Genomic DNA, 72,089 nt, shown 5'->3' on the forward strand with positions numbered 1-72,089 from the left:
ATTTCCTCTTTAGAAAAGTCCAAAGATTTTAATTCCAGGAAGCTGACGCATAAACACACTTACTTGTGAAAAGAAACATATCCATAGTTACACCCATTTTGTAGCCAAAGTAGGACTTGGTGAGGATTTAAAGAAGCAGCCCTTTATTGGTTTCCCAACATTCTATACTAAATTTCTGGTGAATTCAATTAGGCAGGGCTAAAAGAAATTCTACTTTATAACTTTTATAATGTTATGGCCAGTAGTGATCTACTGCCTCCTCCATTACTGTCTAAACTGAAACACTTAGACTATGTATACACGTCAGATGACTCTCGGTCAATATGAACTGTTGGGGTCGTCTCGGTCGAGAATCTGACGTGTGTACCCCTAGGGGTTGTTTGACATTGTTCACTGATCTGTCTTGGTGGATCCATGAACAACAGAAAATGAACGACTGCAATGGAAGTAAAGGGAGGAGGGAGCGTAGCGGGGAGTCGCTCGCTTGTCCCCCCCCCCCTATATAGAGCAGAACGGCATTGTATGTACATTGCTTGTTCAGTCACCTTTCAGTTGTTGGTCACTGGCAATAATCGAGCATGGGTACATAGCCGTACATGTTTTTGTATAAAATAAGTCCAAAAACTTGGAGGTCCTAGACAAAATTTTTTTTTATGTTAATGTTATTTATGTATATGTATGCAAACAATAAAATGCTTTTTTCAGTTATCAAAGTCATGTCATGTAATTTCATTTTCAGGCATTCCAGGTGGAATCATATTGTTTCAAAAGAAGTCTTCAAGGAATAATCAAATTATAATTGTTCTGGCTACATAAAAGTAAAACAAAGGTAGCTGCTTTTAAAATACTAGCTACTTCAAAATTCTACTTCATAAAGCAATGTGTTTTCAATACATACCTTATTTGAGGCCCAGTGACAATAATATAAAAATATATTAATAAAAAATTACTCTAGCAGATGAGTGTTGCTTTGGCACCCAAAGCTGTGTGCCTATATGTTTCAGTGTTAGAAATATGCTTCTGATTTTGCACATGGCTTTTTGTGGCTTATTAAAGCAGACTAAAATAGTCACAAATAATATAATGCTAAGTATGAATCATATGAAGAAAAAAAAAATAAATACATGAAAAACACTTTTCTGTAATACTGTAAATCCCACATGACCAGAAGAATCTTAAGGAACCAATGTCTGAAGTCTGTGTGCAGCCACATAAGGCAATGCACCCAATAGAGAGCCAAATGGCTTACAAGGTGCGAGCCACCAAGAGCCATGCAGGATTGCTTATTCCCACCATAGGTCTGAACCTAGTCTAATGGTTTGCTCAGACAAAACTGTCTTTCAGTACCACTTCCATAATATCTTTCATTGTGGCGTTGGTTTTATAATGCACCACTAATGACCACATACAACATTCCTAATCACTGACTCACTAAAGTGTTAAGAAATAGATTACCAAAGAAAGCTAATCATTTGTGTTATCATTCTATTTGGGATTCTAACATTCCCTCAGATATTCCCTGGTGGGAAAATTTCAAGTCCATGTGTTTCAATAGTAGTAATTGATTCCCACCTGGGAATGTTTGAGGTAATGTCACATTCCCTGTTTTATAAATAGAGCCCAATATGGGGAGAATATGAAGGCCTATAAGAGGACAGCAACATATGAACACAGAATAATGAGGTACAAAAGTGTTCTTAGAATTCAGAACAGTAACTGCATTAGGTTGAGCGGCTTCTCTGACCTTCTGTCATATTCAGTTACGATAGTGATGAATTAGTTGTGTTTTTTTTTTGTTTTGCTCCTCATCTTTCCCTCAAATGTGTTATTTTTAGCCTGTACCCACTAGAAGGACCTAGCCCTTTCAAACAGACATTATGTCATCCTTTTTACGTCACCTCCTCGGCAGAACATTTCCAAATAAGCATTCAGTAAAAATTGCACTCATTTAACTCACACAGTGGTTGCAGAAGAACTGACTCGGAGATCAAGAGGCTATTCTGATATTTGAGTAGCATTCATAGGCACAACCATTTTTCCAATCCAAGAGCTGTATAAATAAAGAAAGCAAACCATTGTCTGAAATAAATACTGGGTATAACTCTTTACTTTGTACACATAGAAATAATAAATTATACTTCAGATCCAAGAAGTAATCATTTTATATAGTTTTTTAAGAATTCAGAACAAATTATAATTACTGTCCCCATTACTACACACATAATTACTTACCATATGCATTGATTTAGTATGGCAAACCAAGAATCCATAATTTATTCAAACAAAAGAGCATCATTTGTGGTTGTGAGGATTATTCTTCAATGAAAGTTTCTGTCCCCATAAATGGGCTTTAAAGGCAAAACTAGTGTACTCTCATGGAGAATATATATTATTAAAAAACTGTAATTGCCTAAAATGAATTTTTGATGTGGCTTGCACAATTATGAAGGTATTTTATGAACTAAATATTTGCAACTCTTGCAATAATGGCAGTTTTTTATATTTTCTGTCTATTTTATTTTGTCAACAGGTTCCCACTGGACACATGAAATAATGTCAAGCATCCATTACCCTAGGGGCCTTCATGGTAAGTGACAACAAGGGTGGATTCACAGGCAATAGGTAAGCTACCCTTAACACCTGTCAATGCCAGCCCAGCATATCCTAGGGGACCTGTTGTCCTTTTACACAATTATGCATTGATTGTACACAATGGTAGATATGCATATACAGTATATGCATGCCACTTTGCCATTAGTAATGGTGAGTGGCACATTTTTGGGGCATAAAATGTGTTTTTGTGGTCTGCAGAATTACAAAAGGGTAAAAAAAGGAGTTGTTGTTCATCATAAATTACACTGGATAACATTTCTGGAAAATGTTATTTTTTTCCTAGGACGTCGTTTTTTGTTTTTTTTTTGTATTGGTATGTATAATTTTGTGTAATAATTTCAATAAGGAACTTTTATTATGTATCAGTGAGTTTATTTACCTTTTTTACCCCTTATCTTTTACTGGAAAAAGGGCACCAATACCCCTGTATTCCTATCTGTGGGTGGTGATGGGTAGCCCTTAGGAGCTTCCAGATAACACCAACCCAAAAACTCCAGGTAGTCAGAATCTGGGAACAAGGACTTCTTCGTTAACATAGAACTACCATATGTTGGGGGAAGACATATTGCCCGGTAAGGACAGGAAAGGGCACACACACTTACTGTCCCTCTTTTTCTAGCCACTGAGGCTTCATGCCTCAAAATGGTCTGGAAAAATGTTTTCTTTCAAATCTAAGAAAAACCCAACATTTAAAACAAATATTTAATAAAAAACTAAACAACAGAATATAGTAATCCCACAACATTAATGTGTCCCCTAAACATGTTATTTATAGGACTGAAATGCAGATATTTTCTGTGTTGCCCTCCAAGCCACATAAACAATGTATTGTTCCTATAGGTTCTCCATGCCATTTTGACATTAGTTAGCTTATAAGTACCATACATTTAACAAAATCTACTTTGCCCAATATCAGGGAATATTTATGATACAGTATTATTATTAAACAGCATTTATTTAGCGCCAACATATTACGCAGCACTGTACATTAAATAAATTGATAATTTTATAGATCCTTATACTTTTGTGTGGCAGTTTCACACCCCATCTGCCTGTATGCCATAACACAATGATGAGTGGCACATTCATAAGCCAGTTTGGGGACAGCCTTTTATTGTCAGTAGATGTAGCCAGTTGTATTGTGTTCGCCATCTGTAGTTCTGAATCTCCTTTGGAGTAGACAAAGACATTGTGGTAGTAGTATTTTAAGCCTCCCCTAAACAGTTTGATTTCATGCTGATTAGCATTTATAAGCAAAGTCATGCTAAATTTTGTATTATTCCTACAGTCACACAGTATGATGTACCATACAGTAACACTAAATACTTCTAGAAAATTTACACATTTATAACTAACTTGATTTCCCAATCCTCTTTATATCTAATTCTAGTTTACCACCATTGATACTTGTTAAAGAGGCCCTGTCATCATACATCCCAAATGTCCTTTATTCGGATAGACTGCCCTCTTTCAGAACCCCCAGACCATCTTTGCTACTCAGTCCATCTTTGTGAGTGGATGTATACACCTTTTAAAGTACATTACATAACTATTAAACCCCTCATCACCTTTCTAAGTTGGTATTTTGGGATGCTAGGTCCATTTTTGGGTTTAGAAAGATTATCTCTCCAATCTTCTCAGAAGTTGCTCTTGCCCCTTTACAAAACACCCCCTTTGTTCTGTAGTGCTTCTCTCAAGAACTTTCTTCTTGGAACAAAGAATTCGGCTGATACCTCATAGCCAAGTTTTGGGGCTAAGGCTAGATTACGACACGTGTCATGTACGTGTGCTGTGGCTATTCAGCATGGCCACTCTGAGATGGAAAGGGTAGAGGTACCCTGCTTTTAGATGGCATGGTCTGACCACTGCTTTGTCCACCAGAACTTACTTGTTCCCAACTATAAATACCTGCAGGGGCTCTGTACATCATTTTAGATTTTCCTATTTTTTTTCAAAATGAAGATTTCCGCACTGTAGGATTTAACAAAAGAGAAGACAGATATGTGGTGTTTTGGTGCATTCGGTAAGACCAAACCCTAGAAGAAGCTGTAGGTAAGGATTAGGTGTTCTCACCATGGTAATACTTGTGCTGCTGTAATAACAACTATAGGAATAGGATGTAATGTCACTGTATAGGAGCACAGATTATGTCATTCTGCCCCAAAAAATTGCAAGGAAATTCCAGTTCATATGTAAATGACCTGGCTGTACAGAAATTCAAAAACGCCAAGGTCAGAACAAACCCTGGAGCTTGAAGCTTAGCTTTAGATTGTAAGCTCTTCAGGACACCTCCTGTGTGAATGTCTGCCATTTGCATCCCCTATATAATATATATACTGTTTATTATTAAAAGAAACACATTGAGCCATGTCCCATGAGTGTAATGTATGGGGATGGTGAGGGGTGTTTAGCATGGTCTGGGCCCAGGGTGACTTTGTATGACCATATATGGTCATATCACTCCCTGAGGAGACCTCTGAGGCCTTGGAGGAGCCGCCTCAGCGTTTCCCCTGTGTAAGTTTATAATGAATCATTAATACGATGTGAATCATTTTGCAAAGACATGTGAACATGCTGGCTATTATCAGCCCTCTCCTTTCATTAAACTGAAAGGGAAAGGAGCTTCTTGTCATTCCCTCTACCCGAGGACTGGGCTGTGAGGATGAAGCGGTTAATGCTGCTGCTGGCCTTGGCGCCCCGCCCTGCCCCTCCTCCTCCCCCTCCCGTGCTGCCAGTATAGTCCCGTTACACAGGCGGCCAGGGCAGAGGCTCATTGTACGGGGCGCTGCTGGAGGAGAGCGGGGCACAGAGCTAGAGAGGGCTGAGGAGACGTGTGGAGGGCCGAGGAGAGCAGCACACAAGGCTGGCAGAAGTTGTGTAAGGAGCATTGTCAGGGCAGCAGCATGTCTATCTCCGTGCCGCACAATGGAGTGCAGGAGGACAAAGACAATCTCATTGAACTCTTTGTCAAGGTAAGTGAACCTTCTTCTCGCCCAAACATTCATTTCTCCTGCCCTAGAAACTTCTCTGGGAGAACACATGACCATCCCTGTGCTGGCACATGGCACTGTGTACCCAGGTCAGGTGATGCCTTGGCATAGTCAATGGGCAGATATACAATGATAATCTTTAGCTCTGTGACCTGAACCTAATCTGTGACATGTCAGTGGAGTCTTTAAATAAAGATAGGATTTGTGACTGGCGGGCAGGTGTATGGGAGCTGGGCTCAGCCCTTCTGGCCCATCATGTCCGCCAGGCTCATCCTGACAAAGGGCAAGGACTGGTACCACTTGCTATCATTACAGTCATACATTACTTCACAATGTGATCCCAGCAATAGTTGTGTAGTGACAAAACAGCATAGGTTGTGATGAAATAATAAACTTGTTTGTATATATTGCCAGTACAATATAATGTTCCCAAGCGATGTATATACATCCTGAGCTGTTGTACTGGTGAAACCGTACGTTTTGATTGGTGCATTGTGTTATAAAATAACACTTTCATTGATAGTAAACCAATGGGATTATTCATTAGGATCTATGCAGACCTTGTGATCAGGGGCAAAGATTAGTCCAACAGCCAATCAGATTTCAGTTAAATGTAACAAGACTACTGGTGGATTAATTCTATGTGATACTTTGATTTAATTTTACAGGCCTGATAGGTCCTTCTCATGTCTGTGGTATAAAACGGTGTGGTTGGCTGTTACCAGGAGCATTGCATACTGCAGGTAACACATTTGTGTGGCAAACCACGCTGCCGGTAACACATTAGTGCTCCTCTCCCAGAGAGAGGAAAAAGCAATTGTGCAGCCCACAGCTACTTGTTGCTTTTTGGAATTGGTGCACAAAATAGTTTCCAGCTGCTCCCATTCACTGGAAAGGGGGTAGTTGACCCTGCACCCTCTGGTCAGCCATTGGGTCTGAAATGGCCTTTAGGGTTAAGTCAAAAGAGCCTTATGGTTTACTGTTCTTGGGCTTCCATCTTTAACTGCCAGGGGTCTGGGAGCTTTCACACCCAACTACCAAGGAAAAGTATTTCAACCACTATGATTCATCGCTACAAAATCCAGGACTGAGGACTCATTGACAGCTGTGAACTGAAGTTGTACAAGAAATCTCTTGTCTGAATTTAACCTTAAAATGTGATAAAAGATTCTTCTCCCTTTTACTACAATCTCATGTGGATGGACTTTTCAATATAGATTTCAATATGGCAAGTTGTGATATTAAAGGGCAGCATTCAAAATAGATTGGAATAACTTTTTTTTTTGACAGCTTGAGTTAGGTTCTTCCATCAATTGATGGAAATCTGTATATATTGTCAATCCATACCTACAAAACGTTCATTAAGTAAATAGGTGAAGAACACAAATTTATAAATGGACCGCAGTGTTTATAAAGCATTATATACAGACTCTTGACAACATATATATATAAAGTAGTATATTCACTAGGACAGGGACAATATGAAGGCTGGGATTTTACAGTCATCAGGTGTGTTTGTGTTCTGAAGTTCCCCCTTTTTAATGAAAGTGAGTTGGGTGCATGGGGTGACAGGTAGGTGTCTCAGCCGTTCTGTAACCATCTAGCTTACCCTATCCTAGCTAATAAATATGATCACATTCAAACGTGTGCTTCTGATGAGTAGGCTTTTGCCGCTGGGGTTAAGGGTTAAGGTAGGTAGTTATAGATTGGCAGAACCACCTACCAGTCGCTTCATGTCAACATGTTTTCATTTCTTTAACACCCCAATTAGCCTTTCAGTCCTTTACAATTGTGTGAGACAGCAGCTGGCATACGGAAAGGGCATACAAACTTCAATACTTGGTAAACAAGCTCTACCGCAACTGATTTTAACACGTTCTTTTATAAATTGCTCCTGAAATTACACGTCACAAGAGGAGTGTTCTGGTAAAACCTCCATGTGGGCCATTTACAGATCTGTATTCAATTTGAATGTTAATCTGTTTTTTTTTGGAAAATGCTTCGGTTTGCTAACTTATATGAAATACACCACTGTTACTGATTTATTTTTTTTCCTCCATATGTAAAACTTGGGGGTTTCTGTTGTTCCCATGGACATGCTCATTCTTACTAATGCAAGCATGGTAATGGCATATTATGAGTCATCTGTGTTGAAAACATAATCTGACATGGACACTGGCAGCACATGTAGCCAGAGGTTCTGGGTGTGTCTGTCTGGTTTCTTATGCCAGTTGTTACATGAGCTTGTGCCAGAAATAAAATAAAGCCTGCGTTTGTTCAATGTGTGAATTTAAAATGGGTACTTTATTGGTGTCATTTTAAGACTTTTTTTTTCCAGTTTATTCTACACTGTTTACAATGAGTCCAGTCTTTTCTCTAAGAAGCAGTATTCTTATGACTCGTTTACTGTCTCCTATTACTCAACAGCTAAAATATGAATGTCAAAGCTTTAAAAATGTTAAATTTTTAGAATAATACCATTTTGATTTAGTGACCCCATAATATTACTACATTCCTGAAGATATCCAGAAATTTGCACACAGTGGTCACTGTTCAGTACCAGATGTGACATTGTTTTATAGCCATAAAGACTCATTCTTATCCTTCATTCAAGTAGGTCTTGGCATGTGTGTCCAGCTGTAAACCACACAACCCTTTTTATAGGACAAAAGCTTCTCTGCACAATGACATCACATTGCTGCACAGCTTAAAGTATGTGACAGATGGCCACACACACATAATATTAATAAACATTATTTATATAGCGCCAAAGTATTACACAGCGCTGTACAATAAATAGGGACATACACACAATATGCAAATACTCACATTATTCCATTAGGAGGGAATAAAAGTACATAGTTACTCAAATGCTAAAGTGAGTTAAAATAGCAGCACCAACTCTGTGTGTGTGTATATAATACACACACACACACACACACACCCCCCGTGTTTCCCCGAAAACAGGGTCTTATATTAATTTTACCTCTGAAAATCGCGTTAGGGCTTATCTTTAAAAAGATACCTCTGTGTTACCTGTGACCTGTCAAAATCACATATTTTTTCTATTTTATACAAGAAGTCATTATTAGGAATGGACAAAAATGATTAATGAAAAAAAACACAGCTTCATAAGCAAACAAGTGCAACATAACAAGAAAATGTGCTGACAATTAACATATGACTCCTGGAGTAACATGCAGACACAGAACAGTAACCAGTGTAAATTTGAGTAAAAGCAAAAAAAAAAAAAAAAATCAATAAATATGCATTGCTGCTAATGAATGAAATACTAGCAAGGACCCTTTGAAAAGAGAGTCCACCAACTTCTTATCAAAGTTGTAGTGCCACAGCAGAGTAGGTTAATAACCACCCTGCAATTTCTTGACCCCTTGCTCCAGTGCTTTTAAAATCTCCTGCTCTCTTCATACTCTTGGTATCCCTCCGCGTACCACGTGACCGCACTCTCTGAAGAAGCCGATAGGGCTTACTTTTGGGGTAGGACTTATATTTCCCCCTTGCATGATTAGCGTGCTAGGGTTTATTTTGAGGGTAGGTCTTATTTTCGGCGAAACTGTGTGTATATATGTGTATGTATGTGTATATATATATATATATATATATATATATATATAATTAGATTGGTCACAATGTCTATAAATAAAATACATCTTTTCAAACCAAGCTGTTTCCTACTGAACTGAACCCAAGAATATCAAATATATATAATTTTATTGTTTAAAAGTCAAGCTTAGCCATGAATTACCCATTACCTTTCCAAGAATATTCCAAAATACATTTGCTTGTAAACTTTCTCATTGGCCTTTTTTGTTGATGTGATGAAATGGTTTAAATCTGTCTTCTTCTTTGCATCACCTTGCACAAAGTTCAAGCAAAATTTTGTCCATTGAGCTACCCTGGATTAAGGAACTCCTGTGGTGCAGAGGACCAACTTTGTAGAGTCAAATATTATGTAAAGGAATGTTGTGGTACCCTTGTTAGGCACCATTACCACTTCCTTTTGTTCCAAAACATTAGTTACACCCCCAAAGTGCTTTGCATCGCTGCCAGTTGTCCCCTTAGCCAACACCGTGTTTATCATCTTTCTTATTTCTGTTTGAATACAAACAGCAGAGTATGGGTCAGGCTATAGATAAGGGCAGACTGCCTAAATCTAATTTTCATGTGTTCGTTTTTTTTTTTTACACTAAAGTGTCATATAACAAATAAATCATATGCCATTTATCAATTTTTTTTTTCCACTGCAGACAGTAAGTAGGTATCATGACTGTTATATGGGCAATGCAGACATGCATGGTACAAAGTCTTTTGTTGGTCTGCTGTACTGAACTTATTTACATAACAAAACAGTTCAATACACTTCAGCTGCCCACATTCTTAACAATGCTTCCAAAGTGCACTCAAAACTGTTAACTCCCGAAATTGTAACTGGAACTTTTGGTAAATATATTTGAAGAGTGTAGACAGCAGTGTAATAAATAATAAGAATGCTTGGTTTTCAGAAAGTGTGCACATCCCAGGCAGCTGAGGAAAATAGGACACAAATCCCCTCCAGAGCGCACTCCCAGTATGTGGCATGAATAAACCACATAAGGACAAAAGAATGAGTAATATCAGGTCAGAGAAAGCCATTCATCAGTCACAGCTGTATGTCAACTGCCAGGCTAGAATTAAATGATTTGGGTTATAAATATAGGACAACACAGCAATGGCTTCATTCGATAAAAAAATGACTGACCCCTTTAAATTTAATTTGCTGCAGTGGAAATGGGAATCTCTTGAAAGAAGCAACACAAGCAGATTAGATATCTAGTATGACAGTTTACTGGAATTACAGGAAACAAACAAAGACACATTTAAGGTGAAAACTAGCACATATTGCAAAATACCAAATATTAATCTGAATATTTCTGTCTTGTTTAGCAGAGTCTGTCTTTTCAGGGTCAGAGGTTTTTATTCTATCCATATCTGGTCCCATTTCCTGCATACTTTATTTTACTAAACGCAAAAGTCCTGAGGGGGATTGCTGACCCCCTGAAATATTTTGGTTTATCAATTCTCACTACTTACCTGATAATATACCAAAATAAAATTCACACTGGACTGGAGTATGGTGCAAAAATTCGATATCATAATTCTGCAAACAGTCATACAAGGGACCCATGAGGAACCTTAGGAATAGCCCACCCTAAAACCCCAAACACACTGACTTCATAAGATGTCACTTATAAAGGGTACCAGCGCTCAATTTACCTACTGTTTTGTGAAGCCTTTTAAAGCGTATTTAAGAACTTGCAATCATGCAGGTCATTATTGCATTAAGAGACTGTCTTCCTCCTACCTGCCTGATCGTTATGTCACCCGGACCCAGCCACTCAACATAGCCAAAAAAAGTCTCCGAGAAGAGGTAAAATGATGACAGTGCCCTGCCATGGAATGGAGACAGTATTACAGGATTAGTTCCACTTCAAGGACTCATTGGTTTATTGGATTATTGATGTGCTAAATGGTCACCTTTTATATAAGTATTTTACTGGTCAAGGAGAACGACTAGTTGGATTTGTTTTAGCTTCTCATGTTACAAAGAAAAATCTAAAGTTTGGTAACCTTTGAATAATGAATGGAGTAATTGTATATGTGTGTAAAGCCGCGTACACACGTGCAATTTTTGTCGTTGGAAAGGATCTTTCACAATCCTTTCCAACGACAAAGGACTGCACGATGCATGAACGGTGCTGTACATACAGCACCGTTCATGCTCTATGGAGAGGGGAGGGGGGGAGCGACAGAGCGGCACTCTGCTGCGCGCTCTCCCCCTTCCCTTTCATTAGAATCGGTTGTCGTCCATCATCCGTGGATCCGCCAGGACGGTCGTTCGGATGATGGACGACACCGACTGTACACACGGCAGATTTTCGCCCCATAACTGGCCGATGCCGATTATCGGGCGATAAAAATCTGACGTGTGTACGCAGCTTAAGACTTTGTTTCTTTACACTGACATCCAGCAAAGATGTCACTCCTGAGGTTAGAGGGATTTAAGCAGTCAGACCTGGCATAGTTCCAGCTGCCTTTTTTATGTAGTCTATGCAGATGTTGGGGCAGTTCTCCATTTTTTTCCTGTAGGCCATACTAAGGTATGGTATGGTTTCTCATTTTTGAGTGACATATAATTGCTATGCAATGACTTTTGTAAACAGGCAAATGGATGGCAAGCTGAGAAGAGGCCTAATACAACTTCATCTGGGTGTGATGGCTATTTATCGGATATGTATTTCATATTATTAGATGTTTAATAAATTGTTAATTTATTGACACAGGTTTAGTTTGAAAAACATTAACTAGATCTGTTTGTCAGGTCACATGAAAGTGTTGCTTTAGGTCCAATGTGATCTTTGATTTATATGCATGGTTAAACAGAGTCTTGGAAGGATAAAAGAAAAATCAATGATTTGTAAAGGGGAAAAATGCTGATGAAGCCACAATAACTTAGGGCTAGAAGGTATCTGCTTATTCAGAATTTTATGTGTCTTGCCATTAAAAATGTAAAGTGAGACAAAGGTTTTATGTAGGTGTCTTTTGACTTGTTTGTAAGGTGACTGCCAGCTGCTTTCCACTTCCTTTGTTCCATATTGGCTTCTTAAACAAATGCTGTCAGTGTGACACCAGGAGCTGTCAGCTGCTTTCTAGTTTCCATTCATACAGAACCACTTTCTGATTACAGATAGCTGATTAATTGCACAGCTCACAGAAGAACACTTGAGAATGGCTAAAAATGCTGCTATTGCAAGATTGCAGCAGAGCCTCCTGAGTTGGCGGTAAAGCTCAGGATCTGCAACAATCTTCCCTTGTGGTGGGGCTAGGGGAGGTGTAAAGAGCAAGTTTTACTTACATCACCCTTGTTCTCCCAGCAGCTGGCATAACTCCTTCCCTTGATGTCTTCCACTTACAATTCAGGATTATTGGTCCTACATAAAAGGGGATGAGATCAGTGACCACAACAGGGCTTTAAGAGGAAGCTGCAGGGGAGAAGAAGCCTGTGGGAGCAAGGGAATGAGGCAAATATCCTTGCTCTACATCCTCTTATAGACATAAATAAGCATTGCAGTGCAGGGGTAAGACTGCATTTTAGGATTTTTGCCTCTCTGATAGCCTTTTCCTCTCTATCCCCTACTCCCCATACTACTCCTTTGAGTATTTTTCTATGCTCAAGCAGTGCACACAGATAGTCTTTGTTCTTGTAATTAGATTATTAATCCTCAAACCTTCTGTGGATCATGGATGTCAAACACTGGCTTTGCCTAGGTTGGCAATTTTTTTAAAATGGCCATGACGGGCGTTTATAGAATACCTGAAATCTGTTATATCATTTTGAAGCTTTGCCATCGTCTTGCACGGGACCTCAGGGGGTTTTTTAAAGGAGAGTAATTTTTTTTTAACTACTTTCTCCCAAAGGCCCCTAAAACACTCTTGAAATGCTTAACAACCACCAGCAGGTTTTTTAAAAGTATTCCCATTCAAGTCCTTGTATTGGGGTTGACAAAAGCACCAATTTATGGACTATGCGACACATCTCCGGACCAATACAAAATCATACCTTGAATCCTGCTGAACTACTACAACAAAGCCTCTGCAAATGTTCCCATTCATTTCATTTATAATGAGAGGACATTTGCGGTTATTGATCGCTTTTTATTTTGAGCAGTTAACCACTGGGAAACTACTGCTTAACTGCTGCAAATTTCATCCATGCCAAGCCCTGATTTTGACATTTTCCTACTATTTGTTTCATTACTTTGTGGCAATCCTGGCTGGCTTTTACATTGTAGTAACACTGGAATAACAAGACATTATGAAATGTTTAGGAGAACATTGTTCACTTTTTGCTTGTAGGGAATGGTATTGTGAGATTTTTTTTTCTTCTGTGCCTTCCTATTCTGATTCGTTTCTCTCATTTCTTGTCCTTATATCTTGGAGTCCTAAAGATAAAAAGTTACATCAATCTGGATCACAGATGACAATAAAACCAAAGCTTTGCTGCATATGGAATCTCCAGTATTAGTGTGACTGAAAAGATCAGAAACGGTCCCAAATTTATTCTGGCATGCTGGAGATTCTCATAAACCTCTGTTGTGCTTTGCAATGGGGAGATTTGTAAATATATTAATGCTATATGTAAACATTGTGAGCTGATTCTTGGCAACATATGGAATTGGGACATCCAATTAGCACTGCATTTCTTAATTTGATGCACAAATATTTTTTTTTTATTCTTCTGTGTTTTGGCTTACTGTCTGTAGGATGATCTGTGCTCGTGCTACCCTTCCCCCCTCAATGTTCTTTTTATTCTCTTTCCAACCATCCAGTTTTCCTCTCTTCCCCCTCCTCTCTCACGCTCTCTTGACTTATGCTCTCAATCCCTTCTGCTGCTTCTGAGTGTTTATTATGTGTCTCTCCCAAACTCCCCTTGCAGCATTTCACTATAGTTCTTTCAACCTGTTAACTCTGATTAGCTGATTCTGCTTTGTAATGCACATGCGTTGTTCAATAGCACATTGAACCATTAGTAGTCTAATGTCAAAGTTTAACTTCAGCTGAGTTGCAATTTTACCTACCGTACATACACCATCTGAAACTCATTACCCATGACAATTCTACAAAACTCCACCGTGAAATGAGTGAAAATTGTATTGATACCCTTATTTTAAGAATAGGATAACTAAAGCCTGGGTTTAAATCTATTCGGTGGCTGCAAGAAACTTTTGAGTACTGATATTATTGATTAACTTTTTTTTGTATTTGAGAACTGTCAGGGGTGTTTTTGAGAATTCCATTTCTACATCACAATCAGGAGCTCTCAGATAATCAGAATAATGTCAGAGGGGATGTCCATGTAAAGCACTACAGCTATCTACAGATAACAATTTCAGGCTTTTGAGAAGGAAGGTTGTGTGTCTTGTTTTATTTATGTGTATTGAATGTCGGCACACGTGATGTGTTATGTGAGTCTTGATGTATGCAGACACCACGTTGATGTGTTTTTATTCATTTTCATTGAAAACGCATCCAAAACGGGTGTGCATTTAGTCTTCAATTGACACTAACCTGTATCCTGCCTATAAATAACTTCTACTTTGCTGTATACCCACCTAATTCAGCACCTATGTGCACTACCATGAAAGTCTAATACAGGGTGCTAAGAGAATCTGAATTTCTACAAAATTCTATTGTTTTTATTTTTTAACACCATGTCTAATACCAGATCAACTGGTCTGCATTCTACAGTATTTATTCCATTGGAATTACATTCAAAGTTGCCAATGATCTCTCCAACAGAAACTAAAAAGTATTCCTTCAACTAATTTTTCTGTATTTTTCTTCATTATTTTACACTTTTTGCAACTTATTCCTCTTTTCATCAAATCTATTCAACATTCTAAGATTTCTCCCAAAACTTGAGCATTTAATGTCTGAAATGTTCTTAATGTTATCTCTTTTTTTCTACATCATCTGTTGGTGTATAACAAAGCTCTGTCCTTGATCTCCTTCTGTTCTCCATATGTACCTCTTGGCTGTACATTTTTTTTTTTTTTTTTTTTTACAGAAATTATACACAAACTTCTCTATTTGCCTCCTGTCTTTCATGTCCCTATTGCATAAATGTAAACTGTTATTTACCAGTAATAGAGGTAAAGCAGTGATGGAATAGTAGTCTCCATTTACAGCACTTGCAGAGAAGTTAGGCTACATACACACATGCAATAATTATCGTTGCAAAACAAACGATTATTTTGAACGATTGTATAGTGCACAATTCTGTACATGCTGTAACGATATGATCATTCAAATATAATCCACCAATAATATACACACTAGATACAATCATTTGAATGATGGAGGAAGTGACGCGTTTTGGAGAAAGTGTACCGCAGAAACATCTACACTGGGACCGTACACACAATAGATAGCAAACGATCATCGCCCAATCAAATCTGCCGGGACGGTCGTCCGTTTCCAGCAACATTCCTCGTTCATCGGCGTCGTTCACTTTTTTTGTTAAAGATTATCAGACGATCGGCCGTTAATCGTTTGTTTCCAACGATAATTATTGCACGTGTGTACGTAGCCTTAGGGATGTGTGCATGCAGTAAGTTATACTTTTTTCAGGTGGAGTGCAGGTCTCTACTTAGAAGTTGCATTTCCCTGAGTATCCTACATCTTGGTACAGAGCAACATAAAAAAAGTTTGTTTTCTGTGGTGGCTGCTTGTTATAGATAAAGCTTTAACTCCACATGCAAAGGTCTTTCTGGTCTGTCTTTCATACAGCTCCTGTTACCAGATATGGTACTTATATTGAGCAACTTCTGTTGGTATAGATGAATTTCCTTCATCACTATCACTACTGAACTATTCACATTCTTGCATTTAGATGCTTTGGGGAGTTCTAAACATTCAGAATCATCTCAATTGTCCCATTCTACAAACCTTGCTTTTCATCTACATAGCACTTGAAAACAGCCAGTCAGTGGGCAACTTCTTTCTTCATGTGCAGTCCTATAGCTAAAAACCTCCCCACCTGCTGGCTGAGCTGGACCCTGGACATTTCCATCTTTTTTTATAGTGCCCTTCCTTAATCTACAGAACCCTTTCCAAACTGGATTTTATATTCTTGTTTTAAAATTTTACATGCCATAGAATATTACCTTTTTCTATATAAAACTGAAACTGGTCATCAATTAACACATGACAAACAACTTTTGCCTTTTTCTTTTGTACAGTTAGTAAAATTAACACCTACTGGGCAATTCTCATTGCACCAAGTGATGTCACTAATGTACATGTACAATGTGTATGAATATTTGTTTATTTTCCAAATATACTACCTCCAGGACATCAGAACTGACCTAACAGCAGGGGTCCACAAACAAGGATTGGGAGTTGCCATACATTTAAATGTATCCACATAGGATCATGATAGATAGTGGCCCAATGGAAACCATCAATGCTCCCTTTTTTATATATATATATATATATATATATATACCGTTATTTGTCATTTGAAGGTGAGTGTCCTAACCTCACAAAGGATAAACGGGTAAATACAAGTTTTACAGGAGTTCAGTTTGAGTCCTGTTTCTGTCTGGATTTTATGACTCTCAGGGTGGACCCTCATATATCCGGTGCATGACAAAAGAATTTAAGAAGGTCTAGGGGTGAGATAACTAAAACCAAAGAGAGAGACGGAGAGCGACAGAGCGGCACCCTGCTGCGCGCTCTCCCCCTTCCCTTTCATTACGATCGGCTGTCGTCCATCGTCCGTGGATCCGGCAGGTCGGTCGTCCGGACGATGGACGACACCGACTGTACACACGGAAGATTTTCGCCCGATAATTGGCCGATGCCGATTATCGGGCGATAAAAATCTGCCGTGTGTACGTAGCTTTAGTGTCTTGCTTGTTCATCCAATAACAAAGTTCTTAACTTTGTCTTCCTGTGTCTTTTTGGTATTCTAAAATTTTGTGATTGTTAATCCATATCATACTCTATAACAAACACTACAGTTGTAGTACAAACGCTTCAGTGTTATATACCTTTCCTAGCTATGTTGTTTCTGGGTAATAAATGTTCCAATGTGAGGAAATAAACTTACAAAGGCCGGTGTTCTTCAAACACTGTTTACTGTATCAGAGTAGTAATGATCTGCTCCACCTCTCTTGTATTTATAATTCATCATTCCCTTGAAGAAAGCTATATCCCATCTGGTCTTCTCATCACACAGTGGTAATTCCTAGCAACTGTCAGAAATGAATTGTTCTATCTGGGAACAGGTGTTACTGGAATATGTTCCACAGACGTGGATCTTACATTGAGGTTGCATCAGCTTTCTTGGACTGTACCTTTGTGAGGGGTGGGAAGCAGGAGCTTTGCTTATTTTCCCACTGTTTAGGTCAAGGGATCAAAGAATGTGTAACGGGGTACAAGAGCAGATTGTTCAAATTTAGCAGCCTAATCTGTTCTTGTACCCCGTTACACATTCTTTGATCCCTTGATCTGAACAGGGGAAAATATGGCTTGTATCACAGACTGGGGAAACCAGTAATTACAACTGGATTTGCTAGCTTGGTAACAGACTGAAAAAACTCTAGGTTAAGATGTAGTATTATAGCACTTTTATTGGTTCAGTTGTTTTTTTTCTTTGTAGGTAAGATGCCTGTATTGCTAAAACCTTCTTGTTTATTTAGAAAGAAATTGTAATGTGCTTCTTTGTACAGCGAGTTGTGCATATAGACAGGAATTCTTTGAGGAGAGGGGTTAAATAGCACAGAATGATTGCCTAGAAGCTGCAATCCTGCCCAAAGGCACAGGCAAAGCCTTCCTTGTTGTGATTGTAAGAAGTACCCACATCAGTCCATTAGTTCATTAAATGAATTTACTTGTTACCATATTTTGGTGGGGATCAACAAATCTGTACACTTGACCAACCAACTTAATAACCAATTAATAATAACCAAGTTAAATACAGAAACATATTTTCTATCTTCTTATTTATTTATATTTTTTTGCAGGGGTGGGGTAATATACACCAGCACAATCCATTGTGGTGCAGTAACTTGTTACGTTAACACGAATTTAGCACAGCAAATTTTTGGCAGCAAATGGAAGTGTGTTTTCATGTACATTGTTGTGTGCTGCAATGCAGAGTGAATGGCAACATCCATGTTACAGCAGGTAGTCATAATAGGTTAAAATAAAACTTAAGTTAAAAAATAAAAGCTTGTATTAGTCACTGCATGTTGAAAAGTGTTCTAAAGAGACTTTAAATGGTAGCCAATTCTGATGAAGTGCTTTAAAAAGAACAATCGAGTGAATGTTCTAACGGGTTTTGGCTTTGCCATATATGGATGGCTGCTGTTTGTGTTCAACAAAAACAAGATTGTCTTTTCCTCCCCTGGGACTTAATGAAGGGCATACCCCTAATTGTTTGACTTCCACTACAGCAATAAGTCATTTAACTATGCCTGTTGTGTGTTTTATGTTAGGAAACACTTCATAGCAAATCAGTAGGGACCTGTAAAACATGAACTGAGGGATGACCTTTACAAATAGGCACAAATAGGCAATATGTAATATAATTCTTTAGTTTAATGTAAAATACATGTCAGGGGTGATCTGCAATCCCTTGTGAAATCGCTGGACCTGCCATGTTGAAGTAGCCCTAAAAAATATGGTTGAAGGTTACTAGTTTCATCCTTTCATTAGAGCATTTTTAGATTGAGACAAGGACAACCAAAGTGATTGACATCCAATAATCTGCAATGCCAAGAGAAGTGCAGGATTTGAACTACAGTGGGGGAAAGAAGTATTTGTTACCTGCATACAGTGAAGACACCTGGGAGGCTGATATTTTGCTGGTTGATAGGGGTTCACATACTTATTTCACTCATTGCAATGCACATCAAGATCTGACTTTTGAGCACTGGGTTTTTGAGGGTTCTTTTGTAGTTTTTCTGTCTCTCACAGCTACAATAAACCTACCATTACAATTATAGACTGGTTATTTCTTTGTCAGAGGGCAAACGTACAAAATCAGCAGGGGATCAAATACTTCTTTTCCTTACTGTATGTTCGTTGTGGACCATTTGACGATACCCTAGTGAGTGGATTGGAGGTCTCTAGTTCAGAAATATAACCTAGGTAATGTGTAAATGTTTTTCTTTATTTATCATACTGGGTGTAGCGCATTGTACTTCTAGGCTTGAGTTAAATTAAGTGATTTACTGATAGGGTTTATTCACCCACAATCACTGTGCAATTAGGCTCAGTTAACAAAAAAGTGACTTGCAATGTTTACTAGCTGTAACTTTGGATACCCAGCCAGAAAGGTATTTATCCACCATTCACTGTGGGGTGGACAAATGTTTTTGCATTCATGGAGAGGCGATTGAGAGAGGTGGCAGAACACAGGATGGACAAGGGGCTGTGTAGGAGCTGTAGGATGAGAGGGGGCAAGGAAAGAAAAGTGAGTACTGTGAGGCAACATAGAGTGTAATCAGGAGGGAAAGTGGAAGGTCAGTCTGGTAGGAACAATTGTAGTATTCAGAAGACCTAAGACAAGAGAAGGTGGAGGATTGGGCTTGACCAGAATCTGTGGCATTGTTTGGTCTCTAAACCCCCAGCATTTTAGGTTCTGTAGGGACAGGCTAAGAATATAGGGCTCTTAGTATCGGTATGTCATTGCAAAGATGTTCCATTCTAGTTAGTGAGGCTAAGGAGGGGCTTGGGAGGGTGGAGGGGAAATATTTATCCGATATGTGCTCCAGAAACCTAGAGATATCGCAGAGCTTTGTGTAGGAAATTGGTTGGAGGAAATCTACTTACTGGAGATGATAAAATGCATGGCTCTGAATTTATAAGTCCCGGTTGTAATGTGGGGTGACTTTGCGGGTTTTTTTTCTTTGTATGCCTCTTTCACCTTTATTATAAAGAAAAGTTCTGGAGGGACAATTGTGGGATTGGATGGATATTAATGATTACTTAAAAAAAATATAAATTTTTGTTTTTGGCAACTTTTTTTTCAGTTTCATAAATTGTTTTACCTTTTCAAATGCATTTTTGCTTTGTATTTCATTTTCTGCTGTATAGTATTTGATCTCCATCTCAAGACACTTTCCACATTGTTGCGGAAGGTAATCGGCTTTTGGGAAGATAAGTTAATTACAGTCTTAGTCTGTCTGTGGAGTAATCCTGGCTTTCAGGAGACCTGGTCTTTTCCTTTTCCTTTTTTTAAAAATTGCCACACTACGTATTTTCAGGCTTTTCTAGTGCTGTGCTTATTAACAAACTCACAATCCTGATTGCATGTTTGCACCACATTTGTATAATCTACAGTAACATTTGAAAATTTGCACTTAGCAAATTGTGCTTACTATATGCAGACAGAGACTGAGTATACTTGAGTATCCTCCTGTATATACAAGTTGTGTATATATGGTGTACTTGGTGTCTTTTATTCCCTTGGATTCCCATTTGCACGTCAGCACTTCCTGTTCACACTGTTCCCCATGGACAAGTGTTAGAAGTGCTGTGCTGGTTTCATATAAAGGCCTGTCCAACTAATACCAGTGTTAGAATGCCTGCTAAAGCAAATGAATGACTGAGGACACTGTTCAGTAATATAATGAAACATATTTTAGTTCAGTGTCCTACAATGCAGCTCTGTTATTTGAAAGGTGAGCTACCACAAGTTTTTTTTTTTTTTTTTGGAATTACACTTACATTATTTGAACTATGAAAGGCATCTGTTGGGAGGATGCCAATCGCTGCAGTGTGTATGAAACCCTTCAGGACTGCAGTATGTATAGTGTGACACTTTGCAGGGCGGGTAGCATATCATAAATAGCACTATTGCCATACCGTGTTCTAAAATAAATGTACACATAGCTGTCACGTGACCCTGTCCACTGTTCCATGCACAGCATTTTAGATCACAAATTTATATCTAATTTCTACCCTTGATATTTTTTTAGAAATTCATTAAAAAGCTGCTCTGGCTGCAATACTAACGCTGAAAGTCATGTTGGTCACCCAAGTGTCTAACTTAATTTTAAATGACATTGGCATTCAATGAGCTGCTTTGATGCAACACATATAAAGGCATGTCTTTTTGCACATGCATTAAAACACCACACATATATAAATGTTTTAACTGATTAGTGTCTGAGCCATTATCATAGCCCTCATAAGGCATGTTTTAACACACCATGCCTTAATTGATTTAAATGGAAACATTTCTGGTAAAAACAGCAAAAGGTATGATCTCCTTATCCACTTGGTAGCCTAAGAAAGGCACATGTAGTTTCCTCTACCTCTTCTGACTGATTTAATGCTTGTTGAGGAATAAGCAGTTTTAGCATGAAGGGAAATAACCTCCCACCCCAAATCCTCATGCAAATACTTTGTCCTCAGGCAAAGCTATGGCAAGATTGAGTCCAGCTATGTATTGTGTATGTTTTTATGGAATTCTTTTTTACAAATAGCCACTCAGAGTATATGTTTGATAAAATTTGAGCCAAGTCAATGATTGTATGTCTTCTGTATTTCATTTTAGTTGCATGAAGTTTTTTGTACAGTGGCAACCCTTTTTTTGTTACTGGTTTTATATACAGAGACAGTATAAGTGCACTTCTGTAGCCAGGAACATCAGCCACATCTGGAAAGTTTCACCAGCAGAATAGCCTCTTTCAGACGCATCGGGTTTCTGTTTAATTTTGGCAATTTGAAGAACAGGCCTTCAGTCTCTGCTGGAAAATACAGATCCTTGTGTGTGTGAAGTGAGCCAGTCACTACTGGAAATAGCAAAATCCCTGACCTTATCACTTGTTACTCCTAATAGGACGGGATATATTTCTTAAGTCGCACAGTGTGAAGTGATTAGCCGTCTTGCAGATTTGGGTTCTTTATATCTTACCAGGGACCTAGGATTTGTGTATTCTCCCTAATTGTGGACTACTTGTGAACATGCTTCAGTTTCCTCTTACAATCTAAACAAATATTAAACACCACCAATAAATCTTGGGGCCCCTTACTCACCTCTACATCTTCTTATATATATATACCATAAAATCTCAACTGTTACAGCTTTATTTTTGTATTTTTTTAGCAGTTTTGCTTTTTTATTTATTATGTTCCTATTCAGTATTACGGCAGATACAAGCTTAGCATGAAGTTATGCCTTCTTGTCATGTTGGAGTTGACCTAATGGTTGAGTTACCTGAGACAAAACATTTACATTTTTGACTTCCTGCAAACCTTCTTCTGCTTTGTGACTTGAGCTCTTTCCTTGCATGGCAGTTGATGTAATTTCTGTGTGGCTGGCTCCATCCTGACAAGAATATTACCTATCCTGCATAAGTTATTTATGACCAGATTAACCCAGAGTTTGTTTGCATGCGTGTGGTAGGGAATAATCATTTCATACAATAGGAACAGATCTCTGAAGTGTGTAAAGTGCAGTTTATTGTGGCCATTTAATGACTTTATTTCGTGTATGCAATTAAACAATACCTTATAATTCCATTGCAGAGGGTGCTGTACATCTGTTAGTATAATACAGACATCCTAGTTGGCTATACAAGGACTCCGCAACTTGTCAAAGATAAAGGATGGAGAATGTGCTAAGAATAGGTCATTCTCTTCTGGGAGCAGAATGTGAAAGGATTGTGCAGTGCCCTCCTATAACAAAGTCTGGAAAACTAAAATGGATAAGCCTTTAAATGAAGCTTAAATGTGCTATACAAAGATCTTACCAGTTTATACTGATTATTTGAATTAATTTATAAAAGACTGTTAAGAATGCTCAAATGTCATCTTTGTATGTGCTATACAAAATCTAACTCTTAAAAATATGCAGTGAACAGATTTCTTTTTTGGTCCGCAGTGTTGAATCTATCTATGTCATCCCTCATAAAGAACTATTCTAATGGAAGGAAGGGTTGTAGAAAGAAAGAAGTTGAACTGTAATGCTTAATCTTCCCATTCAAAGCCTTGGAGTTCTAAACACTAGTTTGTTTTCCTTAATTGCAGGCGTGGAATAGTATTGAGTACAATATCTTAAATCTTGCAGTTGTTGCTAATAGAATATAATTTGTGTTTTTTTGGCAGTCATTTCCCTATTGTTGGTAAGAAATGAAAGCAAAAGCCTAATTTGGTTTTTGTTCGCAATCTTGATTTATGACCTTTGCATAGTTTAGTAAAGAAAGTTATAGCTATAATTGACTTATTACACATAACATTTCCTCCAAACTTATTGAAAGTACGTATAATAAGCCTCTGTCACAAGTCTTTTAGTGTTTCCTGACATACAAATGTAACCTGAAATGTTACCCCTGAAATAAACAAGCCTTTTCAACTCAGTTGCCAATCTTTATTCTTATCTTTAAACCACCTTTTGGGAACAGAAATTGTCAATTGAGCACTGCAATCTGTGCCCGCTGCTGAGTGGCCCTATGGAGTCTTCTGGGCTCTGAGTGAACCCAGATAGTGCACAACCAATAGAAAGGGACCACGTCATTAGGCAGCAATGTGGATGTCTAAGGACCCTCCTAAATTTGAGTCCAGAAAAGTAAAGACCCCTTACCTGATGATGAATTAGGTAGTAAAAGGGACAGTTTGTAAAAAGGGGTAATGGTAAACTATTATGCATTACATAAAAAAAAAAAAAAAAAATTGTACTGGTGTTTTTTTTTTTTTTTTTTTTTTTTTTTTTTTGTAGGCTTTGATGTTCATAATTTATGTCTGAATATTTCATGTTTTTTTTATTTTTTTTTATTTTCCTAGGCTGGCAGTGATGGGGAAAGCATTGGAAACTGTCCATTTTCCCAGAGACTATTCATGATCTTGTGGCTCAAAGGAGTTGTGTTCAATGTCACAACTGTTGACTTAAAGAGGTAAGAAGGAGTTAGGGCAGGTTTAGACCTGCAGTGGGATCAAGTGATCCTGTGCTACTCGGTCACTCACAGTAGTGGTGATTCCTAAAGAACCAGCACGTGCAGATTTGAGATTTATGTTAGGCTGCCATGGTTAGACGCTATGTGTCTCCCCCTAGACAGCGGTTCACTGACATTAGGGAGCAGCAACCTCTCTGCTACTCAGAACATGTCCTGGAAATTGGAGATGTTCACATTGTTGGCTTTTTATACATTTGAAAACTGACAGTAGTTGTCAGTATGGTTCGGTAGCCTAGTGTATCGGCAAAGTCAATAGTGCAGTGCTCCCCTGGAGAAATTCAAGGTGTTGTTGATCCTTCAGTTTTCCTTGGGCATACAAAATAGGAGTCAACCACCAATTAGCTGCTGCCTAATTTTGATACATTAGGTCAAATAATACTTTTAAAGTTAGGTAGAAGTCTGTTGTAATTTGCTGAGGTAATAGAGTTACACGCTTGGGTTTTACCATTTTTTTAATGCTTTTTTGCTATCTACCACATTTGAGACACTCTATTTTTTTAGGTGCATTTGAAACCTGAGCACAGTTTGGGAAACTGTGTAATACTGAAATGTATAGTAAGTGGAAGCTAGCCGCAATTATTGAGATGTTTTGGGGATCTTCTCAATAACTGTGTTCTGGTGTGTGTATCCACAAATAAAAGCCCAAAAATAGCTAAGTGTTTAACTGAAAATCCATTAGTAGAGAGATGAATGAATACAGTTCATAAAGACCCACAATGCTTACATCTGTTAGAGACGACTCACACATGAGCCCTTGTTTTCTTAAAAACACCATGCAAGGATTTCTAGGAATTCCTTACTGTAATAAAGTACCGTAAAAATGCTGAGCCTACAAGTGCTCATTATTAATTACACATTAGTTACAATGTTCACAAAAAAAATCAATTCAATAGGTTTACCTTTTAGTTTTTTAATGGGTGGGTAGTCCAGGCTCATCCTCCTGGGTGGCACTATGTTTAAAATATATATTTTTTTTTTTTTTTTTTTTTTTTTTTAGCCTTTATATGAAAGTAGAAGGGGTTTATAAATGAGTTCTTGGGAACTTCTCGTGTTTGTAAGCAATTATGTCTACCACACTTCTGTAGGTCTATATAAGAATTAATACATTGTAGTAGGAATCGCATCCCTGCACAGATACATGGTGAAGGAAGTAAAATACAGTTTATATAAGGTAATAAAGATGTCATTGGTTCTAATGCCCTTTCAGGAAACTTCTCTAACTTATCCTGTCATTAAACTTTTTCTCCAACCCGAAATGTATTCATCTTGCTGAATAAGTTATACTCCTGTTTCCCCTGATGTGGAAAGCGTGAGAATATCTCTCACACGTAAACTTTATCTACCTGTGTCTGCGGGTGGATCCAATCTCCCCAGCATAAGGCTAAATAACCTGACCTGCATTATAAGGCATTTGGTGTACTGTCTTTAAGTGTACATCTATGTATTCTAATACCCAGCTAGAGGCTGCGATGGTGGAGACATGGGACCTACAAGCCCTACTACTTCACTCCTAAGGGAGACGCACTTTTCAAAGGATTTACCAATTTTGTGGGCATCCCATGTTACTGCAGGGGATAGAACAATCCTCTTTCCAAACATAGAAAATGTCAGGGATGGAATATTTTGTAGGTCTTTTCAGTTTAGATACCATGTCTTCCCTGGGGTTGCCAAACCTTAGTAGACATATTTAGATACCATCCACAGCGTCCCATCCACTGTACTAATAAAGTGTACCTAAACTCAGAATTTTCACTTTGCATTTTTTAATTGCAAAAAAAAAAAAAAAGGTTGCAGCACTGCTCCCCAATTCTTGATCGCCTAGGCGATAGAGAATGAATGGGAGTGTAAAGCTTCCCGTGATACCTACGTCAGGCATCCTGGGAGGGTCTTGGTTGCTTCTTCTGCGCATGCCTGACCATCTTGGGCATGCGCAGAAGGAGCCCTTTCGTCAAAAGGGAAAAAAATTGGCGATTAAAAAAAAAAAAGGTTCAAAAGATTCCTGATCCTCAAGCAGTATGGACAACAGAAACACAATATTCCTGATCCCCAGTATGGTATCAGCAATTTTGAGCATTTAATTATTAGAGCTTCAGAAGCTTTTTTGTAGATGTCCAAATTCCTTAATCCCAGTTATTGCCATAGGATTTCAGTAACCCTTTTGATTCTGTTAACTTTCCAATGCGTACCCCCCTAGTATGTCCCAACCTCAGACTATCGCTAATATTAACACTACAGTTTGTGTCTCCAAATGACACAATTTTATTACCTGTTGATCCCGCCAGTATATCCATTATTTTTACAACTTAACATTGTGATAAACCACAAACTACCCACTATCCACTCCTACACCCCCCCCCCCCCAAAAAAAAAAAAATACCCTCAGTACTCCTCTCCTGAACATACTCCTCTGCTCCATAATACCCTCAATACTCCTCTCTTGCTTCCCCCCCCCCCATAATACCCTCAATATTCCTTTCCTGCACATCCCCCCCCCCATAATACCCTCAGTACTCCTTTCCTGGCCATACTCCTCCTCCTTCATAATACCCTCAATACTTCTCTTCTGCACTTATGCCCCCCCCCCCCCCCCATAGTAATGTAGTTCAATATTCTTCCTCTATACTTTGTTCCAAATTTCTAATGCCGCCTACCCGCTTAGTATGTCCCATTTTTGATCATCTTACTAATATACCCCAAATGTCCAGTGCTCCTGTATTGTGACCCAAATTTTCTTGAAACCACTGAAAAGTGCTGGGTGGTTTTCCCGGCTAAAAGTGGCTGAAGAGCTCAGTGCAAAAGGCATTCTGGGTGAACAATCTTCTTTAGATCTAACAACTATGTTATACTAGGGCCTGCTTGGTTGGATTGTTTTGGTAAATCTAACATTGATTGTTCAGGCACTAATAAATTCCAGTGTTTGGGAAGGTTTAGGACATGCACAAATGCCATAGTGTGTACCTAGCAGCAGCACAGTCATAGTTAATTAACCCTTCTGCTATTTTGTAAAACCTCTTTTCTCAGATTTGTTTCTCCTTATGCTTTAAAGTGTTTATCAAGCCAAAAGCTTCTCAATTTAGGATAAAGTGGGGAAGGATCGGAAACCCCGTCAGGTTTTTTTGCTGTCCGAGACTTTATTAGAGAGGCCTTTCCTTCACCTGTCTCCATAAAACTTTGCCAGCCAGCAACACAGAAAATGTTTTACTTTCATAAAGTAGGTGAAGGCTCTAAACTTAATTAGGATTTAATTTCTGTCTTTGACTATTGCTGATCTTCCTTCATTTCCTGCCCCTTTCTGTTTAGAACGTGAAAAAAAATTTGGTTTAATATATGCTTTAAGCTGAAGCCTTTTTTTTTATACAGAGATTTACATAACAGCCAAGTAACAATACTTTGTTTTATTTTCATTTGTTAGTTCCTTTAAGAACACTGTTGACCAAAATGGGAACTGCTTGCTACAAGTACAAGTGTACGCTTAAGTGGAAAGGAATGCGGGTTATGAGTGTATCAGGGGCAGGGAGAAAACACTCTGGCATCCAAGTGATTTCCTGCAGTTGTTCGAGTATAGCTGTGAATGTTAATTGCTTAAAATCCCCTAATACGACTTTTGAGATCAGCTTGTTGAACTTTGTTTGGGCATTTTCAAGCCATTCTACATGATAAGCTTCTGTAGTTCCAGTTTGATGAGTCATTCATACAATCTGTCTGCCAAAACCCAAAACTTTTTTTAAATTTTTTTATAGAGTAGAGAAGGGTAAAACCACTGAGTTTTGTGTTTGACTTCTGTGTTTCGGAGATTTCCTTTTCCGGCCTGTAGACTAACAGAAAGTGAGAAGAAATGTTTCCAATGTGAGGAAGATTTCTTATAAGACAGCTGTCACATGAACAGGTGTCCCCACTGGCAGCTTATCCCTCCTTATCCTTTTTTTGGAGCAACTCAAAATGTTGGATTTACACTTAGAAAGTAAAGTAATAAAAACATTTTGACCCAATTAATTTGACTCTTTATTTTCACCCTGTGCTTAAATTCCAGACATTTCTATATTCTGTAGATTTGGTTGGAGACACATGCACAGTGCAAGTACCAACAGATGGGTTTTGTTTCCTGTGTCCTAAAAAAACATTTTTTATTGATTGGCAATAGGCAATCTCTTCAGTGTTAGACTGCAAAAACAAGCTGACTAAAAGATCAAACCCTTTTCTATGGCTAGAATTCTGTTCAATACAAAGTACAGTCTGACTTTTCCAATAATGGTGTACTAAGTCTACAGGCTATAATAAACAAAAGTTTTTTAAACACTAGAGGCGTGAGTATCGTCACCTAAATCTATGTTTGTGCAATTATTTTCTGATCTGTGCAGTAATGTGAAACTCTTTGTGCACTGTCTTTAAGGGAAAGTTGCTTCTGTGTGATTTTTTTTTTTCTCCTTGTTTAGTCCCTGGTCAAGTTTCCGCCTGTTTTGTAGTGTTCTGTGCACAGTGATGATATCACTGCTAGCTTTACAGGATAATAACTGGGTTTTGAAGTGAATGTATTTAGGTAAGTGTTTTGTGCCCTTGGTTCAACTTCAAAAGTAACATGATATTTGATTTTGTCAGGAAACCAGCAGACCTTCAAAACCTTGCTCCAGGAACGCATCCTCCCTTTATAACCTACAACCACGAGGTGAAGACAGATGTAAACAAGATAGAGGAATTTCTGGAAGAAGTGCTATGTCCTCCAAAGTAAGTAAATCTATTTCCTTGTCCATATGTCATTCCACCCTGGCTAATCAAGGTGGCCAAAGATCACAAACACTGTAAAGACTGGAGGAAGATGGTGCCACCAAAGGAGCGAGCGGAGGGAAGTTTACTTCTGCTGCCCAGAGTGAGGCTTTATTAGTAAAAAAATCAAACATTTTATAAACACTTTACAAATTGTTCAAAGTCTGTTGCCAATGTTTGTTAATCTAGAAATGACAATACAGATACCTCTTATTTTTTTAGGTACCGCAGGTTAGCAGCTAAACACCCAGAATCCAACACTACTGGCATGGACATATTTGCTAAGTTTTCAGCATATATCAAAAATTCCAAACCAGATGCCAATGAAGGTAAGTGTTGTTGTCTAATAATTGTGATATCTTTCACTGAGGGCTTGATCTGTAATACAAATTACGTTGGTAAAAGGTCATGGACTGAAAAGCAGCTTTAGAAATATTACATATTTAAGGGAAAAATATATATTATGAGCTCTTTTTGGTATGTATTTTCAAACAATTTCATGTCTGATTATAAAATAGTTTTTTAATGACTTTGTATCTGGATAATAGTTATCCTGGCAAGCATATCATCCATATGAATAATGGATTTAGACTGTAATGTTGATTTGGGACAAATGCCACATTGATTTCAATGTTTGACCCAGTAATGATATCACTTTTCCTAAAGCAGTTGGCAAAACGAACGCTGTACTCACAATGGTGAAAGAGGGCGATGGCCCTCAATCACTGATGTTCTTTCAATCACTGAGAACATCATTGCACTATTCCTGACTTCTATAGCTACTTGAGTTAAGTAACTACAGAATTGGAGGTTGGGTTTAGTGGTTTTCTAACAGCTTTGGGACACTTCTGCTGGTCAAGTTAGTGTCTGGCAGTCTGCCATGATGTGTTCTCATAGAAAAACACTATAATTGTGATATAAACTTGCAAATGTTAACTTCTTGAAGATACTTGGTTAAATGAGTGTTTGTTATAAAAAAAAAAAAAAAAAAAGTTCCATTGCTGCTTGTTAGGAATATGTTAATGACTTATTGGGAAAGACAAGCATCAAAAGCTATATTTTTCCTACCCCTGAGCTTTCATCTTATGACTTGTCAGCTAATGCTAAATGACTTATTTATGTTGTTAAGTAGGTTAAAAAAAAATACAATCTGATGTTCTCCTGTTTTCTGTAAGTTTGCAATTTATGGCCAGGATGTTTGCATGGTATGTTTCTGTTTCTACATACAAACCTGATCATTAGATGTACGTGTTCAGTAATTTTACCCGAAGGGTTATTGCAGGGGAAGACCCTCTCTTAGTCTTAGTTTCATTTCTCTCTACCAGATTTCATATGCCAAGTGAGGAACACATACTTCACATACAGTAAATGTCACAAGGGAAAAGCAAACTGTATTAAAGTTTCTTTGAAGTGGCAGTTTTTAAAAAATAATGAAAAGCTATATATTTTTGTTTTACTCTGAGAAACTTTCTCTGGACAAAAAGTCTATTAGTTATTACCCACAAAAATGCAAAAAGCAATTTACATGAATATATAGAAATGTCCTCAGTGTCCATCTGATTAAGGACAGAGAATTCCCAGTTCTGTAGCTGTCTTAGGTCTGAGATCTTCTGAGTTCAGCAGGGGTGTCAAACTCAAATACATAGTGGGCCAAAATGAAAAATTTGGACAAAGTCGCGGACCAACCTTGAAATTTACTGATCTACAAATGAGGTAGGTCGCTAAAGAATGTCAACAGAAGAGGGGGTGCTTGTGGGTCCAGATTGACGTGCCAGCAGAGCATTCTGGGATTTGTTGTATTAGCGGTACATGCGTTGTCTACCAGCGGGCCAGCTCTAATAGGCAGTGCAGCCCAGAGTTTTGACACCCCTGCATTAGAGAGAAGGAGTAGATGGCATAAGTTCAAACCTGTTAGCGAGTTGCTCCAACTTTTGCCACCTTCATGAAGCACCCCCATGTGGTGCTCACCAATTCCCCAAGATGCTCCTTCAAAGTGTGTGTGAGGGAGTGTTTGTCTGAGGGTAGAGTAGGTTTCTGCAGGTGTTTCACCTGTGTGAAGGAAAGAATGATAGTTTCTTTCAATAATGACATTACAATATGCGTTGGTATGTTTCTGCAGCACTGTGCTGCCATCTGCAGTTCTATAAACATTATGTAAACTGTGACCTTGTTTGTGAAGCCATTTTATTTGTCTATTTAACTCCTAATTAAGCATTTGTAATCGCACCCCTGAATTTCTGCCCAGCCTGTGATTATTGGTATTATCAATCTTTCTGCATGGTAGTGTTTGAAATGGCTCAGAAATATTCTCCTTTTGCAGCATTGGAGAGAGGACTTCTAAAAACTTTGCAAAAGCTTGATGACTACCTCAATTCACCACTACCTGATGAAATTGATGAGAACAGTATGGAGGACATTACAGTCTCTAGCCGTAAGTTCTTAGATGGAGAAGAAATGACCTTAGCAGACTGCAACCTCCTGCCAAAGCTTCACATTGTAAAGGTATGATAATTGAATGATGCTAAATAATAAGTGATAGATAGATGAAAACTGTCTGTTCGCTTTACTTCTCTCGTTTATTCATTCCTCTCTACGTTGCAGGTGGTGGCCAAAAAGTACAGAAACTTTGACATCCCAAAATCCATGACTGGGATCTGGAGATACCTGACGAATGCATACAGCAAAGACGAGTTCACTAACACCTGTCCAGAGGATAGAGAGATAGAAATTGCATATGCAGATGTAGCCAAAAGGCTTACAAAGTGAACTTTATTTTAAAAACCAGACGAGGCCTTAACTTACAACAGATACTTGTAGGGCAGAATTCCAGATTTTTTTTTTTTTGGTTTTGTTTTTTTTCTCTCATCACAAAAATGTATTTTGTTTATTTTAAGTTTAATCCAGTGCAAAAAGAGGCAAACATTAAGCCTATCATGTTCTCATATATGTGTGTATGTTTTTTGGAGTCTATTTATTGGGTCATATGAGTAAACATGGTTGCTGTGTAGTGTTAGAATGAAGACACTTCACTTTCACTTCATAAACCTATAATTTGATAAGGGTTCAGTGTTTCCTTCTATTTTTTTTTTTTTTTTTTTTGTTTGTTTCTGTTCATCAGGGTGAGATACTGTGCCATAAATTACTGTTAAACGTATTTTATGAAGTTGTGCCATTTTCTATATTCGATATGGTACATAACTAAACAAATTGGTTATTAATAAGAAAGCATAATTTACCTTTTAGTTATCTTTTCTGTACACTTTACGGTCATGGCACATTTGCCGTTTTTCCGCTAGATCTTCTGCTGCTTGACAAAATTTTGGGCAGTAGGTTATCTGCATACTTTAGACTCTAATTCCCAAATGCTTTTTCAGTTTATCTAGTGGAGAGTGTAAATGGATATCATTTGCTTATTAACTTGACAGCTGTTGTCAAAACAATTTTCCCTTGTTTGTTATGCCACTGAGATGACTAAGCAGCTGTTTAGCTTTAGCTGCTGTGCAACACACTTAGTAAAAGTGCTAGAGAATAATCTCACAGAAGTAAATAGGGGGAAATGCCTCAATCTGATCAGGTACACAGCATCTTTTTATAGGGATGTGGACCCAAATCTCGGGGATAAAATGTGACTTATCCAGATAGCGCTAAGATTATATGGGTAACATTTGTACGAACAGCTGGTTGGTCATTTTGAAACAGTCCACAGTCCTGCAGTAGAAATATCCTCATATTGTTACATTTGAGGCCTTGTTTTTTTATATTCCTACACATATATCCTTATATTCTTTGTGTACCAGTGGTCACCAACCTTTCTGACAGCAGGGCCCGGTATATGTACAGCTTACACTACTCTGCTATTCCCAGCGACTCCCCCTGCTGTCGGCACACTAGTTGAGAATAGCGGAGTAGTGTACCAGAGCTGGTGTGCTGTCAGGTGGCAGAGCTGCTGGGAATGGCAGGGAAGTTTAAGCCTTACATACATTGCTCTGCCATTCTCAGCTTCTATGTAAGCAGTTTGAGGAGAGCCGCCTGCGCTCCTGCTGTCATTAGCTTTAGAGCAGTGTAAGAAGGTGTCCGCGGCTGGAGCTTCTGCCTCCTGTGATTTGCGGTCCTTAAACTCACCAGCAGCGGTCCGTGGCCCAGGGGTTTTGGACCACTGATGTATACATTAGGTAGTGACAGGGAGACCCTGCCTCTTAACAATGATGGCAGGAAAGAGCAGCTGTTAGAAATTATTGCTGTGGTAGCAATATGTTTGTTTTCCTGAATATAATGGTTTGTTTTCCTATAAATATAATGGTCTGCACATACTGAATTGTACAGACCGTTCCACTCTCACGGTTTTCCTGAAATTACAGATATTTAACACCTTTGAAAATGCAGCTAGCCCTGTTTACCCTACACTGATAATTAAAAGTAAGGTATCTGTTACCAATATGGGGTGACCGGTCGTATGACTAATTTTCTGTGAATCAGTTTGAAAGCTTTGAATGCCATATTTCCATGATGCATAACTTCAGTGGTCATCAATAAACACAGAAGTGAACACATTAAAGTTGCTTTTCTAAATTACTATAAGTTTTTTACCTAGTTAAAAATTTCACTTTGCAAACTGCATGTTGGTGAACACTATATCTATGTAACTCCACATTTTAGTATTCAAAGTAATCAGTTTAGTGTTTCACTTTGCACACAAAGGTGTATTTAAAGTGAAAATAAGCTTACCAACAATCTTTTAGGTTCAGGTAGACTTAATTATGTATGGCCACGTTAAGAAAGTGAGCTCAGGCTCTAAGATCCCAAATGGCCTACGTTTGTAGCTTCTGTCATGTCCTACATAGGTTTGTAAGATATATGTAAATAATTGCTTGGATTGCATTACAAGGTTACATGGAAATGCAGTCCAAACACTAAGGTAGTATTCCAGCTGTTTAAAAAAAAATATAGTGTGAAAATCTATATGTAGATTTACATGTCAGAATGTAAACCTTTAAATGTCAGTAGTGGCTATGGGCAGAACAGATGGTTTTTAGTTGAGCTTACAAATAAAGCCTGATCTTCACCTTCATCATTGAGCCAGGTTGGTCTTTGTGACCAATGGTTGGTTCAGAAGATTATAGGAAATCTCTATAATGGTGCACCAGTAGGAAGAAAAAAAACCTTACAAGGGGTTTAACAATTTACTCCTCCTCCACTATCCACAACTAATAAAAAGTATGATTTTCACTTTGCACACAAAGCTGAAATTGGCACTTTCCAGCCCAGAGGTACTGTGGGTAGCTCTCCAGCTGTGGGTGCCCCACTCACTTAAGTGTTACCATAGCACTACAAGACCAGAACTCTAGTCCCATAGCTAATTACAAGGGTAATAGAATGTGTATAGTGACAAATTAGACATTACAAATATTTGATTATGCAAGGCATAAATCTGAGATTTATGTTGTCATTACTTTGCATGTTTCGAAACATAGAAATATCCATAGTGTGGTTCTTGACTTGTAGACTTCAAAGTAAACCTTAATGTGTATTAAACTCAGTCCAGTTTTGTTGTATTATAATCCATTGGTTCATTTTTTTTTATTCAGTTGGTAATGATTACTACCAATAATACCCATTAGAAGTCAAATTCACCTCCTATAAATTACCAGTGGAGTCCATTAATTTACTATGGTATGCCTTTTGATATGGTATCCTTTTGAAATTATAATCAATATATATATATTTATATCATTTGCCTGGTAACCGTTAACCAGGCTTTCTGTCTCTTGGCAGTCACTGGTCTTTCCATTTATTCGTGACTATCAATATGGCCCTATCTGTCCACTTGTGGGATTCCAAAGGTTTTTGTTAGGATATTGCCTTAAAGTGTCCTTGTTTAGTTCTTTCTTCAGTTTAACTGATGTCATTTTGTACTGGTGTGTTACATTATTGTTCCTTTAGATGACTTGCTCTGTGAAGCCTTTTTCATATAATTTTACTTATTTAACATTTATAGAAATGTTTGATAAAGCACTGTTTTTCTAACCAATGTACATTTTTTATGGCATAGTTAAATAGTATAAACAGAGAAATGAATCACCTGTACATAGACGGAGTATTTTTTTCTACTTTTTTTATTTCAGAAAATTTTATTTTACAGAAACCTTTCCTAATTTTATTTTTTTTATTGTCACTGTAAAAAAGTTACTGTCCTTTTTTGAACTGCTTTGAAGTTGGAGTCCAGATCTAGAAAAGGGTATTCTGTTGTTTGTTCTAAAGAGGGCTTTCCAGACTAACTTAAAATGTGACTTGAACAGTTGTCAGAAAAGTGAGACTCTTGATTTACAAGACTGAGCTATGGTGTGAGACATCACCTAGATTGAAGTACATCCACTCAACCACCAGCTTGCCATTACACAAGTGATCAAGTGGACAAAGGCAACCTACAATATTTAATACCATTCTTTTAAAAATGGAGTTGACATTGACAATGATACTAAAACAGTACAGCAATAGATAAACAAGTGGAACAGATAGAGATCTGCAACTTTCACGTTATGCAGTACCAAGACAATCCAAATTGTTGAAGTTGATGTTGGCATAACACTCTTGTATATTAGCTATAGGACAGATTAGAAGCATTGGTCCAAATTTAATTTACTCTGGAAAATCTCTCAAAGCAATGTATAAATCTGTACTTCTTGCTGGAAAGCTACAAGCTTATCATTCATTGCATAGATTATATCTCTATGGTTTATTTTTGTTTAATCTTGCATTCACCAAGAAAACAGGAGACACTTAATGCATGAAGGCTGCTGATCCAAGTATAAAGAATTAAAGCGTGCTATATGCTGTAGATGGCACAGTTTAACCCCCATCATTATCTTCATCACCCACATTTCACAGTGCTTCCTGAGGGGTTCTGTTTTAAATGCAAAACAATGTTTTCAACAGGACAGATGGAGCATTTGCATAATAATATTGTTTATTTTTATAACCAGCAATCCAAAGTAGGCTTGATATGTTTAAGAAGTGTAAACACGTTGCTTACGTTTTTTGTCTGGCTGATTAATAAACTTTTGGTTTCAATTATACTTGTGTGTATCCCTAAAGTAACTGTGTATTATATAATCAGTGTGTCTTTTTGATGCTTAGTCCTGGTATCTTGCATTTCATTGTTTGCTAAGGGACAAGTACAGCTTGTTTTCAATTTCAGATTGAGATTCTTCTATTATGTACCATTTATTGAAGCACAATTTGGCCTGCAGTTACCTTCTGACCTGATTAAAGCTGCTTTTGCATTCCCATTCACTTGTATAAGGTAGAGAAATTGTGGTGAGCATAAAAGCTCATGCACATGATGCTACAAATTTTTGGTAAAGCTTTATCATTTTCTGCAAAGGTTGTTGCACCACATAATAGTAAATGTAAGGTTACAATATTACTTTTTTCCATTTTGGGCTAACCAGTCTGCTAACTTCCAGTATTCAAATAATTCTTTCTTTTAAAGCATCTGAATTCAACTTGAATCTCAGAACCCACATCCTCCTGCTTGGTACTTTTTGGTACTTGGTTACTTTTGTCTTGTAATTAGAACATTGCCTCTCCTTGAGCATCTGAAACAAAACTAGAAAATGATGCTTGATTTGGGTCTCCATGTTTTTGCCATAAAGTGCAAGTATTCTCAGCATATATACACATTGTTACAGGCATACCTTCTTCAGTGCTGCAGTATCAAAGCTCTCGTCTGGTGATCTTCATTTTCATCCTGTCTTCTACCGTGTTTCCCCCGAAAATAAGTCTTATATTTATTTTACCTCTCATTTTATTTTACCTCTGAAAATCTCATTAGGGCTTATTTTCAGGGGATGTCTTATTTTTCTCACAAAAAAAAAATCTATATTTAATAATGTACAAAAATCTGTATTTACCAAAACCTGCAACCAATATTACTATAGAAAGATACCTTTGTGTTACCTGTGACCTGTCAAAATCACAGATTTCTTCTGTTATATACAAGAAGTCATGAATAAGAATTGACATAAATGAGTAATGAAAAAAAACACAGCTTCATAAGCAAACAAGTGCAACATAACAAGAAAATGTGCTGACAATGAACATGTGACTCATAGAGTTACATGTTAAATCTTAATAGAAGCGCAAAAAAAAAAAAAAAATCAATTAATAAATATGCATTGCTGCTAATGAATGAAATACCAGCAAGGACCTTTTGAAAAGAGAATCCACCAACCTCTGCTAGTGTCACACCAGAGTACTGTAGAGTAATTAACCCTGTGATTTCTTCACCCCTTGCTCCAGTGCTTTTGAAATCTCCTGCTCTCTCTCTCTCTCTGCTCCCTCCTTCCTCTTGGTATCCCTCCGTGTACCACGTGACCACACCCTCTGAAAAAGCCAATAGGGCTTACTTTCGGGGGAGGGCTTATATTTCAACCTTGCATGATTAGCATGCTAGGGCTTACTTTCGGGGTAGGTCTTTTTTTCGGGGAAACGCAGTATATTAAATTTTAGGTCCTCTTTGTTGGCCAGAATGGGATTACATAAACACCTCCACATGAAAATTTGGTTTGTTTCATGCTGAGACTGTACACTCACAGCTCAGGGTACACTACCAGAAAAGAAATCTGATGAAACAATGTCTGACTGAAAGGAATTAAAGCTATGTACACATCAGATGATTCTTGGTCCGGCTGTCAAGCTTGCCTTGGCCGAGAATCTGATGTCTACAGAGGTTGTTCGAAATCTGTTCTGGCATATCCATAAATCATGTTTCAGTCGTTTGTCCTTGGAAACGATTGTGAAAGATCATTGCCAACGACAGTAGTCAAGCTTGTGTACGCAGCCTTAAACACTGTCTTTTCTGACATAAACTAACACTTTTCTGACAAACTAACTTACCTAATGCTTGTCTGAGTTTACCTCCATGATACTACACCTATTGTATGTAAGTGTTGTAGTACAGTTCGCTACATAGATGAGCTGAAATGCTACTACGCTAACCTGTGCTGTTTATTCTAGTGTGCATTTACTATAGAGTTTTATCAGTCCTCCATTGTTGTTTTTACATTTTTGAATATGTTCCAAATCTTTTAGGCCTCATTTCAGTACAAAGAGGTAAGACCAAAAGTAACCATAGATGCCAGGGGCACAGTGGATGTTCATGCAGGATCTGATTTATATCTGCAGCACCGTTACAAACATACATGAAAATTTAAATAGTAGTTCAGAATGTAGCAATTTCTTATAGTAAACTACTTATGGGCAAAACCCATTGACAGTAAGGTTATTGCAATATATGTATGTAGAGGTTGTTGCTGCTAAGTCATTTTTTGAGTTTACATAATATAAAACGTATATAAAAGGTAACATGTAACAAGGATCTGGGGAGGCTGCCATTACTCTTCTCCGTTTAAAATGTCTTTTGCTTGGTGGTAGTGCAGATATACAAAGTATTTCAAATCAGCTTAACAAAGTTTTACTGGTGTTCAAACAGATCAACAGTAATTTGTGACCTGGGCGTAAAGTTTATGTGCGATCTATTTGAAGAAGTAGTGGTAGCATAACTATGCTGGTCAGGGCACAATACATTGAGCTAAAGAAGTAGCTGAACAGGAATGACCTAAGTAGCAGCATATTTGTGAGTAAATTTACTTTTTTTTTTTTTTTAATTGTAACTTTTATTAGGAAATATAGAAAATACAATGAAAGGAGATAAAACATTTTCAGATATAGAGTTAAGTGTAATGTGACAAAACATCACAAATTTAATAGCAATAGACTAGTACAACTCATAATTATCAGTGTGGAGAAAATACAAAAATGCTAGCAACATACTGTAATAGTAGTTCCAAAGAAAAAAGTTTTTCAGACACCTAAAAGGAGACGAAGCAGTAAGAAAAAAATCTTACCATTTAGAAAAGCTGTAAGATGTTATATTAAGTTTTATCCTATGAAATATATCGAGAAGGGGAACTGAGAAGGGCAAAACCAATTTTTACTTGGAAGCTATGGGAGTATGGGCTGCCAGAAGAATATGGGAAGCCAATTTGCATTCAAAAGGGGGAAAATTTGAAATCAGGAGACCTAATAAATGGGTAAGAAGGTCTAGAGATACATAGTGGCCAGTAACGTCTATCATGGGTTAGTTAACTTGAAACCAGCACTGCTGTATACAGGAAAAGTCCCAATAATAATAATATTTTTCAGGGTTCTGCAGTGGACACTGCAATGCCATCAGCAATCGTCAAAGTGTAGACAGAGGAAATGAACAGCTGCAGTGCAACACCATTGAGAACAGATGTGAGCATTATCCCATATCGTAGACCAAATCTCCAGTGGCAGTTCATGCCCCAGCAGACTTTCCCAGCAATATATATATATATATATATATATATATGGGAAAAAAATGAAAAATATAATCCAATAGCATATCTGGGTGTGGCAAAATAAGTGATTCATGCACTCCGTATTTAGTGTGACCCTCTTGGGCAGAAATAACTGCAACTGAATGTTTATAGTAACTGTTGATCAGTTCTGCACATTGAATTTTAGCCCATTCCTCCACACAAAATTGCTTCAGTTCTTGGGTGTTGGTGGGGTTCCGGTGGATGAGATACGGTTCTTATGAAGGTATGCAGCATTTTTCTTTCATCAAATGTAAAGCTTCTTGGTAAAGCCAAACAGTCCTATTTTGGCTTCATCCATCCACAAAACATTTTCCAGTATCAAGGTTTGTTCACATAAGCTTTAGCAAACTGTATATGGTCAGCAATATTTTTGGAAGAGAGCAGTGGCTTTCCCCGTACTACCCTGCCATAAACACGATTGGTGTTCAGTGTTCTCATGATGAAAATCAACATTTACCAATGTGAGGAGGTCTCCAGTTGCTTAGAGGTCACCATTCTTTGTAACCCCTCAGATTATTACACTCGCAGTTGGAGTTACACTTTTGTTGATGGACTACTGAGTGGGGTTCTTAGAATTTACCTATGTGGGGTCTGCACTACCAGCTAGCTCACTGGTAGGATGGAGAAGCACATCAAAGGGTAAATCCAGAACTTCCTGGAAAACAGTTTATTATAATGTTTTTAGTCTTTTTAGAAACAATAAAAAGCTAACATGTACTTATCTTTATGGAAATTGCCCTATGATAAAATGCTGCTGAAAATCTTTGCATTGTTATACCTTCAAAATGTTCGGAATAGCTCTCATTTGTTCTGTAGCCAAATATACTTCAGACCCTCTTTTACTTACCCTATATTCTAAAATTCTTCAAAATCAAAACTCTACTGGGCAATGAGGGAAAGGTTTTTTTTTTTGCAATACTAAAATATTGACCTTGAGTCAAACATCCAATCTCCCTTCTATATAACTAGAACTGTAGATCCAGTAGAAGTTGTCCCATGGCCATTTCTAAAATACCACTTAAGGTTCACAGAACAAAGTGTACAAACATTTTTAGAAAAGCTTACATGAAAAATAGAGAACTTAGGTAAAAATGTAATACACATGAACTGATTTAATATTTAATTTGCAGATTGTATTACATGTTAATCATATTATTCTTTGCAGGCCAACTTTGTCTTTGTGAGATTACTGCAAAGAAAATAGAGATATTATAAATCCTGTTCTATTAAGGAATTTTTACAGTTGAAATGATTATAACAGATCAAACTTTTATTTCCTAAACCAGGGGTTTTTTCAGTACTACACAAGAGAAAAAAACTACATCAGTTCTTTGAACATTTTAGGAAATTAGGCTAAAACTACCAATCGCAATGGAGGTACTGCTATTAGTTGTAGGCATCGGCCTCCATTCACGTATTTCATTCATAATCCATAATGTTACCTGTTCAACACACATTAATCGGTATATTGAACATTATGCAAAGCAGTATCCTTTATTCTTAATGGCTCCCTATTGCACTATACAGTGTTATATATATATCGTTTTTTTTTTTTTTGTTTTGCTTTTTTGTTTTTTTGTGCCCATATCTCTCTGATGTTTAAATGCTTTGTTGTTATTTTCCTAAAATCCACAAACACTTGTTTGTGTCATTTTTGTATAAATATTTTGGGCCCAAATACTCCTAGTCTTTAAGCACATTGTATTCCTGTAATTATTTCTTTAGCCATTGTAATGGCATCTTTTTTTTTTGTTTTTTTTACAGTGTGATGTTTTCATATTTCTCTGAAGTAGTTTATAAATACTGTACTGTATATAAAGTGAAAGAGATGGAAAAACCATAAATAGTGATACTTCTACCAGCCACTAGATGTCCTCACATTAAAAGAAATGCTACTTTGAGTTAAGTGGTTTTTGCAAATGCTTTATTTTATTACCCCAACTCCAGTCAAAATCCAGCAATAAAGTATTCTTTTCTTTTCACAGAGCAGTCAGTGCAACAGAGGAAGTAATGTCTACAAACATTCAGAAAGGCTAATTAACACCCTGTTTATTTTATTAGGACATTTAGTAGGCATGTTAGGGTTTTTTTAATATTTTAAAATAGTTTTTATAGTAGTGACTAAATGCTGCAGATTGTGTTTTGTTTGCAGCCCAAAATCAGCTCTGTCTATTGACATATTAGAATGAATAGAAATTTCACGGATGGTCATTTAAACAAAGCATTTTGATGCTGGGAAAGTGTCAGTGAAAATGAAAGCTGCTTGTAGCACTTTTTCAACAGTTTTTACTATTCCCCATTATGTCCAAAACTAGGAGAAAACATTATCCTATTTTACAAGTAATTCATTTTATATATATTTATTTCTGTTATAATACCACATACGGACAATAATATCTCACCGATCTAGTGGCATACCTGGGAAAGAGAAAGGGATGCTCTGCAACAAATGTCTTCACCCAGAGGGTGCCACAAGGCCTGACAGTCTCTATGCAGGCTCAGAAAAACAGAACCATGTTCCTCAACCAAGACACATAATTGGCTTATTGCTTCACCTGTCATGCCTACACATACTTTCCTCCAATAGGAAGCACTTTTCTTCTTAGAGGAGCTGCATGTGGATGGGTGTTTCCAATTATACAACTGAAAGAGTATATATACTTTTTGTTGGGGTGTTAAAATAAAATCTGCCCTGGGTGCCAGATAGTCTAGGTATACCACTGACCTAACCCTTTCCAGTATTTGTCATACATATTCTTTAAGCATGCTTAATGTGTTGTGCTCCAGTGGCTCTTTACATAAAGTTCATTAAAGCCAGAGGAGGAAGTGAAAATGAAATACATGGTGTAATACGCAGAGTAAAAAAACAAACATACCATTGGCACAAGGGAAGAACATTCTCCACTCCCAGATTATATCTAATATAGAGCACAATATACCTATTGAGGTCATAAATAACACATCATAACATTGTTATACATTTTTATAGTTCAGTGATAGCAGATTTTTATGTTTTGAAGAAAATTGAAAAAAATGTTTTAGGAATCTGAAGAGTAACATATTTAGGATCATACCTTACTATATGTGAAAACTGTGTGTATACTAGGTGAAAGGAGTGTGAATGTACCCTAATCAAATTTTCTTTTTTTTTTTTTTTTTTCTTTTTTTGTATGGGTTGAGTTTTTATAACCCCCTTCCCAAAAGCATGAAGACAGGGCAGCCCTCTGAACCAACTGGGGCTGAACCTTGCTGCTCCCCTTCCCAATTAGATAACTGTTGATGCTGGACATCTCTTCTGTTATTCTGCTCCTCTTCTGTTCAAAAGATTAAAGTCATTGTGCCTGATTTAATAAAGCTCTCCATGGCTGGTGAGAATACACTTTCATCAGTGACGCTGGGTGATCTAGCAAACCTGGAATGGAATTCTTAAAGGTAATTTGCTATTTGTTAGCAAATGGTTTCATCATGGACCAGATCCATTCTAGGTTTGCTGGATCACCCAGCTTCACTGCTGAAAGTGTATTCTCTCCAGCCTTGGAGGGCTTTAACAAATCAGGCCCATTGTGTCTAGCACTGTGCAGCACACTTCATACTGTGAATGTATCCAGCTTGACACCGTGAACATACATGGAAGTAGGCCCTTAGCCAAGCTGTGTTCCTTCATTTTCAAGTGTTCCTGGAGAAAAATCCTATTTTTGGAAGGAATGCATACAAATGTCTTTTTATGTGGTTTTACAAGGCAGGCACCCCCGGAGTTTAAAAAAAAAAAAAAAGCAAATTTGATCTAAGTAAAAAAAAAACTTTATTTGACCGTCTAGGAGACTCACATTGCTGTTCTCTGTTCCCTGCTGTCTTGGTTGAGTGCAATATAAAGCCTATGCTAATAAGAATGGTAATGAGTTTGTGGATAGAGGGGGGAATGGTTGTATTTGTTATTTGTTTTTTACTTCTTTTAGGAGCTCCATTACAAATATTTTCTCTTATTTTCTGTCCTGCTAACATTATTTTAACAGACATGACACAATTCCATTAGTGTGATAGACAACATGCATTACAAAATGCAAAACATGGGATTGGCTAAATTTAATTGAACACTGGATGCAGATTAAAGGAATACGATTAAATGGAGTTGGAACGATATTAATACATATATATTGTCATAGTCCTTACCTACAAAATACTATTTAAACACAATCACAAGCAACAGTCTCAGAGTAACACAAACATTGAGATAAAGGATCAATTTTAAAGAAATAAACTATTCCGTTACAGATGTTTTTTCTGCATTAGGAAAATAAACAGAGATCTAACACTTTAGTCCACTGTAACAAAGAACCTAATTTAAACAGTTAGGAACTACATAGGAACCAGCAGATGGGACAATGAACACCTTGATCAGAATTATGCAACCTAAAGCACATGAGTGTCACTAGAAGAAAAAAATGCCCAATTGTCAGTGGGAGGAGAAATACATTAGTGTTGGTGAGCAATTGTAAAGGGAGGGGCTAACTGTTGCTCTCTCTGGAATACAATAGGACCCCCCAGGTTTTTATGCCAGCATTTGGATTAAATACAAGTGGAATTTAACAATTCCCCACCCACCTGTCCCACTGGTGCCAGTGGGGCATAATACCAGCCTGCCCATTATTGTTAGGACCCTGCCTCCCCCCTCCCCTCACTCACATAGCATTGGTATCAGTGTTTAATAATCTTCCCAGTTCTAGACCCTTTCCCTGTACATCATTGGTGTATTGATGTCAGTGGGATTTAACTCATTCTCCCTATCTGGCCAATATTGTCAATGGAATTCAAACCCTTGGATTGTTAGATGACCTCTAGTTTAGGAAACAATCCTACTGGTTATGGACACATTTCATGCCATTGTTCCCTCCCCAGGAAAAGATTCAGATTCTCCAGTCTAGGATGTATCTGGAAGATGCCTCACTCTTTTCTTACACTGGGGAATGCATTTTTTGTTGAGTTAGATCTTACACTTGTTTTTTACTAATTTTTGGGTGGTGAATCCAGAAATGATCCCAGTTTTTGGCTACCACATCCAGTTTTTAAAATACAGGGTACCCTCCATTTTTGTCAAATAACACAAATTTTACATACACATATGAAAAAATAATGAAATAACTTGAATGTACTGTTTATTATTTAATTTTATGACTTTTTTTTACAGTAAAACATTTAAAAATTAATCGGGTAAGCAGTTAAGATAAAAATTTACGCCTATAGCTTTTCCTGGAGTGTTCAGGACAATCCTGCCGGATGCTCCATCAATAGTCAGGCATCATTTGTACATCCCATCTACCCTGTTACCTGTGGCATGGTGGCTCAGGGGTTAGCACTCTGGCCTTTGCAGCGCTAGGTCCCAGGTTTGATTCCCTGCCAGGACATAGTCTGCATGGAGTTTGCAGGCTCTCCCTGTGTCTATGTGGGTTTACTCTGGGTACTCCGGTTTCCTCCCACATCCCCAAAACATGCAGTGAGAATTGACCTTAGACTACATTAATGACATATGACTATGGTAGGGACATTAGATTGTGAGCTCCTTTGAGGGACAGTTAGTGACACGACTATGGACTTTGTACAGTGCTGTGTAATATGATGGTGCTATATAAATACTGTGTAATAATAATAATATTAATTACCGTCCTTCCATGACTTTCAAATCTTGGTGAAATCCTTCACCTTGCTCATCACTGACTGCACCAAGGTTTTCCTGGAAGTTAGAAAGATGGCTATGAAGAAAATGCACCTTGATGCTCATATTGCAACCAAGCATTTTGTAGCTCTCCAAGAGTTTCTGGACAATTTATGTGTAATTATTTGCTTGTGTGTTTCCAAGAAAGTCCTTGATAAGCATTCTTTTCGACTTCTGACATTGTCCTGATGAAATGTTCATCTTTAATGAGCTGCCGAATCTGTGGACCATCAAACACATCGGTTAATTTTTTCAAACGTCAGGCTAGGAAATGCCAAAATAAGGCATTCATCAGACCCAGTTTCTTCATCAGACCCAGTTTCATGTGCATAGGCAGGAATATATTATTCTTTCTATCAACAAGTGGCTCATGTAGAATGTTGGTATCACCTGGTTTCAGGGCAGATCCTGGAGGCCAATTTCGTTCCACCCAATACCTCTCACAAGCTCTGCTGTCCCACATGCACAGATAACAGGGATACTTGGTGTATCCGCGTTGCTGACCAAGAAGGTGGCATACCATTTTAAGGTCAACACAGATGACCCAATTGTGTTGGTGGTGGATATTGCAACTCAATGACTCTCTTTATGTCTGCATATTCTTCACAAAGAGAAACTGAATTGCCAATTGGGACTAACCCAAATATATTGCTATTGTGAAGGAGGACACACTTTAAGCTCCGCTTTGAGCTATAGATGAATAGTCGCCCTTCAGTTGAGTTATAGATTGGAATTCTCAATTCCTCCATTAAATCAGGTATGTTATGGCAATACACAAAGCCACTGTCAGCTCTAAAGTACTGCAGAAATGCAATTTCTCGAAAGGTTCGAAAGTACGATACCTTTGTTCCTTTTTCAAGTAAGTTTTTCTCACGCAGTCCCGATGCTAGGAGTTCTGAAGCTTTCTTTGATAGTCCCAAATCACTCAACTCATGCTGATCAAATCCCCTGCGAACAGAATTCTCTCCATTTTCAAACTCTTCATCATTTTTGTCACCTAGTTCATCACCAAAATCATGTTCTGCAAGAGAAGGTAGTGTGCCAAGAACCGGCACTGGGATTTCATATTAATGAGCCACTGGGCGTAAAGCCGATGGTAGACTCTATGTTACGTTTATTTTTTTTGGTATATCCTGAAGTTTTCACTACAAAAGTAACAATCACTGAAATGATCTCCTGGCTCTCGCCCAACCATAGGTATACCAAATGGCATCTTATCAAGTGTTTCCTTTGTCCACATCCATAAACCCTCGACACATTGTTTGCACACCTTATGAGGGGCCCAAGACTTATCTTGATCACCAAGTTTAACTTTGAAATATGCCAAATGGGCTTGCTCTACAAATGTGCTGCCCATGTGTTCGCCCATTATCTGGGAATGGTAAAACTGCCACAGATATAACAACATTAATCAGAGTTGTTTAGGCACTTACAACGAAAAACAGCAGAGCCAGACATGATCTGATAGAAAGGAATTATGTGTAGAGCAGCGCACAACCTCTGACCACACTGTCTGGCATGTAAATGAATAGCCTATACAAATGTTTGTATAGAAGTCAGAAGTGATCTCTACACCTGGAAGGGTTGCAGGACCTGTGTCACAGCTGGAGGTTGGCATATATACTGGCCTGCACGTATAACCTCAAAATGTTAAGTTTGTGTGCAATGGCAGGGCTCAATTGTTTGTTTGCTCTGTAGGATCAGTGCACCATTATCTTTGCCTTTCATCCTCTGTTCCTGGTCTGCTCTGCTTTGTTGAGATGGAAGGCATTGGGACGATCCTCATTTCTTCGCATTGTCACATGTGACACACTGACCTGGTGAGATGTCTGCGCATGCCTGCTTCCCAGCCATTGCTTTTTTCAGAAAGACTAATTCACTTTTTGTAATTTTGAATAGGCCCTTGAGGGGGGCTTCAACTCAGGTATGTCATACCCCCTTGATCCTGTGAAGACACACTTAACTAGATCTGTAATTACTTTTGGGCTTTTTGGCAGGCAAAATTTTTTTCAGAATTGTCAGCCTGCTGCCTAGTATTCTGTTTACACCTCTAAGTTTTACAAGGTGGATATATTGGTCTCATCTGATGTCAGATTTGCATGTAAGGTTCTTCAGATGGCTCTTTAAACTGCAAACAGCCTCTAGTTTCAAACTTTTCTTTGGGCCTGTTAGCAATTGTTTGCTGTCTTTACCACCACTATTTGAGACTACCTTTGGATGTTCCAAGGTTTAAGACTTCCTGTTTTTCCTAATAGGCAAAAAAGTAAAACAGACTTTTGCACTTATCGTAAAATGCTTTAATTCTGGAGTCCATTGGGGGGACACTGCAAACTTTGTTTATTATCACAAAACAGAGGCATGCTATTAGTGGAAAGGATTATCCTGCACTGGCCCACAGTTTTTTTGCTTGCCAGTTTTTGTGTCCATTCCTCTTGTAGATGGCAGTATTGCCCAAACATTTAACACACCCATTTCCCTAAATAAACCTTTTAAAAAAATTGGATTGACCAAATGCTGATTTTTGCACATTTTACAAATGTAGCAAATGTAAAAGACTAGATTAAAAAAAAAAAAAACAACAAAAAAAGATAAAACTGCAAAAAAAAAATAGTAAATAGACTAATTAAGTCTTGAATATTAGGTTGTTGATTGTACTGAAACAAATCAAATTTAACAATTTGATAAAGAGTTAAAAAGTTCTCTTGGCTAAGTACAGCTGAATTCACATTACCCAAATAATGCACAGGGAATCAAAAAAAAGTAATTTCCAATAAACATAGATGAGAGTAGTAACCAGGGCTTGTTTTGGCTAAGTGAACATTCTAATCCTCCAGTAAATTAACCAGAGTAATTATACAATACAAAAACAATTTCCCTGACACTCCCCAATTAGATATTAAAGATAATCCTTCTATTCTTTTTCTAATATTTTACAAACACAGCTCTCAACTGCATACATTTGCAAATATAAGAACATGTACACCACAATTTTCATTCAGTAAGGACACAATCACAATGATTTATGCATTTTGCAGCATGCGTTGTAATAGATTGCTGGATGTAATAAAGTAATAGTGGCGCAGGTCCTAGCCATTTCCTTTGGTCCTCAACATGTGTCAATGCACCAAAAAACAACCATAGCTCAGGTGTCTACTCTCTTCCTTAAGGGACATGTGCATTGTTTTCTGTGTGTATGTTTGTTAGTGGCCTGTTATAAAATAAATGGAGAAACCTCCAAAATGCTGGGCCAGTTAAATGCTGCTGTCAACAACCAAGATGGCCACCCCCACACACAAACAAACAAGGCAAATAGTAAATCAGCAACTGGGAAGGATCAACTGTTGGGATACCACAGGCAATACAGAAACTAGTCATTTGCCCTCTCTTATGTTTTTCGGCACAGCTTTTAGAGAATAACTCCTTTCTGCTGGTCCAAAATTTTAACTTACAGTTTACACTTTTACTTCCTGCTTTGCATTTTATTATTATCATTTTTATTATATTGTTAATAATCAACAGGATTTATATAGTGCCAACATATTACGCAGCGATGTACATTAAATAGGGTTTGCAAATGACAGACGAATACAGACAGTGACACAGGAGGAGAGGACCCTGCCCCAAAGAGCTTACAATCTAGGAGGTGGGGGAAGTAACATAGAAGAGGAGGGGGGATCATTTTGGTTCTTTACAATGTGCTTTAAAATTAAAAGCCAGGTATCCAGGGATTTTATGGGTAACTCACCTTTATTGTGAATGACAGACAAAAACATGGCTCTGGTGAGAGCTGAACTGTACACAGGAATACTGTATCCTTCACTCTGCTGTATTGGCATGATGTTGTTTCAGTGATGGACTGATAAAAGGACAATATCAATGTGTTCTTACTGTTCTACTTCTATGCTGTTATTATTATGTGCAGTACAGGTCTGGATGTGCAATACAATCTGACTTCTTTTTGTGCACTCCATGAGAACTTCCTCCCTTTTCACAGTGATTGCATTGTCCTAATTGTCATATAATCCTTCTAATTATCTAACAGTCCAAACTTTCTTTATCAAACACAATGTACGTCATACTATAATGTTACATGGCTCTAGAAAGGTCAGCTCCTTGATAAATTAAAGAACTCAAATAGAAAGGCACAGATTTGTGATAGTGTATCATACAGAGGTAAGGAATTTAAATATGTAGGTTAATTGATATACTGAGATCATTTATTGTCTAAAATAATCATGAGGATTGGTAAAATTGTGCTACAGCCACGGTTAGTATCCCCATCCCCTTTTATCTATCTATATAAGGAGGATATATAATGGCACATTTAGAAGCATTTTCTTAAAAATTGATTTCCCTGAAAATGGATCAAACATTATGTTTTCTTGAAATGTGGAACATTAACATTCACTGGCTGATTTAGTTATTACATGGGAATGATGTCAAACTGTGAGAACGGTTTATCGGTGATAAGGACACGGCACTCACTCTAGTAAAATGTCAATATAGCTAAATTCTTCAGAAGCCATGCAAAAAATCACTTCTGGAAAGAGAAGGAAGTGGTACAATGCTGCATCTAGTAGCACACACAAAAAAACTGAGCCAACAAATTATAATCTGCATACAGGACAAGAGAAATGATACTGTGCAGTCTGTTCATACAGAATAGGGTCAGATACTGAGAGTTGTACTCAGCATACAGGACAAGAGAAGTGATACTGTGCAGTCTGTTCATACAGAATAGGGTCAGATACTGAGAATTATACTCAGCATACAGGACAAGAGAAGTGATACTGTGCAGAGTCCGTACATACAGAATAGGGTCAGATACTGAGAATTAAAGCCAGCATACAGGACAAGAGAAGTGATACTGTGCAGTCTGTTCATACAGAATAGGGTCAGATACTAAGAATTATATCCAGCATACAGGACAAGAGAAGTGATACTGTGCAGAGTCCGTACATACAGAATAGGGTCAGATACTGAGAATTATAGCCAGAATACAGGACAAAAGAAGTGATACTGTGCAGAGTCTGTTCGTACAGAATAAGGTCAGATACTGAGAATTACACCCAGCATACAGGACAAGAGAAGTAGTAGTGTGCAGAGTCCATACATACAAAATAAGGTCAGATACTGAGAATTACACCCAGCATACAGGAGAAGAGAAGTGATACTGTGCAGAATCCACACATACAGAATAAGGTCAGATACTGAGAATTACACCCAGCATACAGGACAAGAGAAGTAGTAGTGTGCAGAGACCATACATACAGAATAAGGTCAGATACTGAGAATTACACCCAGCATACAGGAGAAGAGAAGTAGTAGTGTGCAGAGTCCATACATACAGAATAAGGTCAGATACTGAGAATTACACCCAGCATACAGGACAAGAGAAGTGATACTGTGCAGAGTCCATACATACTGAATAAGGTCGGATACTAAGAATGATACCCAGCATACGGGACAAGGGAAAGTGATAACACACACTAAACAAATGAGACAAAGAATTACACCCAGCATACAGGACAAGGGAAGTGGTACTATGCAGAATCCATACCTACAGAATACAGAATAAGAACAGGTACTGAGAATTATACCCAGCATACAAGAGAAGTGATACTGTGTAGAGTCTATAATAAGGTCAGATAGGAAATGCTTTTTACTCATCATCCAAAACACATCCGGTAATATTGCTGTTCTGTTACACTGACCATAAGTTACCCGTTATGGCCAATGATGCAATGTATGCAAGTTAGCAATAAGCAGTTGGTGTAATTATGAAGACACAAATATTGAGCACAGAGGTTGGATGAAGGATTAGAGAGATTTGGATACACATGGATTAGGTATTGTTCTTTATTTTTACAGATGGATAGGGACTGTAGCAGAACATGAACAGTGTCTGCACCATTCTATTACTCAGTAAGGCACAATAAAGCACTATATTGATTACCACAGAGGTGGAGTGATCTCTGATTCATCAAAGGAGAGCTGTGCCCATGGTTGGCATTTTTCTCATGTACAAAATTTTTTTGGAATGTTCTTACCTGGGGGTGTGGGAGACCTGGGAGACATGACAGGAAATGATACAAACAAAATTCATGGGAAAATGCCAAAAAGTTCTCTTTTGTACTTTGACTGTGTTTATACTCATATATATTTATGGCATATACTATCATTTATTATTAATAATTTTAATTAAGACATATTAACAATTTTTTTATCTTGTTTTATCTGAATTTATTATTTCTGTTCCTTTTCAAGAGCGTCTCTCACAAGGAAAAGAACAGAGGACATGCAAAGGTTTGCTGATAACATTAGGAAACATGATTTCCATTAATGCTAAACTGTAAGCAGCTATGAAAAAATACCATTTACCTCAGTCATTTATACTAAGGTAAAATATTGGAGATCCTTTGTCTCTTTAACAATATTTGTTTTTCTGTGCTCAGACCATGAAGGTGGCACAATCAGAATTCTACTGCTTTGCTTTGCTTTGTGTGGACATGATTACAGGAGGAGAGAGCAGAGTGATGACTTTATCAGTGTGTGGGTTCTTCTTTATTTTTCCGGTATAGGCTATGGACAGGTTGGTGAATGGTGACCAAATTGTGTTGCTGAAAAAGTGCATACATAATTTTGAGTTGTCACCATAAAAGGGAATGAAGGTAAATCTTTCAGCAAAGGTTCCTGGATATTAGGACTGAATAAACACAATTACAGATTTATTGGCAGATTATCAACTTATTTAATTAAATTTAGCTTTAGGTCTGGATTGAGTTTACATTGCACTATTAAATTCCCTCTAGCCATGGCCATTTTCCAGTATTTATCTGCACCCACAGACCAATGCATATTGTTCCCCATTCTAAGCACGATTTTATATAATGGGGACCAGAAAAATGCATGGACCATTACTATTTCTTTCTTGAGAAAGCTGTTGCCTTGCTGCCTATGGCTTTGGTACTTTGTGAGTCACTCACTCATAACAAGCATGCAGCCAGCAAAAGCAGAACGCCCAATCAGCCTACTTGTCCTGTATCATTAATTCAATATAATCCTGTCCTGTATAATTAAATTCAATGGTACTAAACCTAAATTTGTAGACACAATGGTGGGCTCCATGTCTTTCATTACTAATTTCCATAAAGCACTAAACCCTCATGATTTTTTTTTTACTGCTGATTAACTGGCTACCCCAGCAAAAATGAAAAGCATTTTTGTCACCGTCTCATTCTGCAGTGCAGCGCTGTGATCTTGTTTGACAAATGACATTTTTTCTTTTTGTTTATAATCCTAGAAATTTAACTTTTATTTGGAATGCAGAGATAACATGTTTCTTGTACAGCCACAGATCTGGAGTGACTGCTATATAGAAATATGACATTTATATTAGTTTAGGGGAACAAAGAAGCTTTTTAGACTTCCTCCTATTATAGGAACTGAGGAGTTTAGTGTTCAAAAAGCCTAAAATGTTGACTGCACAGCAAGTAAACTGCAGAAAGTTTTGTCAAATCATGACAGTTGAGCAGTGATACTGTAAGCGGCATGGGGTGGGTCTGTGGTTCATGGCAATTACCCAGAGGGAGGTGGGAGTAGAATCAGTCGTCTGTCTGCAACTACTGATTTACAGAATACACACTGGACAGGAGTGAAGGAGGAGGAGAGAGAGATTAATAAACAGCAAAAAAAAAAAAAAGTCACAGTACACCTGAACAAGGAGTGGTTGAGCCTGAAAAACAGGATCATGGCATAGTTTCAATATGGCGTTCTAGCAAACTCTTGTAAAAAGGGACTTAGTACATTTTCTACTGAAATTGAAAGACTGCCATCACTGCGCTACATAAGAATCGAAATCAAGGAACCATCATGGTGAAAAGGAAGAAGTGGTATTGATCTAAGGAATTAAAAATATCTCTGCCCAGAGGGCGAAGAAGGACAATACGCCTGCTCGCTGGAAGTGGAGGTGAGTAACCTTATTCATGTTCTATTACAGTTTCAATAGCCCTTTACTTTAAGTATGAAGGTAACTAAATATATTCCGAAGTGAAATTACCAAACTTTTTATGACTTCTCATTTTTTTAAAAATATTTCTAATGGGATGTAGTGATTGCTGTTTTTAGTTTACAGAACTTGTGTGATGTATGCTAAAAGTTTTTACTCTCCAGATAAAATGATTTATTTAATAAAAATAATAATAATATAAAGTTGCACAGAATTATAATTTGTGTATGAATTACCCAGAGAGAGGTGGGAGTAAAAAAGATATCATTTATCGGGAAGTATCAGTTATTTAAAGTTAGACACACAGGGACAGAAACTGATAACAATTTACAACCACTTTGCCCATTGTAAATATATTTCTGTTCTGAGACTAAAGCCCCGAACAGATGTCCGATGGACTTCAGATAATTGTTGCTGGAAATGATCTTTCATGATTGTTTTCAATGACAGATGAACGGACGAGTGCTGTACGCACAGCTCTGTTCTGTTCTACGGAGAGGAGGGGTAAGGAGGAATGAGTGGCACCTCACTGTGCTCTCCTCCATAGGAGTGAACACCATGGAGGAGTGATAAATGATGTTGAGGGACCACCAATTTTCACTTGAGACAAACACAACTATTCATCTTGGGCAAAAATCATCTGACGTGTGTACGAAGCTAAGCATATTACTAAGATCACAGGCTTTGCACATAGACAGTAGTTTGGGCATGTATACTGATTGTATGGTCAGTACTTTGCTGATCCCTACTTATCATTCTTATGTAGAGCTGAAGATATAAGTGGGTTCTGAGCACAGATTACATTTTAAACTCTCAACTACTTAGAATTAAAGGCTTCTCTGTAACACTTTTATAAGTATTACCCTTTCTACATGTATAATGGTTCCACAGGTTTATAATGAAGGTACCATTTACTTTGTAAAGAAAGGCTGAGAGGTATCAGGTTCTTTAAAGCCTCTGTTTTTGTTACATGCAATTCGGTTTTTTGAGTCCCTTGCACTGGCTGGCCTGGGGCAAATGCTTGCATTTAAAAAAAACTTGCATGTGTTTCGCAGGGTTGTAATAGATGCTATGGAGAAACAATCCTAATATATCTAAAAATAATTGTATCTAATAAATATAATAATTCTACTCATAAAAATACTTTTGCTCAATTTGAATTAAACAAATGTTTTTTAGGATAATGTGTTTTATTTCACAACTTAAAGCTGATTCCCAAATTCTATAGACACGGGGGCTGATGAATGAATGTTGTGCCATATAAGAGTATCCATGTAAGGTCCATGCTGTGTCATTGTAACCCTAGAAAGATTATATTGCCTAAAGTGTATCCATACCCATAACATTTTAGTTTTCAATAGAGAAGTCAGAGGCTTCACTGGAAATATACCTTAACTTTCTGTCTGGTCAAAAGGTCCAGTACAGGATGTGACTGGTCATTGACCAGTCTGGAATTTTGTTGTCAATTTCGTTGTTGCAGATTTCCCCACACTTCCTGTCTGGTAAAAGGCTTTCAAAAGAACAGGAAGTGAGGGAAAATATCTCCGGGGGTTCTAACTTTTTTTTCTAACTTGTATCCAAAGCTAAAAAAACTATCAGTAATAAATGAGTATTGGAGAACTTTGTATTTTTTAACTTTATATCTAATAATTCCAATAAAAAATATAGTAAAACATGGGGGGGCTTCTTTATATATGAGAAATTGTTTGTTGTTACTTAGGGCTGGTGGTGGTAAACTTACTTGACACAGGGGAACCCAATGCAGCCCCTGATATCCCTACAGCGACAGCATTAAGGCCACCTAATGTCTATTCCATGGCCGTGGTACAGAAAGGCATCACATACTAGACATGCAACAGTAGATGGTCAGGAACTGTGCGCATGCAAAAGAAGTTGGTCAAGGACTGGATACTTGCCACAGGCCTGTTTGGAGATTGGGGACTTTCTGAAAGAGATATTCAGAGACTTGGAATACCCTACATGGGACCGCTAGAGACCAGTACCAGTGCAGTCTCTACAATTCTGTTATACCTACATTCCATTTAAAAAATAGGAAATGATGACATTTTTTTAATTGTAGTGATATGTGAAATTTCACAATTTCATCATAACTTACCATGTGTCATGTGAAATGAGTCAGAAACAATTGCATCCAAGCAGGAGTGATTGGGCTGATTTGGCATTACCCAGATTAATGCAATATAAGAGAGAACATCCTGATATATATATATATATATATATATATATATATATATATATATATTATATATTTATATAACATATGAATACATACAGAAATATTCTGAGGGTCTGCATATTCATAATCTATTACGTATGGCCAACGTCTAGGTGAAATGAGCAGGTTTTGTTGTGTATATGCGGTCTGAATAGGAACAAAACAGTGTAAATACAAGCTAAGAAAGGTTTTTGCTGTATAAGTATGATATGTCAATGATGGCTATGTGTAGCTGTATGAACTGAAAAAGTTATGCTGCATAGGAATGTTCCAAGTATGGACAATGCTGTGCAATATGATTTGTGTCCAGTTATGCTGTATAGTGGTGAAATAATTAAGGCCTGCTCAATTTGTATAATATAAATATATAATATATGAATATATTAATATATATTAATATATATTCTGTTCAGTGCTATGCTTAAGGGGAGACTTCAGGAAGTTAAATACTCTTCACATACTTCACCTTTGGCTCAAACATTGGGAAGATGCCATTATACATACCTAGGAGTCCTTCACCTAACACCCTGTACTTCCTGTTAATATTTTGATAAAACATACTTTAAGTTGAACTCCAACCAGAATAATATTCCCAAGGGAAGGCCAGTGTCTGACCATAGCCCATTCATTTGTATCCATTTTTTTAGTATTGCATGTACAGAGCAGCTAGCAGCTTCTTTGCACCAATTCTCCTATGACAACCAACAACGGCTGCTCTTTCCATATGGAATATTCAATGAGTTTTACAATGGGTGCCTCACAGGACCCTTCCAACCTTAAGACAGACAGTCTGTTAATTAGAGGTGTGAGTGATCCAGTAGCAATAATACAGAAAAAAAAATTAGGTTTTCCAGCTCTAGAAACAATAAGGTTAAAAAAAGGTAAATGTTTGATTGCAAATGGAGATAGAGCACTTGTGCAAATGGAGGTCTAACGTTAGTTGAGCTCCGAACCATTTTCAGATCCACTTTGCTGCAGGCTGCATTTGTTAGAAGATAGTCAAAACTTTTCCTGTACATTCAGTAGGTTACAGGTAGTTTTTGGAAAAATTTGGCCCAACTTTGTTGGATTTCAATGAGCATAAGTCAACTCAAAGGCAAAAGACTGCTCACTTCAACAGGTCTTTTTATAAATACTCATTTGACATAAGCACAAAACACACATGCCACATGTTACTAATGTTGTTGTCTGCAGAAATTGTGTATTGTTTTATTATGGTACTTTAGAATGAAAACATAGGCATGTAAAAAGATCTACTAGAAATGCAATGAAGAGTTTTGTTGGCTACAGATTCTTCTGTTGTTCTCTACTTTCTTCGGTCTATATAGAGCTTCTTCTGGAGTTATGAACAAATGACCTTTACTCATCACACCATTGTGATTCAACTAGTAAACACTAATGTAATCAAGTGTGTCGGGGCAGAGTACAACTCACTTACAGACTTCTCTGATTTAGGTATCAGGATTTCATTATATTAAAAATTTGCAATTTTAGATCCAATCACACACCGGGCCTGAATTATCAAATTTCTCCAAGACTGGAGAATATGACTATCATGGGAGATCCTGGGGTATACAGCAAACTTGGATTGGATCTGGTCCAGGATTGAAAACATTTGCCAACACGTAACAAATCATTTTTAAAAAATCTATTTCAGGGTTGCTGGATCATCCAGGTTTACCTTTGTTATCTTCTCTAGTGTTGGAGAGCTTTAATAAATCAGGGCCATTATCACAAACACATTATATGCCAGAAACCTGCAGGTACATATACAGCTACTTCAGGTGGAATTTAAGATATAAAAGGTACATATTTAAGCATACTACTTAGACACAATTAATATTTATGTTTCCTTAAAGACAGCAAATTTTCATGGGATTTAAGCCACCTAAAGTTAACTTTAAAGCTGATGTTCCCTATAGCTGCTATATAGCAAAAACTGTTGTATCACCTTAAATACCTAACCTATTCTTGGTGTAGGGTTGTTAATGGTCCTGGCAGTTGCTGCCTCACATTCACTAATGTCCATTTGCTCCAGTGCATTGTGTAAAAATTGGTGAATCACATGTTTCAGAGCACTGCAATAGATTGTAAAGTACTATTGTGTATTGTAGTATTTTAACCAAATCTGCTGCATATTCCATTTTCTTTACACTAGGATACCTTGCAGCTCATATACATGACCGGCCTGCCTTTACACAATATACATTAACGTGTAACATATAAGGTATGTGGGTTAAAAGCAGTGCAGCGGACTTCCATAGTGTGAATGGAACCTTCTTGTTAGCTGCAGTAAAGAATGGGATCTATGTGATGCTACGTGAACTATTTTTGTTAATTAATTCTTATCAGTAATTGGAACACAAAAAGTAAATTAAACAGCTGCAAAATTATGATTAATTATTATGTTTGCTGTTTTTGTCATTGTGACATGGGGACTTTTTTTTCTTTGATATGAGATCAAAGTATGGTAGGAGTTACAGCAGAAAATGAAACTTTTGATTCTATCCAAGACTGGAATGTAAGAAACGTTAAATCATTTATCTAAATGCCTTGAAGTTTATTGATACTACTAGTTTTGCAGCACGAGGGTTAAGTTACTTTAACTACTTTTTCTACCATTTATAGAGCAGAAAACTGTCAGCTGGCAATGATTTTGATTGTACCCAAAAGACTTCTTCTTAACCCATGGAGCCTCCCAGTTCAACTGAAGACGTTTAGCATGCAACATGTTTTTTATTATGTGGACCTACTTAGGGGGGATGTTACATGTGGGTAAACAACTTGTATAGCATGTGATATGAATCTAAACAGTATGATGGTCTTGAAAAACACTTCTCTCCTAAAACTCCTTTGTAGAATAGTTTTATGGGAATAGATTCCCATTTATGGATTATTCACTACCAGTAAAGCATAGCGTACTTTTAAAACATCACTTTTCACCCTTTTTAAAAGTTTTTTTCTTCTAAAAGTGATATTTTACTCAGAGTTTGAGCTTAGCTAGCTGGGGCAATCCCTGATATTTTGCTATAATTCCAGATCCTATTCCTGTGCATTTGGTAATTTTAAATGTTCATGAAAATGTATTAAATATCCTCAAGGTAGAATAAGGATTCATCAATATCACCACAGCAGGTGTGCAGATTTGGGACTTTAAAGCTGAATTGCAACTTTACCTTCCATCTTGTTCAGTTGTACAGATTTCTCTCCTGTACTGAAAATGTTTACTGCATTTCAATGCACACTATAAGTTTTGCACGGTGTTCATTAGAAGCACATTTGCCCCCTAGCTTTACTGACCCTGGCCCATGCCTTTTATTTGTTGGATTTTAGTTTTTAAGTTTTTGAAGGCTTGGGGAAATGTGGGGAAATACCTAGGGAAGACAATAAATCAGCATATTAAACTTCAACATTTCTGGATTAAAAAAGGCTTCCTATTTGTGCTTTCTTTATAGCATTATCCTCCCAATTAAGTAAACTAATGTCACTGGTAGAAGCCTTGGATATAAATAATACAAAACTAAACAATAAGGTAAATCTGTAAGGAAATTAATACTTGACTATAGGTGTTACTTTTGTTTTCCAAAAAATCTGTAGAGGTTTTCTCTACAATAATAACAAAAAAAGATCTCAGATGCAGCTGTTTTTCACTGCCTGGCTTTCTTCTGTGCTGGCCATTACTTTTGATTTTCCCTTGGTACCTTTTCTCCAGTCTGCGGGTGCAACAAGCTCCATAGAAATAAACTGGAGAGCCACGTAGGGCTGTTAAGTTCTATTTGTCTATAAAAAACTTGTAGACTCATCTGTGTGCTGTAATAAAGGTGCCAGGAGAAAATATAAATGCTACCAAACAAATTTGAGAGCCAGGTAATGCCAAGTGGACATGCTGATTTTGGATAGGATAGATAAAGGAATCTTGAGAAAATCATAGTTTTCTTGTATTCAAAGTTACAGATATACTTTATGTGTGTGGGTTCTCGGGCATACTGTTAAAGCCCATCAGTGACGGGGCTCTTCACTGTTGAGAGCATAAAAATAGGTAGAAAGCAGTGTCAGGAGTCATTATTAATGCAATAAAGTTTGAATCCACTTGACTTTTGAAAAAGGGATGCTTGGGTCTGTTTATATGGGTTTAGGCAACGCTGTGCACATGGGATCGCACTTACCTTGCTATACCTCCCAATTTATATGCTACAGCCTCTGAAGATCTTCCTAATCTCCCCATATATATATACATTGCTATGGCATTATTTGTGGGTTTATTGCCAGCAAAAATAATAATCATCTAATTAGATATTATTGGTTAGGATATCTGCCCTAAAGCCATGTTAGGTAGGGTACCCACAGTGAATCTGTAGCTGGCATTTTGGGTTGTTAACTGCGCCTGCAAGTTATCAGCCCGTTGTTGGATTAGTATTCCTAAAAATCTATAGCTTCTCCTCTTGAAAGTTTATAGGTAGCCAGGGTATATTCTATATCAGGAGTCAGCAAACTTTTTGGACTACTAGGTCATTTCAGGAGGTCAAGAAGGCACACTAGGCCAGAAGAAACAAGGTGTCCAAGGAAAGGTTTTTTCCAACCATGACTGCAAGCGAGTAGCCACAGTTTTCCACTCATCCATAGTGTAGTCTCTGTACATGTGTGCGTGCTTGGCATCGAAATGCCCCTTGAGATTCGACCGCTTGAAAGTGCTGTTAGTGTCGTTGCACACTAAACACAGGGCTTTGTTGCCGCGTTGGGTGAAGAATAATTCCTCAGTCCATTCGGGGTTGAAGACGCGATGTTCAAGGTCAACCTTCTGGAGACTGGTAGCTGCGCGTTGCTTCTGCTCTTTAGACATAGTAATTGGGGTTACTGTGCGGGAACTCGATGATATCACGGGAACTCGCAATAACGCAACAATTCAATTAGGCCGGATCCAACAAAAAATAACTAAGGGGGACTTTAGGCCAGACTGGAATACTGGCTAGGCTGTATCTGGCCTAAAGGCCGGAGTTTGCCTACCTCTGATCTATATGGTAGGTAACACATTTAGTATTGTTCTCCCCGACAGTCCCAGTTTAGTTTAATTACCTAGGAAAACATTAATCAATATAAAACAAGTCAATAATAATAGTATTCAGAGCTGAAATCCTTCAATATAATTCTTTCTTTGCATCAGTGGAAGACATATGCTTTAAAAATACATTCAAATAATGCACATATATACGGGAAAGTAGATGTTCCTCATATGTTTAAACATACAGAAATACTTAATCTTGGACAGAACAGTTGTGTGATGACAAAATATAATATAATATAATAAAAATGATACGAAAATGTGTTATTCATTTGTGTGTATGTTGCATCAATATGGTTGTTAACAACCTGTCATTGGAATGGCAGAAGACCAAGGTAGCAGTTGAGAACTTCAGCCCTGAGAGATGTAGATGTTTGGAATGGAGGAGTTCTAAGCATTCATATAATAGGATACAGATCTCAGTAATATGCACCCAACAGACCACTGTGCTTCTGCAGGACCATAAATTACTGTGGCTGCACAATATCATGCACCTTGTATAAATATAAACCAGATCTGAATGTGACAAAGAGGACAGACCACATTTTAGGAAAAGGAGAAGTTGCTCTTAAGCAGAATGTGTTATTTAATGTACTTAAAAAGTATGAAAGCAGCAGCTTAGGTTCTTATTAAAAATGACCAAGTCCATTTTCATAATTTATGTAATATATAGTTAATGTTCAAGTTCAAAGTGATATATTTATAACATTAGTGCACTCATTTCTGTCCATTGCAGCCTTAATTCTTCCTGGCAGGGACTTTGCAAGCTGTATAAGTGTTCTACGCCAATACAAGCCTCTTCTCGCTCATAATATTTCCACTGCTGCATTGATCTGGCTGAAAGTGATCATGTTTCCTTGAAGCCAATGGATTTAAATGTGGAAATTGGACAGGGTGCTGCATTTTAATATTGTTTTCCTGCCTTAAAATTACTTCTAGACAAAAAAAAATATTAACACACAAATTCAACAAAGTAATGCAAAGTGTTAAAATACACCCCTACTCCAAACATTTTTCTTTTAGTATTGGACAGAGTGGGGAACATTTAAAACATCATTCCAGAGTTTATTGCTGTCTGTTTCCCTGTTGGGGAGATTAACCCTATGTTTTGTGATGATCAGTGTCACTCGGACACAAGCCGCTTCATAGAATATTCCAGTTCCCATTTAAACAGGAGGTGAAGGGAAATCTTCAAGGGCATATGTGTTTCAGTGACAACTGGCTAAGGGGTCTTTTTTATAAAGCAGTGAATCTGACATGCAGCTGACATTCACTAAGCTAGTCTGGAGAATCTTCCAGGTCCATGTGTTTTCATTTGTTCGAACACAAAAGATTGTTAGGTAAATGTCAATGCTCAATAGTGCAATTTTACTGACGTTAAAAACATTCCCTCTAACAATATGTTTTTTCTACAAGACACATACCCTAAAAATAGTCATAACTATAACAGGATAATTGCCACACATTTTATTGAAGAGTTTGAAGATGATTAAGAGAAATATGCTATCTGCAGACCTATTTTCATAGTTATCTAGCTAGGATGGGTTTCCCTAGTCCATCAAAGCCATTGCTGCCTCTACAGCAGGGGTCGGCAAAACTTTATGGACACTAGGCCATTTATGGGGTGGGCGGGAGTACATTAGGCCGGACTCTGAGTCCCACCCTAATGGCTCTGCCCACCACCAGGGAATGCCCCCTGAAGTGAAATCCCACTCCTCCATAGGCATTGCGGAGGAGAGGGATTAACCTTCAGGGAGCTTTCCCTAATTACCACAGTGGGGGAATATCAACGCCGGCCGCGGTAAATAGGGAAGGAACAGCAAGGATGTGGCACTGGAGCTTCGGCGGCTCCAGCAGTTCCTAACGCCCCCTGGCAGATCTGGCCGGCAACCCGCGGCTCCGGAGCCCTGGGTTGCCAGCTGGCATTAGGCCTTTAGGTCGTATTTGGCCTAAAGGCCGGAGTTTACTGACCCCTGCTCTACAGTGTGTAATACTTGGTCCATTATGAATATTTATACAATCAATATTTAAGAAATAATTACTTATCAGTGAGCTACTATAGTCTTCCTAAAATTTTGAGCACCTTATAAAACTAATAACAAGGTTATAGGCATTTAAATATTTATAGATTGCTGACAAACCATAAATTACCTCTGTAATTGCAGGCAGAGTGGTGCAATTCATCCTTAAGTTTACTGTAGAAGCACTAAATTAAATTACCGGTATTTTGTTCAGCAGCTCAGCTCACCCACCCACAGCAGTTACTTAAAACCTTCTAACCATCTAATTTCTAATGTAAACACATGAAGTGGAGCAGGGTGGTATGAGTTGATGAGAAAACAATCTGGATGATTTAAGTGTTTCTGCTATAATTTATGAGAATCCATTTCTCGATGCCCACAGTTACAGATGTTATTAGGGGTGTAGGGGGTTTGGTCTTGTTTTAAAGTAAAGCATACCTATACTCAGAATTTTCCCTTTACATAAAAAGGTAGAGAACCCTTTTATGTAAGGTAAAAATTCTGTTGTTTTTGTTTTTTTTAAGGTGCAACACCCATTTTTTAAGAAACAAAAGGGTGCAGCACCACACCCTAATGCTCGGCCGCCTAGGCAGTGGAGAATGAATGGGATCGCAAAGCTTCCCGGGATAGGCCTCATGCATCTTGGGCATGCGCAGAATGAGCCTTTATGCTCAAAGGGAAAAATTTGCCGATCTCACAAATTTTTTTCATACTACGTCACCCAATCTCGCGCCTGGGTCAGGTGACGTAGGATGAAGAACCCGGATAAAAGGACGAAAATGGTGGCTGCTGAGACAACGCCGGACCCCATGTCGGACACCACCAGAGTGATCGGACTGCCCTGCCGGATTAAAGGTAAGTGTGTTTTCTTTTTGGAGTATAATTCATCTTTAATTTAATGATTAGCAATATGTAAAAAGTTGAAAGTCCAATAGCCTGGATTCACTTTTTATGGTTTGAGTGTAATCAAACTTCTGGTATGCTGTCTGAGGGTAAAACACTCTAATCTACAGTAAGCTTGTTTATTTCCAAGAAGGACAAAGATCAGAAAATCATAGTACATGAACAGAAAATGTTGGGATCCCTACTACCCTGTGTAGAGAAATTCTAGGACCAGATTCATGGGCTAAAAAGCACATCAAGTGTAACCACATAAACCACATTTTCTTGTGGCCTTGTCACTAAAGCCAATTAGACTAAAGTCATATTGCTATACTATCAATAACTTATCTTCAAAGAAAGACATTTTGATTATTAATGAGTGGCCACTATTGATATTGTTTGGCTATATTTGTTTGGTCACATTTTGGTCTCAGAACATTATCAGATAGAACAAGTTACACATTAGTTAAGTAATTAACATCAAGAAAAAGCCAACAAATATGCAGAACATTACTATTGCATTATAGGTCTTGCAACATGACATTTTATTACTTCTTGGCTTGCATTATCAGAGTTTGAATTTACAATTCACAGAGATTGATAGAAACATTGTAACAAGTTAATATACAAGCTGGAAAGCTGGAGATATCGCATAAGAGCCATTACTACAGTGCAACACAAGTTAAATCTGATTGCAATCAATAATTAACATGTTTGGATTTTGTGCAGAGTCCAAACAGCAAACTGAAATATTACCATAACAATCTGTGTACAGAGTGCTAAAGCTTTGTAAGTTTCATCAGTTTTTTTCTTGACATTGTATGTCCAATCAAAACTTTTTACTTTTAGATAGGTGTAAGTTTAGTGTACTATACAATCTGAACTCCTGGCAGGTCCAAAGCTCCAACAACAAAAGACTGAAAGGTGCATGAACCTATTTAATGTACAGCGCTGCGTAATATGTTGGCGCTATATAAATCCTGTTTAATAATAATAATAATGAACGCGTGCCATTCTGCTCTATGAAGAGGGGAGGGAGGAGAGTGACAGAGCAGCACCCTGCTGTGCTCTCTCCCCTCCACTTGCATTGCAGTCGTTCGTGGATTTGCCAGGACGGATTTATTAACTATATTGGACGGGTGCTGTACACATGTACATGTCAAATTCTTATCTGAAACTAGCCTTGAAACAATAATCGGACAAGAATCATCTGATGTGTGTACCGAGCCCCTGAGGGCTGTGTCACAAAAGCAGTTTCAGAGGTCTGAATCAGCTACAACCCTTCTTATATTAATACAATTTCTATCTCCCAGCACAGTTATATCTGCAGGAAGTAAAATGCTTATTTATGCAGCTACAAATTGGTGGTGTCACCATCATCATCATCATTCATCAGAAGTTGTTGGATAACATGATTTTTGTTTTGCTAGCTCTAAAATCGGCCGTTCAATGATCGAGCTACAAATTGCAAAAATTGCATTATATTTGTGTGTGTGTATATATATATATATATATATATATATATATATAAAACACAGGTGTTCTAATCCTCCTCCTTTCTATCCAAGAAAATCAAAAACAGGTTGGCCATGATATTTATTTCAAATAAATGTTGTATACCGAACACATACATAAACATAATTTATCAAGTACGTTTTTAAATATTTATTTTTTATGTTTGTTCTGAGTATGCATTTTACAACAAAGATTCTATGCTAGCTCTTATTAAAAGAAAATGAGCTTTCTATGGGGAATGACAGCATTTAAATTATGTTATCCATAAATACCTTATGTTAGTTACTTTTTTCTTACAAACCTATATGGTACCAACCTATATGGTAATGACCTAACACAGTGGAGAGAAAACAATTAAATCTACTACCCAAAGTCACTAGCAGAGAAGACATTTCATTATATTACACTCATTGCTTGTTTTCTTTTGCATGCATTTAAAGTATTTACTTAACCAAGGAGGAACAAATATCCACTGCACCAAATTTCTAGCAGAGAACATCTTGCATTATAACCTTATATAGAGGAGGGGGCGGGGGTGCTGGACGAGTGTCACAGGCGAACACTGCCAGGGTCTCTTATCTCAGTGGTGAACGATAACAAGCTCCCCTGGAGCTGCTCTTTGAACATCAATTTCTGAGAACTAATAAAATCTATGTGAATGTCTATATTACCCAATAAAGACTGCAATGGTATTAGAAATATAAAAACTATCCTTTGCTTCAAATAACAAGAATAACCAGGAGGCCTCAATGTCAATTTGGATCTCCTGCAGAGTATCCAGGGACTTGGGTCCTTCTGTTTTAGAAACAATGATTGGTTTCTGTGGCTCTAGCTTGCTACCTCCTACCTCTGTACTATTAGCCCACTGCTGTGATAGATACCCTTACTGACCTAAAATGTGAGGGGGGTAAGGGAATAACAAGAGCCATGGGAGCTGGTTACTGGAAAGGAGTCCCTTGGTGCTTTGTAGGTGATTCAAATTATTTTTGGGGGGCCCACATGCTTGGTTTAATCTAAATTCTGAAGAATCAACTGCAGATGGATTTTATGATGCTCCTTATACGTGGGGTAGATGGGCCTGTTTCTTGAAACCAGTGCTGTACATAACATAACTCTTTCTATCTAAGGCTGCATACACACATAGTATTTTTGTCGCTGGAAACAACCTTTTATGATAATTTCAGATTATGGAATGAGCACTTTACACACAGCATCCATTCTGTTCTACGGAGGGTGGGAGGAATAGCAAGTGACACCCTGCTATGCTTGCCTCCCTTGACTTGTATAGCCGTTGTTCCCCATTGGTTGTTAATGGATCCATCCTAACAGATCCACAAAGAACATCTGGAAACATGCTGTACACATGTCAGATTCCCGAACGTCATTGGGGGATAATCACCTGATGTGTGTACATAGCCTAATGTATCACCAATACTATTCAAGGGAAAGGCAGATCTGAAAGTATTAGGGGCCTCCAAAGGAGGTGTTTAGAAATATCTATCTTGCATTCCAAACTGATAAAGAAAAAGTTAAAAAATAAAAGTGTGGTTGGCTGGTGAGGTACAACTACTCCTGACTAAAAGGTGAACCCATAGTCTGTGCTTCTTGCATTTCAAAGCGTAATTTTCAGTTGTGAATTGGGTGAACCACTGTCTATATTTAGTTTCTAGTGTAGATGGCCTTTCACTGCTATCTGTGCCTTCAGTGTGCTTTATTTCACCAACATACACTTTTTTAACACTAACATTGAGCAGACGATGTTTATCAGGATTAGACTCAGTATTACATGTTTTTATGTAAAATTACAGGACCAACCAAAAATAAAAAACAAATTTAGAGCCTTTCTAAAGAGAGTCCTGTATTTTCTGTCAAAATATTACAGGGAGGCAATTCTTTGCCAAATCAGAGAACGTATTCATTATTTAAACAGGGTTCCACAGCTGTATTCAATTGCTGTGTGTCTTTCTCAACCCACTTGTAAAAAAATCCAAGAAATTTGATACAAACATAATACAAAAATGTTTTCCTGCCCTGCGAACAAACTTGCGTTTTCTCAGTTCAGTAGCAAATCCTTTACATCCTTAGTTAAGAAGTAAAACAGGGTTCCTATTCATGGGATAAATCATTTTATATTTTGACTTGTTTGGGCTGATGAGAGATAAGACTTGAGAGAGAAGGCAAAAGCAGTACTGAGATGTTTACTTCATGGCACCGACTAAAGAAGTGTCTTGTCACTGGCCATACATATAATTCGAATTTAAATATGATATGAATGTTTTTATGTATACCTGGTTAATGGTGACAAATGATCATTAAAGAGAACCTGTACTGAGAATAAAGAATTCCACCAAATTTGTTTCTATGGGTCATTCTACCAAATTTGTTTCTATGGGTCATTCTTGGTCTTTGAGCAAAAAACAAATGCAAGTCTGAATTCACAATCTGCCTTTTCTGATAAAAGAGGTCTCGGTTGTATTTGTAGAAAATATGTGGAAATCACACCACCACAACACAGCTGCAAAATGTGGTGCTGCTAGAAAAAGCACAGTGCAAAAATTTAGTACAATGTGTTGGCCTTGACATTGCTCTGGAACCCATCCCTTGCCTTTTTGCATCCTCCTCTGGTAATCCAGCAATACCAAACCCCAATGGCAATATGTAATATTTTCTAAATCCCCCCCCTATGCTTTTCAGGGATATTACAATTGTATAACACAACAGTTGTACCAAATCACTTTGGGATCACTCATCTACCGATTTAGATCAACCACCTCGATATGGTATATTCATTAATCCATTGCAGACATGGCGATTGGCCACTAAGACAAGCCTATCTTATGGAAGAAGTAGTATGCTCCCCCATATTGGAGAAATACATTGGATAGATCAAGAGAATGGCTTCAATTGATTTATTCAGATTTGCTTTCAGCTGTGCAGGTTATGAAAAGCTCATTTATGATTGCTCATTCCTGGGTACTGCACACCAATGCTTGTTCCATCAGTCCGTTAAATAAAATCATACGTTGTGTTAGAGTCAGTGATACTCCATGCGTATTACAAAATACAGGTGAACGTAGATTTCATCTGCCCACTCAGTTGGATGATTCTTTGTTCTCCGTCTGAGCTGTTTGCTTACAGCGAGGGAGAATGCAGCAGAAAGACGTCAGAGAGAAAAATACCTGTCCACCTATCTGCATTCCACCGAAAAGAAACAAAATATTGACTGAGACATAATCCTTCACTTTTCATTCACCATATTGAAATGCCAACCATAGAACTTAAACTATAGCATAAACTAGTACATACACAGCTGCATAAGATATGACACAAACATAACTTTGTTTCAATATATTATATAGGCTTTATAAATATTACATGCCAAGAAATGGAAGTGGTATGCTCTGGGATTTTTATTTTAGAACACCACCAAAATGAAATAGTTGCCTTATGTGAAAAAGCTGTGAATAAAATGTAAAATTGCTTATGTAAAGGCCCAAGGCCGGATTTCCGTCACTAGAGCCTATCGACACACAGCTTATGATGCCCAAAGCAACACCCCTATGTTATTCTGACTGTGTCTCAAAAGAACATTTTCTTGTTTAACTGGTCCTGAACCAGGAATTATTATGAGCATGTGTAAGTAAGCGTGCATGAGATTTTTAGAAAAAATGGGAAAAAATGCATAGCATGTAAGGCTATATAGATAAAATCCACCTCTTGCAATCTGCAGCCCAAATGCCTTATTTCTCTGCTGCAACTTGTAAAAGATAAAATACCCATACATTGGCTATTTTGCATTTATGTGTTTTTTATTTTTACATCCTTTTCTCTGTTTCAGCCATCATTTATGATTACCTATGTCTATAGGATTGTTATCTGGGATAACTATTTAGGGCAAATGTGGCGCAAAATACACTTTGCTTTAATTTTTCATATTTTTAATGGAATAAAAGGCACAGGTGTGTTTAAAAAAATGTCCTTTTCCTCTATTAGGCCATAAGGTGGAGTAGCTGGTTGTTCCTGCACTAGACATTACGCTGCTGATCAATGGTTCCCTTGGGTTGGGCCTGGCATGCTTCAGAGACTTTGAAAGTGCTCATTCCTGTCTTGGAGAAAAAGTTTCCTGCATATGCACACTATGTTAAGTGAAACAATTTTTTTATATTATAAATAATTCTACTGTGGCAGAAGTGTTTGGTCCATGTCCATGCATTGATATTCAAACCAGGGTGACGTGCCAGAGCAATCTTTGTCTTTTAAAGTATAAATATATACTTTTCCAACTTTGTGAAGGTTTTCAAATTTGATTTCATTGTAATATTGCATATACCTAATTCTGTGGCTGCCTTGCCAGTCCTCTACCTCTGTTCCTAGTCAGTACATTTTTTTTTGATAAAGAATAGCAATATTACCTTCCATTAATCTCTCACAGGTTTCTTCCAAGGGCAGGAGGTGATTGCAAAAATGGTCAATTCTGTTAACATAATAGGCTTCTGTCTTTGTTTAAATACATTTGTTCTGTGCTGTAGTGGCTCGTTAAAAGTAAATGACTTGGCTGTTATCTGCATACATCTGGTAGGTTCCTTGTTGACCTTTTTACAGATCATGGGGTAATTATTCAATTTCAAGGTAACACACAAAAAAAATATTAACCAGAGTGATGATATTTCAAGTTGGATTCATTGCGTGATTACAAAAAGAAATTTAATATCCCTGGGTAAAGGATTAAAGCGGGGTCTGAAAATTGGCATGATAAAAGCTCTTTTATGTGCTTGGCAAGAATTTTCACTCTGTATGCCAAAGGACTGGCATCAGAGGACTATGCTACCACAAGACTGGCATCACTTATCATATAAAAGGTTCTAATAGAAGTCAAATTTATAAAAAACAAAAGTATCAGATGGAATATGAATTAACTTATCTTCAGGAGAGTGGAGGTGATTCTAGGACTCATGGAGTTCATGGAGTTCATGCACTAACTTCCTTGTAATCCCAACAAAGCCTTTTATCTAGGTATGACTCATGCAGGAGTGATGCCGGTACAAATACCTAAAATGTACAGTTGACGAAAATGTCACTAATACACATGGACCTAATAATTATCTCTTACATATGCAATGTAGTTGGTGTGGTTGGACAGACATTGATGTTACAGAATGAATGCTTCAAACAACAACAACTTAAACAATTACTTAAATACTTTTAGGACATCTTACTTATTGCATCTCAAAAGGTAAATATGTTATAATATATAATGAACAAACAAGATTTAGTTATCCACTTCCTAAATTTAAAGTTATATTAAAAGTGAACTGATTATATTAGTTTATGGTATATTATTATTCAAATCTATAATAAAGTAGGCTGATCAAGTCCAGCTTTGACTATGCAATGGTGGCTACAGTCAGTATGGGTGAATCCCATTCTAAAGAGTTAGGACCTGCACAGGCTATGCTGGGAATATCTTCAAGGAGCATGGCTATTGGCTGAGGTTAATATATAGTGCTGTGGGTGGATAGAAGGGGCGGTAAAGGGTAAGTGTCTCACTGCTTTTGTCCTTTATAGTATGATCAAAAAGACATTTAACAATAGTTTCCTAGCATTCCATCCCTTAGAAAATATGAACATTGTCAGTTTCCTTCTCATTTACATCCGCAGACTTGAATGGGAACACTATTCTAACACTTGCCAAGTCTTTTATTCAAGACGTTTTAAGCATTTAAAAGATGTTTTAGAAACATTTCATAGGAAGAACTGCTAACAAATATTCTGTTTAAGCTAACTTTGCCCCCTGTGCAAATACTTGCACTCCTCGAAAACCGCTACTAGTCCTAGAAAACTACCTGTAGCCACTCCAGGGTGCCTAGAGGTTAGAAATCAGCACCCAGTTGTGCTAACAGCAAATCAAACTACCCATCTGTCCTGGTTATAGCTTTACTATAATCAGCCCTTTACTAACTAAGGTATCACTGGTGCATACATTTTTTTTTATTAAGGGCCAGAAATAACATATCAAGGCAAGCGAGGTACAAACCTTATCCTGAGAGAGCAAGGGGGGGGGGGGGGGGGGGGGGGGGCAGTTGCCCCAATGATGCATGCCATCCTGAAACACAAATGGGAGAAATCTTCACTAAATCACCTGCCAAGCACTGCACAAACTCCCTTCAAAATCTCCCCAGTCTTTTCTATATCCCCTCCACATGTGCAGCCCAAACCACTTTAATTTTATTAGAAAATCAATACTCATCCCTCCAACCCTGCAATATACCTTCCAATGTAAATGCATCAGAACACAAAAGTTGTGTTCATAAGGCCTTTTATAAATTTAACTTTATACTTAAGAACAATAATTCTTTTAAAAAATAACCCCAACCACTGAGACTAATACATCCCCAAAATGATTTCAAAGACACTCCAAACTATGTACTGTAAAAATATACAAAAGGTGTAAACCACCCTTAAAATATAAAATATCGTTCACATAAAAAAACATAAAAAATGTAAATATTACCATCCAAAATTTTAAAGCTTAATTCTAAGCAGCACAAAACAGCCCAGAAAATTGAAACTCTATATTAATGATGATGATCAATGAACGTACCTGAATTTAGCATTGAATCAGACTCTTGTAAATAATAAAACTGGATTGTATGTGAACAAAGAAGCACAAGGAGTCAATCAGTTCATGTACTGACAAGAATTATGCTGATCATAAAATAAAGCATATAGGTAGAAGAGCTTGCCACCATATGCTTGTGCTTTAACTGTCCTGTAAAGGTTGGGGCAGATCCAGGATAACCCGGGCTCAGAGGAAGTAGGTTAAAAGACATCAGAATGAATACAGTGGCAAGAAAATTCTGCAGGTGAATTCTCCAGTTTGTCAGTGAGTACTGCAGCAAGGTTGGGGAAAATTGTATATCTTGTTGGGCATTTTTATCATGTCATTTTTGGCTGGAGTACTGATTTAAGACTTACTATGCTCTATTGTATATAGAAGGGGTTATCACAGATACTAGGGCCGAAAAAACAATATATATATTAAGACAAAGTAGAAGTATCAGACGCAGGTACATGTAATTTAAAACATAACATAAATTGTGTTGAATAAAGTATTTCTGCTTCGCTTTCTGCTTTTTGACTCTTGCCCTTTCCACTTTTTTCCTATTTTAGTATTTCTGCTAAAAACCTTTTAAAGTTTATTCTGTTCCTTAGTAACTTTGCATTCTTTTTATAACTCTTCAGTGTAGCAACTCCTCCCAGCTTTCTTCCTGTATTCGCAGTATTCTTTAGTATCACCTCCTAGTTCTAAGCTTTCATCACAGTGTTTGTTTGGTGTTTTTTTATGTATATATATCATAGCTTAT

At 37.5% G+C, this 72,089-nt stretch overlaps 2 protein-coding genes across 2 annotated transcripts in view; both read left to right on the forward strand.

Annotated features, from left to right (window-relative positions):
• Positions 1-5,276: 5,276 nt before the first annotated feature.
• CLIC4 (chloride intracellular channel 4) lies at positions 5,277-35,964 on the forward strand. The gene is made up of 6 exons (XM_072419207.1): positions 5,277-5,585; positions 23,961-24,070; positions 28,727-28,852; positions 29,114-29,220; positions 31,212-31,393; positions 31,493-35,964. The coding sequence occupies exons 1-6, from the start codon at positions 5,517-5,519 to the stop codon at positions 31,655-31,657; spliced, it is 759 nt and encodes a 252-aa protein (XP_072275308.1). The 5' UTR covers positions 5,277-5,516; the 3' UTR covers positions 31,658-35,964.
• Positions 35,965-52,338: 16,374 nt separating this feature from the next.
• The window catches only part of NCMAP (non-compact myelin associated protein), a 35,372-nt gene continuing 15,621 nt past the window's right edge, over positions 52,339-72,089 (forward strand). Inside the window, exon 1 of the mRNA XM_072419211.1 lies at positions 52,339-52,973. The gene's annotated coding sequence lies outside the window, so the exon portion shown is untranslated. The remainder of the gene's footprint in view (positions 52,974-72,089) is intronic.

This window comes from Pyxicephalus adspersus, chromosome 1 (assembly GCF_032062135.1).
Source record: "Pyxicephalus adspersus chromosome 1, UCB_Pads_2.0, whole genome shotgun sequence".
Classification (NCBI taxonomy): Eukaryota; Metazoa; Chordata; class Amphibia; order Anura; family Pyxicephalidae; genus Pyxicephalus; species Pyxicephalus adspersus.

Excerpts from the sequence above, each read along its gene's own strand:
- CLIC4 (XM_072419207.1), top strand. The coding sequence starts at position 5,517 with ATGTCTATCTCCGTGCCGCACAATGGAGTGCAGGAGGACAAAGACAAT. Across the intron at positions 28,853-29,113 it reads GAAGTGCTATGTCCTCCAAA|GTACCGCAGGTTAGCAGCTA; the intron begins GTAAGTAAATCT and ends TTATTTTTTTAG. Across the intron at positions 31,394-31,492 it reads CAAAGCTTCACATTGTAAAG|GTGGTGGCCAAAAAGTACAG; the intron begins GTATGATAATTG and ends TCTACGTTGCAG.